The sequence below is a fragment of the Lycium ferocissimum genome, chromosome 1, assembly GCF_029784015.1.
Source record: "Lycium ferocissimum isolate CSIRO_LF1 chromosome 1, AGI_CSIRO_Lferr_CH_V1, whole genome shotgun sequence".
Taxonomy (NCBI): Eukaryota; Viridiplantae; Streptophyta; class Magnoliopsida; order Solanales; family Solanaceae; genus Lycium; species Lycium ferocissimum.
In genome coordinates, this window is record NC_081342.1 from 60,089,829 (window position 1) to 60,161,501 (window position 71,673).

The following is a 71,673-nucleotide window of genomic DNA, read 5'->3' on the forward strand; positions in this document are numbered from 1 at the left end:
AAATTCTTAATCTCAGCTGACACTGAAAAGATTGGGTTTGCATATAAACAAGTATGACTCTACCTTATAATATGGAGAAGAGTACTCGTAAATCATCTTTTGATATTCATCTTCGAATTTCTTCTTAAGCGCTAACATAATATGTGGACAAGGTATTTTGTCCAAGTAAAACTCTCGACGCTAATATGTTTGGCTTCGTAAATCGATCATTGAGATCCTACTGTGCCCAATGATGATGAACGTGTCTTCATTTATTTGATGGACCAATAACTTATTGTCCAGATTCATGTTAGTCAATATTTTCTTTTCAACTCGACGAGACAAAGATAGTTGTTAAGTCAATGAATATCATCCGCCTCGCATGAAATTTTGCTGACCACCTCCTATTTATAACATCGAATAGGACAGTAATGAGAAATTCTCTTTCTTCCTGAAATATTGAGTTAGCAGACTCAGCAGAGTTTGAGGTCAGTACATTACACCTATAATACAAAAGTAAAAACTATTAAGAATCTAGAATACAAACGACTGGAGACTCCCAACAACTATTGCAGTTACTGGAACAACTATTTTAACTGCCCCACAACTAATGCAGTTGGTGGAACAACTATTGCAGTTTTTAGAACAACTTCAACAGTTTTTCTGACAACTCCAACAATTGTTTGGAACCTCCAATATTGAATTTGAACCAGTAACTAAGTCTGCCTGTTTTCTGGGTAGTATGGTCTATTCCATTTATGAAACCCAACATTCTCAAGATAATTAACGACTTCCGCATTGATATTTTTGATTTGTTCAAAATGGTCATTGAACACATATCTCATTTATGCTTTTGTTGCATGATAAAAACGATCAAGAAAATCTACACAGTGAAATTTCCAACGGGCGTTTTCAGCTAGATGCCTAGTTCAACAACTGTGCGCTTCAACGTAAAACTTTAATACCACTTTTGCTATGTTGAGATGCCTATCAGAAATGATGAATAACTCCGTAGTATTAGGGACTATGTCTAGTACTTTGTCAAAAAAGTATTGATATAAGGCATTACACTTAGAATCTACTATCCAAAATGCAACATAAAAAAGACGATTCTGCTTATCTTGTGTACAACAGACAATAAAACTGTCTCATAAGGGCCCCTTAAGAATATCCCGTCAATGACTAAGACTTTTCTCATATGCACAAATCCCCTAATCCAAGCTCCATAAGATATAAAAAAGTATTTAAATCTCCCGTTGTCTTTAAGTTTGAACGATGTCTTGCTTCATTCATTTACAGTCCTAAACATATAGCAGTACGCATCTAGAACTACATATCCGCGGACCGGTGTCCCTCTTATCATAGCCTTTGCTATCTCACTGCTCTTTCAGTACTTTTAGTAAATAATCTTACAATCCAGATTTGCTAGAATTGTATTTCTTATTTTTTTTTGTGGATGGACCTTTTTCATTCAGGAATTATGTTTCATGTATTAGACAATGACATTCACTGGAGCATGTGGATGATCGTCAAGATGTTGTGCCCCACATGAGTGAACGTTGTGGTACTTAACAATTTCAAACCTATTACAACTTTTAATCTTCATAGTTTGCAACCACCAATTACAATCTGAATCTACACATCCAACTCAGTATACATCTTGAGCATTCTTCATTGGTTTGAATCTTGGATCTTTCTTCACAGAAGCATGCTTCAACAATTTAATTAATCCTTGTTTGTTCTTGAAAGATAAATTCTTATAAAAATCTATGTAGTCATCATCTACGTGGCTGCCTTGTGTTGGTATAAGATGTTGTGTACCTCACTCATTTATCAGAATATCCATAGTCACATAATGTTCTTCATCATTTGGCATATTTTGTTCCACTTGGACTGAATTTGTTTCTTCTACTATCTTTTCAACTGCAGATACCCTTAGAACGGGCATGTTTCGAACATCTAAAAAAAAGCCGCAAATCATGATCATCTTTTATCCTAGAAAGAGCTCCCTTTTGCTCTTCTAAGAAAGCTAAGCATGTAACTAAGGAAAAGATCATCTTTATTACAACTTAACCCAAACCTAGAAACGATGATCTAAACCAACTCATCGTTCGTACATCCTTGCTTCTTTATCGATACTGTCTCCCGACCATTTAAATGCCAAGTATAACAAGTAGGATTTTGCACCCATTCACCATGTAAATCAACTCCTATTATTATTTAATCTCCCATTGATGATTACAATAACAGAAGATATCACAAAGATGCATATTTCAGTGGTCCTTACAAGAGAGAGATTCATTCAACAACTTTAATTTTTTTAAGAACTTGATTATTGTCCCTAGACATCTTTAGTTATCCCACAACTAGCAACAGTTGTCGAACAACTTTAGTACTTGTGGGGACAACTTCTGTAACTCTTTTAACTATTTATTCTAACAACTACAAAGTTGTTCCACAACTTCACTAGCTGTCCTAACCGCTAATCAATTGTCTGACAACTAAACACAATTATCGAACAACTTTAGTAGGTGTTGGGACAACTTCTGTAATCGTCCAACTGTTTCTTCCAATAACTACAGAAGTTTTTCCACAATTGCATTAATTGTTGAAGCAACTATTTAGTTGTCCAACAACTACACACAATTGTCGGGCAACTGTAGTTGTTATCGGAACAACTTCTGTATTTGTCAGACAAATGTTCAATTGTTCCTTCGAATAGCTTTAGTAGTGTACGGACAACTACTAGAGTTGTTGGTCGAAACAACTAGGTTGGGTTCGCTAAATCCAGTTGAAGAATCGATACTATTTAATCTTTTTCTACTTACCAAAAAATTAAAAAATGAATGGTCCTTTGAAATAATTTCAACCTCAAGAACGAAGCAAATGCAGTCCAAAAAAACCAAATAATATTTTGAATTTTTTCCCCAACAAGTCGTTTTTTCTACAAATCTTCTCAACAAAAACAAAAATACAATCGCAGATCTACCATTTAAAAATTTAGATTCTTAAAGAAGAAGGGGGAGGAAGATGATGAGCATGAAAGGAGAATGATCATTAGTGGCCGCTGGAGAGAATGGGAAGAAGGTTAAATAGGGTTTTTGCATGTGTTGATAATTTGAGTTAGTTTAACGTAATAAATGTTGAGGTGAATGTGTAAACATAAATGTTTGAAGGTTGCTGAAAAAGATTTCTTAATGAAGTTTGTCCTCATTAATATTAATAATTACTTACTTGTTACTTCTACCCAACATTTATTATTTGAAGACCTTCACTTAATTGCCAAACTCATTTGTCCCTTGTAATTCACATCCCCGAGTTTGAAAGAGAAAGGATTCCTTTACGTGTTTTCAACCTTAAACGTTCAAATATTATAATTTAACCCCATTTTACTTAATTAATGTTTAAGTGAATAAAAGAAAACCGAGGTGAGGCCCTCTTGTCCCTTTGGTGTTCACCCTTTCATCCAAAACTTGCCCTTGTACCTTCGAAGCCTCTTCATTGAGTGGGAAAAAAAAAGAGAGCAACATCTTTGTTTATCCAAAATCAGTCCAAGGATACTAGGCTAAGCATGCAACCTAGCCACGTCAATCACAGAAAATAGGCTTAGTTGAATAATTGCTGATTAAGATATATCAGTATCAAATCCAAGAAGAACCAGTTAGCTTCAGTGCATAGTATCAAGATAAACAGAAGGGAGATTGCTCACACGCAACAATGAACAATACTGGTCAACGACCAAGAATACGTCTACATGATGGAGAACACTGTACAAATATGATATCTCGAATATGATCTCTGAAATAGATCTGTACAGTCACAAGAGAGAATACAGAAACCTTCAAAAAAATAACCGAAGGACGACTGTACATGTTACATAAAGTTAGAAATCGTTTTTCATTTAAAAAGGACTTAATAGCGTCGCAAAACTTGACATTATGAACCAAGACACAAGTGATCATGCAGGTAATGGTTCCTCCATAACTGTGCAAAAATTGGACAGGCAACAAAAATATCAGAAGACGTCATTTATGAGGAAAAGCATGCTTGTATTAGAAAGATATAAGCAAGAGAGATAAACCTTTTTTCCGCTCAGTAATCCCAGCTGAAGTATCTTGAGCATCCTCATTAACAGCATCCGCAATGACTGGAGTTTTTGTAGGTACATCAGGAAGATCCAATTTCTCTTCCACATTTTCAGCAGATGGTGATGCAGAAGGAACTTCTGGCAAATCTTGCACAGATAACTACAAAAAAGTTTAGCCATTAGGTAAATGTCAATTTTAAGCAAAAGATGGAACGATGTCCCAGCTGGAAAATGGAAAGTGGATATAGTAAGTGATCAACTGAGAAGTATTGGACGAAAACTTGGGAGCAAAAGGGGAAAAGAAAACATTTCACAAATTAAATACCTTATTTCCTAGTAACTTCAGTATAGGGAAGTGTGTAACAATTCTACATAGTACAGACCCAGAATTTCTACTTGTATGTTCCTTTATTTTCTCACTTAGACCTTTTCTTTACTGGGCCTCTTTTCCAATAATGATTAACACCAAATGTGCAGAATAAAGGCTTTCCTAGCAACTTCTGATGCTTGACTCTTGAAACAAGAAAAAGAAAACCTTAGTTCGTGTTATCATATGAAACTTGTTATGAAAAATTACTTCTTGTGATATCCCTTATGTGTTACGAGGCTATTTCAATACTATAAGGAATTTCCATAGGAAAGGACGAGATGGAGGACAGTAACTAGGGCAATAGAGGATTTCTCAGAGTTCAAGCATATTTTTCTTCTTGCAAATCCTTCCATTAACCGGGAAAAGATTCAAACGGATCAAGGCTGAAGACCCAGCATCGTGATCAAGACTTGACAGATTCTTCAAGTCCCATGACCATACTAAATGTGCTACAAATTCTATTGACTAGGTGACCTCAAATCACTTACTATCATTCTGGATGGAAGCAGCGATACAAGCATGAGAGTCCCTTTCACTTTCGAAAGAATATGGTTAAAGGCAGCAAATATCAAAAACAGAATAGCAGGATGGTGAAATAGCTATGAGGTAATAGATAAACTTCCATTTTGACTCGCTAAGAAGATGAAGACGCTAAAAGGGGGACACAAGGGCGTGGAGTATGGATATTTTTGGGAGAGTAGAGGTGTAGATGAAGATGATGAATAATTTGGGGGAGATGCAGATAATGGAAGAGGATAGGGAGCTAGAGAAGGATGAAAGAGAGAGGAAGGAGGAGCTCAAGAGAGAGCCAGTTATACTGACAATAGCTCAAGAAACCAGTTGGAGTTAAATTTTGAGGGTGATGTGGGAGGTTATTCTGGCCCTTGAGAGACAGGAGGGGCTCCGGGTGAGATTCCTGTGTTTATAACAAGGCCTTGCTAGGGAAGTGGTAGTCTTGGAATCAGAAACCTGAGGAAACAAAACAAAAGTCTCCTGATCAAATGGCTTCTGAAGATTACCAAAGGAGGAGCAAACCTTTTTTTTTTTTTTTGATAAGGAAAAATTTTATTAAAACAAAAAAAAGTAAAACAGTACCAAGACGGTACAGGATACAGAAGTCCGACTACCACCACTAACACGACAAAACTACAAATCTCCTATCTCTTCTAGAAAGTTCATATATTGCTCCATATTTTCCATGACACTGCATTTACACAAGAGATACAAATTTAAAAGACAGCTATTTTTTTATCCCGGATATATGTTGCCTTTTCCCTTCAAAGCAGACCTTATTCCTCCTTTCCCTTCAAAGGAGGAGCAAACTTTATGGGCTACTGTGCAGATGGCAAAATATGAGGGATTTTGGAAGACCAAAGGGGTGACTAGTCCCCTAATGGAACTAGTTTTTGGAGATCAATCAGGAATCTGTAGCCTAGTTTTGCGCAAAAGCTCAGAATGTGAAGGATGGTTAAAGGATAATGTTTTGGGAAGATAACTGGTTGGGAAATGGCAGCCTGAAACAGTTATGTCCTAATATTTTTAACTTGAACCAAACAGTAGGGTGCCACCTTGAATGAAGTTTGTTCCACGTAGGGATGGAACGTGACTTTTCAGAAGACTGATGCAAGACAGGGACATTGACACTTTGGCAGATTTCTATGGCACATTAGATCAATAAAAGGGAGCACAGGAAGGGGAAGATACTCAAGTGGAATATTCATAGCAAAGGCCTTTTTACAGTAAGTTCTGCTTACAAGGATCTGAATCAGGTGGGGTCACAACTGAATCTACTGCCATGGAAATTAATATGGAGAGTAAAAATTCCATATAATGTGGCTATTTTGACTTGGTTGCTGGTGAAAGATTCAGTGTTAACTCAGGAGAAGTTAAGGAGAAGGGGAATTCATTTGTGCTCAAGATGTTATTTATGTGGGCAAAACTCAGAGACAATTAACCATCTGTTTTTACATTGCAAGATGACCAGTCAGTTATGGGATTTGTTCACAAGCTTTAGAGGCATAAGGTGGACAATGCCAGCTAGAACCTCTGATGCACTGATAAGCTGGAATTCAGAGGGGAATAGCAGCACAAACAAAGATAGATGGAGAATTGTCCCTGCAACAATTTGGTGGACAATTTAAGGAAAGGAACTCTTAGGTGTTTTGAAGATACTAGTCGTTCCTTACAAAGGATTAAGATGAATTGTATTCTTTTGTTTGGTTATTGGTGTAAATAAGAGCATATAGATGATCCAGTTTCTGTTATAGACATTCTAGGGTCCTTATGAGATGATATAGGGCTTAGTTGGTTTGTCTCAAGTTTATTCTTTTGGTTTGGATCCACAGATTTAAACACTTCATTTTGGTTTCTGACACTTTGTGTTGATGATTTATATACAGTTCGATACCTTGTCCAAAAAAAGATTACGGGCAGAGAAGCACGCAAAAGGAAGGGAAAGCATCTGTTAGACAGAAAAAGGCGAAAGTCAAGCTATGGGCACAGCACAAGGAGGTAAGGTGTAGTAAGTTACTTCTTTGTCTATGGAATGAGGTGACCACGGAGAAACATGGAATCATGGAAGCGGGTTAGAGGATCAAAAACATTCGCTGTCCTTTTTGGATGAGGCCTTTGAAGGAGAATCGTGAAGGGATAGAAAGAGTTCACTGCCGACATCACATTTAGGGTAGGGGACGGGAGCAACATCAACTTTTAGAACAGATAGTGTGGAGATAACACTTTCAGGTTCACATTCCTAAAAAGGTGGCAATCCAGTAGGTACAGAAGCTATGAGGAAAGTTCTCTTTAAGATCTAAAATTTCATACAAACCTTCAAGAATGGGATGTAGCAGGATTCTAAAGTCTGATTGAAATGCTTTATAAACATTATACGTCGCTCGAGAACTGAGACTCACTGAGGTCGGGGTTGGGGAATATTGGATTGTTCTCGGTAAAAGTCCTAATACGATAAGCTTTAATTAGGGAGGATCCTGCTTCCACGCACCTATTGGTAATGAATATCCAGGATGCCAAGAAAGGTGTGCCTTTTAGTTTGGCTGGTGGCTAGTGGATCAATACTGATAGTGGAAAACTTGAGGAAGAGAAGGATTACCTATGTCAGTTTGTGCTTTATGTGCAAGAACACGAGCAAGGATGTGGATTACCTCCTTTTTGCATTACCAGCTACCAGCAGCGGAGCAAAGAATTCATATAAGGGGGTTCCAAATAATACTAGAATGACATACCTAGGATTAAAACCTATAAGGCTATGACATAAAGAAATTTTCGAACCCCCTTTGACACCATACTAGAATCTTCCCTTATGTCAAAGGGAATCACAGTTTACATACCACACAAAAATTGTTTTTGCCCTATTTACGTAGTATAACTTTTCGGCGACGGGGATTCAATGAACCCCCTTGCCTGAGCCTAACTTCGTCCCTGCAGCTAGCTACACACTTGTGGTGAGAGGTTTTGAGATGGTTTGGGACACAAAGGACAATGTCAGACACTATGATGGAGGCACTATTCATTCTTCTTTTAGAAAACGCCCATTAGGGCTCATGTTGACTATATGAAAAGAAAGAGATGTATTTGGATAGAGAATGACTTTGCACGTTTGAAGATTTGAGGAATAACCTCTAATTTTTAATGTCCTTTTGGTGCAATTATGAGGTTCCGGTTGGTATTGAAGATTATAGTTTTGTAGAGTCATATCTTTTTGTAGGTTCTCTACTTTGTGGTATACAACTAGTACACAGGAGTTGAGAGTTAAAAATTGTGTATTTTTACCCGCAAGGGTGGCTCAGTTGGTTGAGCATGGGGCTTTCATAATGAAGGTCTCAAGTTCGAAACACCCTGCCTACGACAGCAGGGGATTTGCCTCCTGGGTCAAGCTTGTCGCACCGGGCTTGCCTAGTGCGGGTTACCTCTCTTGTGTGATTTGCGAGCTATTGCACAGGAGCTGGGTTTACCCTGTGCGCACCCGAAGGGTAGCGGCTGCGGGTTCCCATGTCATCAAAAAAAAAAATTGTGTATTTTTAATATTATTAAAGAAATGGTTGGGAAACAAAATAAACAAGAACTTTTTAACACAAATTGCTTGCACTAAAAGCAAACAGACCTGAGATTCCAGATTCTCAAATTCTGTTAAAACTTCCTCTTCATCTTCTGCAGATAGCTTCTCTCCAAGAACTGCATTAATTTCCTGCAAGAAGGGAATATATAGCAGTAAATCAGCCAAAAAGGTAATTTAGGAAAAGGAGTTCTTTACAATAAGCTGACATGGATATAGCACTTTTTATCAAGGAAAAAGCAAGCACCGGGAACATATGAAATATATTTTTTCTGTCTCTCGAGCTGAGTAATGTAAATTCAGAAAAGAAAGTAGAAAAACACATAATATAGAGGTGGAGAAATCAAATGTAAACTGAAGTGTAGGGGTGAATCCACCTTCAAATAATCAACCCCTTAACAAGAGAAGTGTCACAGGAATCATCATTTTTTATCAGTAAAAAGCGTCAGGAAATTATGAACTTCATTCGTTGCAGCTAATGAAATTACAAGTAAAAAGACCAAGGTGCATGAATCATGAGCCTTCACCTATCAAAATTATCAATTGTGCACAGATACAGATCCAAACTAGTTTAAGCAAAGGGAGAAAAGGAGAAAAAAAGGAAAAGGTTATCCACATGGTCAGGTATTAAGTGCGAATGAATCTGATTGAGAACAGCTACTTGGGACCTTAAAGGAAACAATGAGAACATGCAAAAGTTATGCATAAGGTTATGTAATAAGTGCAAATGACTCTGACTGACAACAACTCCTTGGGACGACCTTACCAGAATTATGAGAACATGCAATAAAAGAAACGAGTTCTGGGTTCCAGCCTATAGAAATCCGTAATTAAAAAGGTCTGCTCCTTAATCAAGTTCCCATTGAAGCCAACACGGACATTAGTGCATTGTAGATTCTTCATGATGCCATGTGAATCGTTAGATACATGTGAAGTATATGGCTAACCCGTATCGTAATGGAACTAGAGTATGCTAGCATGAGACAAAAGATCTTCTTTCAAAAGAGATCCGATTCTGACAACCTTATGTGTCCAAGGTTCAAGAATGAAAAAAATTCAAAGGTTTCCCCAGAGATGCCCATGTCAGCAAACTATTTGAAGTACCTCAACCTTCTAAGAACAGGTCCATAGGTATGAGAATAATGATGACAATAATACTGTTTGGAAAAGCAAATGGGAAATAGGGAAGATAAGAGAGAGGCGATGGGATTTATTTACATACATAAATGCAAGTTTGCTTCACATATATATTGCACAGAAAGAGCAAATTATCTAATTTACCTTCCCAAAGTCCCACCCCTTATTTAACATTGACAGAATATAATTCTGTTATGACCATAAAAACAAACCCCAGAGCAATAGCTGATTGGCCATTAGATACAGCAAGTAGCCTTTTTAAAAAGGTTATATGGCAAATAAGCTCATTTTCTCATACTACCACTATATCATTTCAATCAAAATAGACATTTCTGAAGTTTGAAAGAAAAAGGACGTCATGAAATGTATATGATATCGGATGGACAATTTCTTTGACATTTCAACTTTCAGAATTAAGTTTCCTGCACTTTCCGGCCGTGTGTAACATTTCCCAAAAGTAGACCATGAATATATCAAGTGGAAGTTTCTTATTTTGTCGTTTTATCTTTTATCACTAGCATGACAAACATTAGAATACAGGTATGAGTGAATTTCCCAAATCCCGCAAGACTAAAAAGAAGCATATTGCGAAAGAGCTTACATCTTGATAAGCTTTTGCCTCAGCTGTATCATCCATTAACTTTTGAACATCCTCTAGGTTGATCTCACTTTGTATTGCTTTAATTGCATTATTTCCCGTTTTCAAACTCTCGAACACAGCCGTTTGCTTGCTTGTCAGTTCTATATCTGCCAACTAAACAAATTTATAAGCAGAATCAGAGAGCAAATGAAATAGCTAAAAGAAAGAATACCAAGTGCATTTAATAGGAATTGCTTACTTGCTGCTCAACATTTATGAGCCAAACATCAACTTGCTTTAATAATTCTTCTTGCACTTTTTTCTTTTTTAATGCTAAAAGGGCTCTATCTTTCTTCTTTTCACGCAGCAAGTCCTTTGCAGCTTGTTTTTCAGCTTCAATAACATCCTCCAACTGAAAGCAATAACAGAAAGTTGTAGATGGTCAGAAACCAACAAGCGATTTTCACTAAATATTCTTTTATCTAAGCTTAAGATTTTAGAAAAATGCACTTACTAAAAAAAGATTCTAGAAAAAAGATGGAGATCATTTAAGCAACTAATCTCCATTTTATGTAATGAATAACCAACTAATCTCCATTTTATGGAACTTCAAAATGTTCTCCTACGTCAAAAAAATTAACGTTTCTGTACATCCTGACCCACCGCATTACAATACAGATTACAGAGAGATAACAAAGTACTGTTAGAACATCTAATATGGTTGATAATAAAGGGAGTGTTCTCATCCTCGTTGTGGGTAGCAACACTGTTGTAAGGAAAGTTAAGGCCCGTTCCGAAGTAAAGGCTTTTAACATGGTCCCTGATTGTGGAAATAAATACACTACTGAGTCGTTGCAGTTGTTGAGGCCCAAAATGATGATTAATCTGCTACAGGTGCAACAAAAACAGTAAACCTTCTTCAGTTTATTCTATCATTATGCCTATTCAAGGATCTATTATGGAGGTTAGCTTGTACCATGGATAAACCAGGAACCAAGAAAGAAGGTTGAGCAACTCTCTTTTTAATCACCGGACATAAAATCTTTGATTTGAATAGAAAGAGTAACAAACTCCTGTTTCTTAATAAAAGAGAACAAGAAAATCACAGACCAACTTCGAGGGACCTCCCTATTCAGCGAAACTTGGAAAGAAAAAAGGTGAAGTGATCAAGGTGAGAGAAACATGCTTAGCAATGCAAGCAGTAACATTGATAAGATATAGCTCAGCCTGTACACCCGAACTGTATATACATGTGTGTGTGTGTGTGTAATATGCATATATACACACGCACATACATACATATACATACATGTCTGAATATCTCTGTGTGTGTGTGCGTGCGTGCGTGTGAAGAAAACTGAGAACTAAACTCTTCATATCACGAAAGGGGCGAGGAAAAAAAAAGATGTATTGAATTACTTGAAGACAAATTACCAAATTCAGAAAGAACATTGAGCTATACAACTTACGCTGAAGATCATATACCTAGTGTCAACAGCATCCCAGAGTTTTAATTATCAAGAACTTCATAATTCCAACCTCCTGAATTTTCCCAACCATCAAGAACTACTCATGCTTTGTATTATCTTTTGTCTTTTTTACTAGCAAATGAGTTGATAAAACTAGGCAGTCCAAAAAAATAGCACAACAAAGCGGGTGAATTGATTAAATGACAGATCGCTTCTGTGTTATTTCACAATCGCCCATGTATACAGAGGGTCACATACCTCTATTCATTTTGTAAAGACCCTTTTAACTAATTTCCTCCAATGAAGCTGTGCATTTAAACACAAAAATAGCACAACAACAAAAAAGAAAAACAACAAAGACATAACCTTTCTCAATGTTATACAAGAAACAAGAATAAAAGGGTATACCTGTTGTTGATACTGAGCAAGCTTACGCCTTTGGGTCTTCAAAGATAGAATTGCTTTATCTACTTCAGTGATCTTTGGTTTCTTCACAAACAAATTTCCCATCTTCCAAATTTAACAAACAGAATTTCAAAGGCTAGAAAAAAGAATGAATTTTTTGTTTGAAAAAAGAAGAATCTGCTATAATTGGGAGGTTTTGCATGTCTAGAGCAAAACCCTTTGCTCCAAAATGTTATGTACCCCTCCTTTGAAAATCGTAATTGATCTCCTGGAAATTGGGAGAGGCCTTGTTTGGATAAAAGTAAAGTTGGGGGCCGTTTTTGACAAATCTGAGAAATTCATTGTGGGGGCAAAACTGCCTGTTTGGAAAAGTTCAAGGGTTAATTTGGCTTATTTTCTCTTGTTTTCAAATAACTGTGAGTAGGAATGTTATTTTGAGATTTGAGATATTTGGCTAGTTGAGAGTATTTTGAGCCAAAAAACATAACGCCGAGGGTATTTTTTGGCCAAAAACACAACAAAAGGCAAAGATGACCTATTTCAAATTGTTTAGGGGTATTTTTATTCCAAACTATACAACAAAAAAGAATTTACTCATAGAGGAAGTAAACTATTGAGGAAATGGAATATTTTTCTTTTTGTAATCATAGTGTTAGATGCATGATTTGAGACTTCCTATAGGTTCATATGATATTTCTGGACTATGGCGTGCTCGGGTTTGAACCTGAGGAGCTCCATGATATTTCGGCACCATTTAAGGATAGTAGAAGTTTCGAATTTTGTAAGTGCTGGTGCCTGCTTCACAATTGTGCCAATTGTGCAGCACTAGTTGCGATCACAGAACGGAGAGAAAAGGTCCAATGATCTCGAGACAAGAGGACGCCAACCCCGAAGAGTAAGTTCAAGTCAACGGTCAAGTCTCTTATGAGATCGCGATCACATAGGCCTAGTCAAGTAATGCATTGCGAATGCAAGACCCAAGGTCAAGATCGCAAAAGAATGATTATAACAGTATAAAAATTGTTATGAATTTCAGCATCATTTTTAAAAAGAAATTGGGATATTTTGGAGCAAGAGGCTCTCGGTCCGTCATAAAGAAGTGGAGTTTCAATCACATATTTGAGATATTGATTCCTTGCATTGGACTTATGATTATATATAATTTTTATGGAATTTGAACCATAAAAACATGAGATTTAAGAGATTGAATTCTTAATTTTAGACTAACTTTGAATTAGACAATCAATAATTTGACTTAACAAATGTTATCAAAATAAGAAAAAGGGATTCTAGAACTTAAATAAACAAATGAATTGTTACATTTACTATGAGAATCCGGCGCCGAAATGGCACTTTTTTGTGTCAAAAATACCAAAAGGGGTTGTGAGAACTGTGATAGACCAAAATGGGTTAATCGTGGACTGCTACACGATTTACCCCACTTCATTAACGGTTCCTTGTTTCCGTCTGTGAACTTCAAAAAAAAAAAAAATTAAGGGAAAATCGTGTACAGGCACACAATTTGCAAAATTAATTTCGTCAAATCGTGTACATATACACGATTTACCCTTTAATTTTTTTTTTGTGATGTTATTAAGACTTAATTTTTGGTTTTTCATTTATTGTCACATTTGATTCAAGAATATTTTAACTCAAACATAGTCACACAATAATTAAAAATTTGTGAAATAATATGTGAACATAACAAAAACACAAAAAATAAGTTTAATAAATGTCCCACATTATCTGACTAAAACATCATACAATAAAGACAACAACATATTTGTAGAAGATTACATAAGGATATAACGATGTACAACTTAGGAAAAAACATAATAACGAAAAAATAACAACAACTACTGATCTCGCAAGGGGCAGCGATTCTTGTTATGACCTGATTCCTTGCACCTACTACACTTCCTAACCATGCGAGCAGGTGCTATGTCCATTTCATTCCTCCTTCTACTTGTACTCCGCACTCCTGAAGCTCGCTCGTATTCAATGTTTGCAATTAAATTGAATGGAGAAGGTGGCCAGTATGTCTCATCACCCAAGGGTGAAAAATTTTCCATTGTACGTTTGTCTGTAAAACCTGCAACTGTAGTACTTGCTAACATAGGTCTTTGGTTGAATGCCACAGATATCACAAAATTTAATGGCATGTGAACATGACATATGGTAGTTTCTCCACTTCCCACACGAACACTTTTCCCCTTCAGCAGAGACTTTATGAATATTTTCGCCCCTACCTTCGTGTGCAAATGTCTGGATCTCAAAGACCCCAGTTGTTGAATTGTATTGCTGCATGTCAGTGTGCTTTCAGGCCCTCTCCCAGTATTATTTGAACTTCTTTTCAACAACGGGCGACGAAGGCTTATTATCCGCAATCAAGGGAGCTTCTTTCAACAAACCGATCAACAAGATTTTTAAACGTCATACGGACCATGGTAGTAACAGGCAATCCACGAGCTTTCTTTAATAAACCGTCGTAAGACTCGGAGACATTCGTTGTCATAGCCCCCCACCTATGACCTTCATCCTTAACCAATGTCCATTTCTCCTCAGGAAGATTTTTTAACCATAGATGCGCTGGAGGTGACAACCTTTTGATTTGTTCCATCCTCATTTTGTACTTCTTCTGGTGCTCTGTAACCATTCATGTGTTTGGACACATTGCAAGATGCCTTGATGATGATCCGAAATAAGTCCAATTCCTCTTCTCCCACAAGCAACATGTCTCCATAATAACATAAGAAACCACGTCCAAGACTCGAAGCTCTCGCGTGAAACAACAGAAAAGTAAGAAGGGATATATCTGTACCTTTGCCCTTTTTTAAAGTAATCGGCTGAATCACTAACATCTTTAAAAATAAAAGAAAATTACTACTCCCTTCCTCTGTCTCAATTTATGTGATACACTTTCTTTTTTAATATATCCTAAAAAAAATGATACAATTTCTTATTTGATAACAATTTAACTTTAAATTTTACCTTTTACGCTTAATGAGACCACACAAATATCTTTAGCATATTTTAAACCACAAAATTCAAAAATCTTTCTTTATTTCTTAAATTTCGGTCATTCCAATGAATCTATATCAAATGAATTGAGACGGAGGGAGTACTTCGTTATGTCGTTTTGCGCTTTTGCCCAGTCTTATGGTGAGAGTGGTTATTTGTGAATTTTACCGCTAAAAAGCCCTCCGAAAAACCAGTCCGAACAATGACCCGACCCGACCCGTATGAGAACAAACACGTTTGACAGAGGAATTGATGGTAATTAGTCAGTTACAAATTCATGAATGAGAACCCCATATGTCTCTCTTCAAGTCTTTGCCATTATTAACTTGTCCACTCAGTAGACTCACAATGTCAAGAACCAATACCACATCAAAGCCTAAAGTCAACAAATTGCAACAGCTAATTCACTCTGACCCTTCTGGTAAATCTCTTTTTTTCAAGCTAGTTTGAATTAGCTATAGTAATTTTAATTATTTGTTTTAACTCCATTTTGACCTGTTTTTTGTCCAATATTCAATAATTTTCACTATATGATTTTGTTCATGGGTATAGAACTGCATCCTGATGTTGTACTAGTTGCTCCATTCATTGTTCTGTCAAACTCTGTTATCCACTCTCCTTAATTGGGGCAATTTTATTACTACTCCACTATAATATTTAATGATTTGTCTTTTAAGAAAATTAAGAAAAAATAAATAAATAGGGTTCTCTGCAACCTGTTTACTGGTGATATCCATGCATGCTCATGTTTTACTACTCCCTCTGTCCTAATTTATGTGATACAGTTCGGATTTCAAGAATCAAACTTCTTTTATTTATTTGGACCGTGAATTCGGACATAAGTTTTTTGAAAAATAATTTACATAATTAGAAACTACATTAAACGTACTATAAGTCACAATAATTAACAATTTAAAATATTTAAAGGGAATATGAATTAATCGCGGTGAGAGAATTTCTTGTTTGACTCTCGAAATCCGAACTGTATCACATAAATTGGGACAGAGGGAGTATGTGTTTTGCTCCATTTGACCTTTTTCTTCCCATATTAAGTAATTTTTCATTGACCTCAAGAAAAATGAATCTCTTTTTAGTATATAAATTCATTATTTGTAATGATAGGTGGTTGGGAGAAATGCTGGGAGGAGGGACTGACGCCCTGGGATTTAGGGCAGCCTACCCCAATTCTTGTTCATCTTCATCAAACAGGTTGCCTTCCAAAAGGCAGAGCTCTGGTCCCTGGTTGTGGCAGTGTAAGTTATTTTCTTTTACCTACTGGTTCTTTCATGTGTATCGAACTGCTTAGTGATGTTGTACATCTTGCTTCACTGGTTGTGTCTCCTTTATTGGGGCAATTTTACTACTCCCTCCGTCCCAATTTATGTGATGGTGTTTGACTGGGATCGGAGTTTAAGCATGAAAGGCAGACTTTTGAAATTTATGGTCTAAAATAAGCCGTATATATTTGTGTGGCTAAATCATTTCATTTAGGGCAAAATGAGAAGTTTTAAGTCAAATTTTTATAGAAAGGTGTCTTTTTGGAACAAATTAAAAAGGAAAGAGTGTCACATATATTGGGACGGAGGGAGTATAATATTTGATGATTTGTCTTTTAAGAAAATTAAGACAAAAGTTAGGGGTTCTTTGCAGCTTGTTTACTGGTTATATCCAGAAATTGAGAGGCCATGCATGCCTAATTTCCATAATTATGGAAGGACGGCTGAATTCTATAGTTTCTCTGAGTTCTCCTCGAAAGAAAATTCAAGTGGAAGCTTGCACCGCTAGCTCTCCTGTGGGTCATTTGGAGGGAAAGAAATAAGAGAGCTTTTGAGGGTGTGCAAGTGAACTTTCTTCAGTTGAGAAGTAGTCTTTTATCTTTTAATTATTTTTGGTGCACCCATGGGGTTCATGTATGTATAGATGATTGGGTGATGGTAGAAAACCATATCCTTTTTATAGGTTTTCTACTTTTCTGTATACTTCTTCTATACAGACATTTCTTTGCCAAAACTTCAATAAATTATCACTTTATCCAGAAAATATATATATATATATATATATACACACGACATGGGATCAACCATGTGTAGAAAACATGGTTCTGATATTGTCATCAGAAGGCTGTTGGACACTCAAACATTCATGGGTATAACCAACCAATTTGATCCTTTCATTTTTTTCCTTTTGTTGCATAATATGCACCACCACCTTTATTCTACTGCTTTATTGCAAGAAAAGCTTCTTCTCTTTTTTATTTTTTTATTTTTTATAATACTGTTTTGGTACTGTTTCTTTTCGCTTAGTTGAAGTATATGTCATGCAGGGTCATGATGTGGTTGCAATTGCATGCCCTGAACGCTTTGTTTTTGGCTTGGATATATCAGAAAATGCTATTAAGCAAGCTACAAAAGTAAGAGCTGATACTTTTAGTCACTTTGGTCTGCTATTGCAAGCCTTCTTATACGGTTTAAAAGATTTATGTTACAGAACTGCAGTAGTGTTGCAACCTCTCTGCTTATTATTCGCTACTTACTCTCCCTGAGGAATAATTTACTTTTCAATCCAATGTGCAGTGGAAACTATATGACTTCCAGACTGTTATTGCCTTATCGGTGCATCTTTGGCTGAAATATTCGTTTCTGCAAACGATATTCGTCTTCTGGTTTCCTCTGTGGCTCTGCCCTTTCTTTTTCTTTTTTTTTTTGGTTAAAATTTTTGAATCTCACTTGTCAAGGATCAAGAACTTGAACGAACATCTCTTTAAAAATTATATTGGAAGTTTGTTTCTTGTGGACTAAAAGAATCCAGACTAATGAGATAATGCCATTTGTCAGAATCCAATTGAAGGTCCTAAGTCTGTAACCATTTGAGATAATGTGCTGGGAACAGTTTCTAGGAGATTGGATGATGGAAAGTATTTTTCACCTTAGCTGGTTGCAGATCGCCTAAACTATCACTGAATGCCCTTCTGACTGTGTCCCTTTATGTTTGTCTTTGTTGAGCTACCCCGGGGGTGATGATGTTTGAGGGTAACATTTGCTAGGAGCCTCCATCGTGGTGTAAGGAGGAAGGAGGCTTTGGTTAGGTAATTTGGAATTTTCGATTATCTATTTTAGAAAGAAAGAATGATCTGATCCTTGGGAACTAAATGCTGTATAGTAGCAACTGATTAGGAGCTAGAAGTCGCCAGCTACATAATTCAGAATGCAACTCTCAAATTTTCTCTTTCATGTGTATTTTCATTACCTTCTATTTTGTTTTATTGGGTGCATAAAATTTACATTCTTCACTTGAAGGACCTTTAGCTTTTGGTCTGTTATAAGCTTCTTCGATCCCTTAGCTATGTCTTTCTCAGCTTGGTTGTTGATAGTGATCCTTTTTGAAAATTGTAAATTTTCATCTCGGATGTTTCACCTTTTTGTCCAGAAATTTGAGTGACACAGAACCCCAACCATGAGACTCAGCATTTAATTTTTCCATCATCATTTTGGGTAAAGGAAATGCAGTTCAGAGTAATAGTATAGCCAACAATAACATTTATGCTTCATATGTTGTCTGTTGTTCCTGAGGACCCATTTCAATCTTTAGTTCTAACTTCTTGAATTGGTTCAGAGGACAGGTTTATAGTAGTAATTTAGTTGGTCTGGTTCATGCCTTCTGACGCTTTCTTAAAGTATCTACATCTGTTTTTGCACAAGGTAGCTGTTTTCATCATCAAAAAGTGCGGAGTATTTTGCTTTTGTCGAGGCAGATTTCTTCACCTGGCGTCCCACTCAATTGTTTGATCTCATCTTTGACTACACGTAAGATTGGCACGACCATGTGTTTCTCATCTTACGAAATGACCAGTTGTGTGACAGCATTACATTCAAATTGGCAGTTTCTTTTGTGCCATTGAGCCAGAGATGAGATCACAATGGGCCAGCAGAATTCGAGATCTTCTAAAACCTGACGGGGAGCTTATTACACTGATTTTTCCGGTTTGTCAATAGCTCTCTTTCCATTGAGTTTCTTACCTTCTTGTTTACAACTTGTGACCATTTAAATTCTTCTGGAATAAAGAGCTAATACTCCAATATGATAGAATTTTCTTGTAATGTCATAGGAAGTTTTATGTTATGCTTATGTAATAGATCCAATAGAGGACTCGTTAGCTTTCCAAGTCAGTATCCTACAGGATATCAATGAAATTGTTAGTCTTTAAAGTTTTCCTTGTATTGATGGAAACATCATTTACTTGCCCTCTTAACCCAATGGGGAAGGGGCAAAAGATAGTTGTGTTGCAGGTCACACCTATAAATATGCTAAAAGGATTGGTAGCTCACTGTAATAATTTACCATGAGTTGGTAGATTGGCTATTTTTGATATTATTTCCTTTTATTTCTTCCTTGGTCTTGAGCTTGTTGGTGTTTTCCAGATAAGCGACCATGAAGGCGGACCTCCGTATAAAGTATCAGTTTCCGAGTAATCTCTATTTTCTTTTAATCTATTTCTAGATATGCCCCCCTCAGAGACTTCTCATTTTTTATGTTAATGTCGCTGAGTTTCAGCTAGCTTTTTTCTTGAGTTCATTGATATGAATGACTAACTTTTACTATCTCTCTGACTAGTTATGAAGAAGTCTTGCATCCCATGGGGATCAGGGCAGAATCGATTGTGGAGAATCACTTGGCTATTCCACCTCGGAGAGTGAGTACATTTGCTTAACATTAGGCAGTGACACTTGCATATTTCATTTGTTCACTGTGCAAGATTTGCATATTTCTTTGAGAAAAGTTTTTAGCTCTTCCTGAGCATGCCCAAAAGCACAACATTAGAAATCATTTCATATTAAAGACTAATACTTGGTCAACAGTTGGTTGGCTGTTTGTGTATATGTGAAACTGGAACCTTGTGATTTCCGCATAATGATATGCCATTGAAAATGAAATTATGCAAACACTAATCATAATCTTATTGGAATTTTGTATTTTTCTGCGAGGCGATTTCTCCTTGTGATAGGAGTCTTAAGTACAATCTTTTCTTGTTGTCTTTGCAGGGAAGAGAGAAACTAGGAAGGTGGAAAAGGTCCACCATATGCAAATCCTTGCTCTGAATATCATCCACCTTGTGGGTTGTTCATTCTCAGATTGTTCCACCTGCTATGTGATTCTGGTATTTGTATATTTTTGTATCAATGATCTGTGAATTATCAATTTTATTCTTAGATATTCTCAAAAGATGAAGAGAATAATTTTTTTAAACTATCTGAAATGTTGATTGTAATAGTAATAAGGGGTAAATTAACTGAGTATCCAATCAGAAAGGCCTCTCTGGGTACAACTAATAACACAATGCATTGTTTGAAGAGAGGAAACTTTGGAAGGGCGGGGGTTCTGTATTTTGCTGTCTGTTAACAGTAAAATCAAACAGTCTACTTGTCCATTAATAAGCCAGCCTCCAAATTGTGTTGGTTATGTTAGGCAAGTCCTAGAACTTCTCCTGGGTAGTAAATTTACGTCCATCTAGTGCTGTATTCAATTGTTTGGGCCGAAGATGAAGATATTAGTAGTGTTCTGTTTGGGCAATTCGCAGGAAGGGCGGTCTTTAATTTTTGTCCTTCTTTGGTAATTAAAAAAGTGGGGCAAACTTTTATGCGAAAAACTACTTATGCGGGCGACATTCGTCAGGGTTGTAATATACCCCTTCAGAGTAAAAATAAAATAAAATTCGCAAGACAAGATTTCATAGCAAACTATGCCTATTCGGGGTAGTATCGATTAAAAAAAATTCACAAGGCAAAGTTTCATAGTAACTATGCCTATTTGGGGTAGTATCGATTAAAAAAAATTCACAAGGCAAAGTTTCATAGTAACTATGCCTATTTGGGTTAAAGTTATGCCTTAAGACATAATTCTGTAGAAATTAAGTTATCCTACAGAGCTACGCCTTAAGGCATAGTTTCTATGTAGAGGTTATGCCTTAAGACATAGTTCTGTCGAAATTAAATTATCCTACAGAACTACGCCTTAAGGCATAGTTTCTATATAGAGGTTATGCCTTAAGGCATAACTTTACCCCTTGTCCGGCATAGTTCTGTAGACAGAACCCCGAATAGGCATATTTTCTATGAAAATCTTGCCTAGCGATTTTTTTTTTTTGACTCTGCTGGGGTTCGAACTCGAACCTTTGGTTTCGTAGACTCACGACTAAGGATACATTGGCCCATAAATTTTCATTAAATGAAAAGTACGGACAAAAATTAAAGACCACCGACTCGAGGGGCAAAAATTAAAGACCAGTCCATATGAAGGACAATCCGCGCAATTTTTTGGTTCTGTTTAAAGGTAAAAAGATATTCTTATTATGCAGAGTCGGTTTTATTAGTGTAACTATGTCCATACCATACATGTTAGTATCTAACTTGCTTATATTATGTACAAATGTTGCTAAAGTGTTCCACATTGGTGAAGAGAATGAGATGTCACCTCTTTACCTGATCTTCGGTAATCCTTCACGACTTAGCATTTCAAATTGAGTTAGATTGAAAATGTCCATTTTCTTTAAATGGCATCAGAGTCGAATCTATTCATGTTTACCAATTATTAGAGCCTTATGTTTTCCATGCTCTAGACATCCAACCCTGAGCGTAGTATGTGTTACAGTATCCTACCTTGGTTAAGAGAAAGACATGTTCTTTCCTTATATGACATGAAACAATTCTTTCCTTATATGACATGAAACAATCTTCATCTTGTGAGCTAGCTCTTTTGGTCGATTAGACTCAAGGTTTATCTTTTTTTTTTTTTTTTAGCATAATACCTGAATCGACACCTTCTTACGATTTGATAAAGTCGAACTCTTAATTTTACGATGTCCCAACTAAACACATCTAGTTGGATAGAAATACGTGTTTTAACACACATGACGGTCGATCATGTTTGTGTGGTGTTCCTTTCATTGAATCGGACAAAGTGCGTGAGATTGACACTTGCAAGGTGCATAGATGTGCTAAAAATACCACCTAAATGTGAATTTCTTTCTTTTTATCCTCTCTTCCTGTGAAAGGGAGTCTTGAAGCAACAGTAAAATTTTCTCTGTGTAACGCTAATGTAATGTTTGAGCCGTGGAAGCAGTCATAATGCTTGCATTAGGGTAGGTTGTCCACATCACACTCCTTGGGGTACGATCCTTCCTCCGACCCTGCTAACGCAATATGCTTAACTGCCCCTATCCTCTCTTCTGAAGAACTCCACCCACAAACTCATTTCTCACAAACTCAATTTTCTAGCAAAACACTCCCCAATTCTTTTTCCTCTTTAACCTGTCACCCATTCCTCGTCCTCCCTATGGAATTGGCAGTTTAACTAGTGAATAAATTGAAATGTCAATGAGTTAAATTGACAAAATATCTTGCGAGTAAGATGTCAATTTGTTTATTATTCTTACTAAAAACTAAATGGACTAGTTGGATAAGTATTGGTTAACAAAATTAAAGACGTTCACTCACTATATTCACAAAAGTGTTATCTAATTCACTGCCCGATAACATCTATGCAATATGCACGTTGAAGTTTATTCTCATAAAATAATCTTTGTGGTGAACCTCTTTCCTTGTTAAAATAATAAATAATGGAAACATGACCTCCAATTGTTCCAACATTTAGCAACATAGTTCCAGTGTCTGTTTCTGTTTAGGGAATTGGTCAATTTGACTTCTCATTAAGAATCCCAAAAGCCAATTGGACACAAAGAGTATAAGTGAATAAAAACCATAAAGAAAAAGGAGAAATTTTCAAAGGTTAGAACAGTCAATATCAGCGAGATTAGTGATAACCATGATATAAGCCAAAGACTAGAGCAAGTTGATAAGTTCCTTTTATCTTTTTAAAGTATATTTATTGAAAGAAGAGTGAAAAGACAGTCAATAGGAAAATGAGAACCAAGAAGAAACAAAGATCGAGATTTGAATCTTGAACAACTTGAGTATAACGAAATTTGCTATTGTAAATACAAATGCTTTACTATTAAATTAAAGTATATTTTTTGAAAGAAAAGTGAAAAGAAGAGGAGCAATAGTCAATAGGAAAATGAAAACCAAGAAGAAAAAAGATCGAGATTTGAATCTTTCACAAATTGAGTATATCGAAATTGCTATTGTAAAATGTAAATACAAATGCTTTTAATAAAAAAAATTAAAGTATAATTTTTTGAAAAAAGTGAAAAGAAAGGAGCAATAAGTCAATAGGAAAATGAAAACCAAGAAGAAAAAAGACTGAGATTTGAATCTTTACAACTTGAGTTTAACGAAATTGCTAGAGTAAATACAAATGCTTTATCAATTATTTTAAGTATATTTTTTGAAATAAGAGTGAGACAAGAGTCAATAGGAAAATGAAAATGAAGAAGAAAAAAGATCGACGTTTGAATCTTTCACATATAACTTGATTATAAGAGATTGATATAGTAAATACAAATGCTTTCTTTCTTCTAAGAAAATTGATTTTTATTTTAGTTGATTTCCTTCCATTTCTATTGAATTAAATTATGAAGCTTTCAGCGACTTTCGGCATGTACCACTAATTCCGAATAATGCAATTTCCCTTAGAAAGAACACCAAAAGAAACAGGGATGAAGAGAATAAATGTTTCTACATTAGGATGTATATATATGTAATATAAGTGGGATATATGTTTTTATTTATAAGACTTCACAATTACCTTTGTTGTTAACGTATACTAGAAAATTGAAAGATCAAATCAAGATTATTTTGTTCTTTTAGATATTCTATATATCCATGCAGAGGTAATTTCCATACAAGTTCTCCTTTGTTGAATTTGGTATATCATAATATCAAGCTTGTCGTATAAAATTAGATATATGCATGCACCAGCAGACGTAATAATTTTTGTTAGAAGTGTAATTTAACTTGTTAAAACTTACCATTATAACTCTAAGTTATCAATTCATACAATTAATTATAGCTATTTGCCGTTACTTTTTAAATGACTCGATTGTATCAATTATTAGTAGAACTTAGACTCTACAAAATTCCGTATACGAAAAAGAAAAAGTCAAACAAACATTTTCTTTGAAACAAACAAAGTGGAATATTATATTAGGGAACTTACATGGCCGGTCGATCGAAGATAATTGCATATACTATTTTGTATAAGATATGTATATTTCACATATATTATAGGTTAATATATAGAGATAACGGTAAAAAACACACCTGAAGTATTACTTTTTTGTGAGTTTCCTATCTGAACTATCACCAACTCTTTATTAAACACACCTTGACTAGTATCTGATGATGAGTGATGTCCATTTTTTTTTTTGGTTTAAAAATGGTGCCAAAGGTCACTCCACATGGATAATTAAAGCAATTAATTGAAAATTTTAAAAAGATTAAGATATAATGGTCGAAAACACATCTGAAGTATCACTTTTTTGCGAGTTTCCAGCACCATCAGATACTAATCGAGGTGTGTTTTGATAAATAGTTGGTGATAGTTCAGGTAGGAAACGCAAACACCTCATAGTTCAGGTAGGAAACTCACAAAAAATGATACTTCAGTGTATTTTTGACCATTATCTTTAATATATACGAAATAGACATTTACTGGCTACTCCCTTCGTCCCAAAATAAGTGTCAATTTAGCTCTTTTCACGCCTATTAAGAAAAATAATAAATACTATGTATCATTTACTAAGTTGCCCATATTTATTAGTAGATGTTTCTTGAGAATTAAGCATTATTAAAAAGAATAGTTGAACACGGTAACTAAACATTGTCTAAAATTTCTAAAACCACAATTATTTTGAGATAATTTTTCTAAGACTAGATAGAAACTTATTTTGGGAAGGAGGGAGTGTTATTTTGGTAGGAGATATGCAGGCCAATATTCCCTATTTTTCATTGCCTCTTGGGAAATACGGAAGAGTGACAGTTCTCATGAGAATATTTCCATCCGTACAATTTGAGCAAGGTTCGCCTAATTCTCCTCAATTGTCTCATCTTTCCATGCATGTCTACTTCCACCAACTCTCCGATCCTCTCTTCACTCACATTTCCCATTTTTCTCTCTCTCTTCCACGTTCATTTTTCCTTCTTTTCCCAACATTTTCTTTCCCATAACAAAGACCGTTTCTAGAATTGTATATGGATATGTTTTCCACCTCCATTAGTACAACAACTTTCAAATTCTGGATCCATCTCTTTCTCTCAACAACACTTGTGCAACTTTTCTAGAATTTTATGAGAGGTCATGCATGTGTTCCACGACGTCTAAATTCTTGATCCATCTCTGATTATCTCAAAGTGATTATCCAAATTTAGAGTTTTCCTTCTTTCTCCATCTCCCTTTTCTAACATTGATCTCTTTCTCTTAACGCCTACCCAATGAAACTTTAATTTATCAATGACCATTGCTAGAATTGTATGAGGAGGTCATGTGTTCCACCTCTATTGTTACAACGTTCAAATTCTTGATCCGTTTCTGATTATCTCGAAGTAATTAATCCAAGTTTTTATTTGATACAATACAATGGACAACGCCAAATTTGAAGACGACGAGAAGAATGCATTAGAAGCTATTGGCGAAGCACCACCACCACGTCGAAAAGCACATTCCTACAGCCACCAACTCCGTACAAATACAGGAACACATCACAAACGACACCACCAAATCCGTAAACACAGCCTGGATGATGATTACATGCCAAACAGCATTAATAACTCCGGCCTCTACGAAGACTCCTCGGAAGACGAAGGTTTCTATCCTTATTCGACGAATACAAATGACATTATAAGTAGTAGCAGTAGTGTTGTTGTTCCTGGTGCTCCTGTTGTTGGTGGAAGTGATAGACAGGATTTCCATTTGTTGAACCAGAATTTTTCTGGGCTTGGTGTGATCCCTGATTGTTTGGATGATGATCAACAACTTCCTTTACCGGAATTCGCTGCGTCCGGTGGTGGAGTTGGGATGTTTAAAGTGCCTACTCGTGCTGCTGTACATCCTTCACGTCCAACTTGTCATGAGTTGAGACCTCACCCCCTTCGAGAAACACAGGTGACAAAATCTCTATAACTTCTATCAATTTTGTAATGTTATTTTTTGTTTTTTGGTTTAATTTTTGCACAGGCGGATTATTTGAAGTTTATTGGTTGCTGTAATACAACAATAGTTAACTTGGTTCACAATCAAATATTTATTGATATTTAGTGAATTTATTAAGACATATATAGAGTTTGGACAAAAGCTATTGGGTTCCTGTGAATCCGTACATCATACTCTGCATCCGCGATTGATTTTATGTCCATGCTTTTATTTGGGAAAGGGTGAAAGATATCCCCATTTATATGCAATTTATTAATTTTATCGATCTTTCGTTGTACTCTGAGGCCACTCATACACTTATGTTACCAAACCGTCTCGTTGTTGCCCTTGATCCAAGTGGAGCTCTAGGCTGGGTGGCAAAATGACAGGAAGTGATGAGTGAAATGGGAGCAGCCATATTTAAAACCTCCTTGATTTACATTTGTCCAAGGATGTCCATTGTATGGAACAAATAGAATTAAGTTGAACGATATCTAAAATGGAAGGATATGTTTTGATGAACAGTGGATGTCTTTTTCTTGATTTTCCCCATGTTCTTCCTCTTTTTTTTTAAAATTCCTCTTTCAAATCTAGTAATGAATGAAACTTAATTTCAGGTTGGAAGATTTTTGAGGACCATTGCCTGCACAGACACACAACTATGGGCAGGGCAAGAATGTGGTGTAAGAGTATGGAATTTTTCGGATCAATATGAGGCAGGATTAGGGTTTAATGGAAGAGCAAAGAGAGGAGACGAGGATGCAGCACCATTTTACGAGTCAGTAAATACATCTCCTGCTATATGCTTGATAGTTGATAGTGGGAGTAAGTTGGTCTGGACTGGACATAAGGATGGAAAGATTAGATCTTGGAGGATGGACCAACCTAATTCTGATGATTCTCCTTTTAAGGAAGGCCTCTCTTGGCAGGCTCATCGCGGTTCAGTTCTTTCGATGGTGATATCTTCGTATGGTAATATCTAAGTTCCCTTTACTTGTTTGTAATTTGTCTATGAAATGAGTATATACGATCATGATTAATGTTTATTGTTAACTCAGTTTATAGAAAGGTTCTCCTCTGTATGAGCTCAAGGTTGGGATATACTTAACAGTCTCAATGCATATGCTCCAACGAGATATTCTTATTTTCTTGGAAATGTATGCTCTTTCATTTATTTTCTTAAAGAGATGCCTATATAAGTTATGATGAACTTAGGATTCTGGATCTTAACTGTTAAATATGCTTGTTATGGTGCATGTGATGGAAGTTTCCAGGAATTTATGTAACTATTATGTAGAATGGTAATACGAAATGTAAGGCCAATCCAGTATCTTGGTGGAAATTTACAACCGATATTTTTTTCTTCGTTTGTCCTTTGATGCATCACTGAACTCGGAACTTCTAAGCATCACCTGGTCTTTCTGCTTTGTATATCCAGAGTAGCTGTACGTTTTGTGCCTGAAGTTTCACAATAAGCTTAAAGAGGAAAGTACAATTATGCAAGGTGAAATTGTTGTAACTTGAACGCATGATTCCATGGCTGTCTCATACCTCTTTGATGGGTATTAAGGACTGTCGAGTTTCAAATTTTTTCAATGTTATTCTGTTTTACAGATCGCTGTGACACTCAACTTATATCAGCTTATTAAATAATGGTTAAATGATTTGTTGCTTGTAATTGCGTTCCAAATGACAACTATGACTTAATTGCTTGTTGATCCAGGTGATATATGGTCTGGATCTGAGGGTGGAATCATAAAGGTCTGGCCATGGGAATCTGTTGAAAAATCTCTCTCTTTATCACCTGAAGAAAGACACATGGCTGCTTTACTCGTAGAAAGGTCAGCGATTGACCTTAGGAGCCTAGTTACAGTTAATGGGGTATGTAACATCTCATCTTCTGAGGTGAAGTGTCTGTTATCTGATCATGTAAGAGCAAAAGTATGGGCGGCTGGTTCTTTATCCTTCTCATTATGGTATGTTCCTCATTGTTGCTTCTTTATGCAATGCATTCTTTCGACGTTTATTCATAGGTAAATAGTCAAGAGTTTCTTTAAAGATTAATTGTCACTCCTAATAACTCCGATAGTTGGGAAACTGCAGGGATGCACGGAGTAGGGAACTCCTGAAAGTGTACAACGTAGAAGGTCAGATTGAGAACCGGGTTGATATATCATCAGTGCAAGACCAATCAACCGAAGATGATCTGAATGTTAAGTTTGTTTCTAAATCTAAAAAGGAAAAGTCACAAGGAAGTAGCTTTTTGCAGCGGTCACGTAATGCTATAATGGGAGCTGCAGATGCTGTTCGTAGAGTTGCGACAAAGGGGGCATTTGTAGAAGATAGTAAGAAAACAGAAGTTCTTGTGCTTGCATCTGATGGAATGATTTGGAGTGGATGTTCAAGTGGCTTACTTGTGCAGTGGGATGGGAATGGAAACCGTTTGCAAGATTTTCATCACCACCGTTGTGCAGTTCTGTGCTTATGCGCTCATGGTTCTCGAATCTGGGTTGGCTATGTAAGTGGAATGGTACAGGTGCTGGACCTAGATGGGAATTTACTAGCTGGTTGGGTTGCACACAACGGGCCTGTAATAAAAATGGCAGTTGGGAATGACTATGTTTTTAGCTTGGCAAACCATGGTGGTATACGTGGATGGAACCTTACATCTCCAGGACCTATTGACAATTTATTACGACCAGAACTAGCCGAGAAAGAATATTCATACACTAGTCAAGAAAATGTCAGGGTTTTAGTTGGAACCTGGAATGTTGGTCAAGGAAGAGCCTCACAGGAAGCACTTGCCACATGGCTGGGTTCTACAGTTTCAGATGTCGGGATTATAGTTGTTGGGTTGCAAGAAGTAGAAATGGGAGCAGGTTTTCTTGCTATGTCTGCTGCAAAAGAAACTGTAAGCTATCAACTAACACTCTTTACATCTTTTTAGGATTGTAGCTGCTTAACAAATTCAAACACCTTCCGCAACTGCTTGCAGTGCATTAGGTGATCCGTCCATTTTGTAGGTAGAAAAAATCTTAGGTATCTATTAACTGGGAATTTCAATAAGCTTAATTCGGTGAGAAAATAAGGGTTGCAGGTGGTTCAATAATCTAGATGCGATATCCAATTTCTTGGATTTTCTATCAGTCTTATTACTATTGGTGTCAAGATTTTTGCATCTGATTGCTTAATAAATACCTGAAACTTGATCAAGAGATTGGTAGGCACTTGACCAGTAAGATTCTCTACTCGGATATATGCTTCATGGGCTGAATAGAACTTCAAAATCCATTCAAGGAACCTTGCAACTCAAGAAACAATTAGTTGACTGCAGAAAGTGGAGCACAAAATGGTAAATTGCAAGAAATTATCTAGGTTCAAAGTTTTGCATCTCTCTTAGTAGTTCTCAAACCGTGGAAACAGCTTTCCCCATAAATGCAAGGTAAGGCAGCATAAAATACATCCGATATGGTAGGCCATTTCCCGGACTCCAGATCAAGTCTATCTTTGTTTCCATTTTGTGTTTGATTGGGTTGATCACTGGGGATACATAGGGCCAATCTGGATATTGTGACCTTCTGCTTTCCTCATTTTGTATATCGTATGTAGCAGTATCCTAATAACTCATGTCAACTTTAGGTAGGACTGGAAGGAAGTTCTGTTGGACAATGGTGGCAGGATGCTATAGGGAAGGCATTGAACGAAGGATCAACTTTTGAACGAGTAGGATCAAGGCAACTAGCTGCCTTGCTTATCGCCATATGGTAAGATTCTCTATTTTTTTGGCTGAAGTCCATACTCTACCGCATGGAAACTCATCCTTCGTTAAGCTTTGTCTTTCTGACTAAATGGGGGTGAAATAGCAGTCCCATTGGTTCCTACCTATGGATACTAATAATCTTGATTGTACTCTATAAATCAGGGTGAGAAAATCTATTAGGAATCATGTGGGGGACCTAGATGTTGGAGCAGTTGCATGTGGAATAGGACGTGCAATTGGTAATAAGGTAAAGTTTATTCTCTATGTTAACTTGGATCATAAATACATTCATTTTGATTTTCATTTGAAAAAGTTCAGCGTCAAATTGGTGAACATACTTCGTAATAAAGCTGATATATGTCAGATTGATGTTAAATTAGCTTGGCTTCTTTAGCTAATAAATCATGTCTCAAACTGGTCAGAAGCTATTGTTTTTTGCCTTGGAACAATAAAATGTCTGGTACAACTGTCTCATGGCTACACATTTAAAATGCAGGGTGGAGTTGGTCTGAGGTTAAGAGTCTTTGATCGAATAATGTGCTTTACAAACTGTCACTTTGCTGCACATTTAGAAGCAGTCAACCGTCGCAATGCTGATTTTAACCATATATTTAGAACAATGGTTTTCACCAAATCCTCGAACCTTCTAAATAATTCTGTTGGTATGCCTTTACCTGTTTTTAGCTTCTCCATGTATTTACTTTGCCTCTTTACTCATCTGACTTGCATGGATCCTCTCTCTTGCAGCTGGTGTCTCATCTTCTGCTCAGATGCTTCGTGGTGCAAATGTCTGGGCCTGAAGTTCTTCTAGTAATTATCACATCTTGTTGTCTAATTTAGTTCATGTAGAACTAACCCTTCTTATTATAACAGACTGCACAAATTAACCCTGATGAGGGAAAACCTGAGCTTGGTGAAGCTGACTTGGTGATATTCACCGGTGATTTCAATTATCGTCTTTTTGGAATATCTTATGATGAAGCAAGGGACTTCGTCTCACAAAGATGCTTCGATTGGCTTCGAGAAAAAGATCAATTGAGAGCAGAAATGAAAGCTGGTAAGGTTTTCCAAGGAATGCGGGAAGCAATCATCAGATTTCCTCCAACTTACAAGTTTGAAAGGGGGAAACCAGGATTAGGAGGTGAGACATATTTGTAATTAAACAAGTAACTCATCTTCTTACTTTTCCTTTCCAAACAGTTGTTTTCGAGGACCAGTTAGAGATTTCCCTTGTGGAGTATGTCCAACTTAATAGATGAGATACTGAAAAGAACTAAAAGATACATATCTTTTTTTCACTTTTAGGATATGATTCTGGGGAGAAGAAACGAATTCCGGCTTGGTGTGACCGAGTACTATATCGAGACAACAGGGCAACTCCTTCCGTGGAATGCAGTTTACAATGCCCTGTAGTTGCCTCCATTATACAGTAAGTTTCCTCAGAGCTTTCGTTACATCAACCTTTCTCGCTTCATCTTGAAACTTTATTTTTCTCATGGATAGGTATGAGGCTTGCATGGAGGTGACAGAAAGTGACCATAAACCAGTAAGGTGCAAGTTTAATGTTGAAATTGCCCATGTTGATAGATCAGTTAGGAGACAACTGTTTGGGAAGATTTTCCAGAACAACGAAAAAATCAAGTCTTTACTAGACGAATTCCGTTATATTCCTGAAACTCTAGTTAGCACCAGCCAGATAGTTCTTCAGAATCAAGACACATACAACTTAAGAATCAGTAGCCGAAGCAGAGAAGACAAACTTTTCTTCCAGATAACCTGTGGAGGTCAATCCACCATCAAAGAGGATGAACAAGCATCAGAATATCGTCCCAGAGCGTCCTTTGGTTTTCCCCGGTGGCTTGAGGTAATTCTTGATTTCCTAGATCTGATTCTCTTAAGTCAGGGTTACACTCTCTCTTCCTACTGGACTCTACATGTTTCAAGGCCATGGAAGACCATGTCTGTCCATGCTTAACCAAGTTCTAACACCTGTGCTTGTATCCAATGAGTTTATTTTATCATCGTTATTACTCCCTCCGTCCCAATTTCTATGAAGGTGTTTGACTGGACACAAAGTTGAAGAATGAATGGAAGACTTTTGAAACTTGTGGTCTAAAATAAGCCATAGATATTTGTGTGGCTATAAATCATCTCATTAAGGGCAAAATAGAAAGTATAAAGTTAAATTACTACTAAATACAGAAGAATGTCATTCCTTTTCGGACTGACTAAAAGGAAAGAGTGTCACATAAACTGGGACGGAGGGAGTATTATTATTGTAATTTTGGTCAAAGCACGGATCCTTTAGAAATGTGAGGAAAGCCCTCATAAGAAAATGCAAGCTAGATAGTTGTCCATAACTGATTCTCAGAGAGTTTTGGCATCATAATTTGGAGAAAGCCTATATACTACTGCATGATATAACGTCACACGAACAGTTAAAACTGATGGAGAAGGCAAAATCTGATCAGCCAAGCAGCCATTTTCTCCTGGTTGATGCCTAAATCTATCTGTTCCTTCGTTGGTATCATTAAGAGAATCTGACTTCACCTCTTAAACTAATAAAAATAACTTCAAATAAGCTTCTTTCTGCAAGCAATGCCATCTTATGGTTTTGTTATTCAGGTAACACCTGCTGCTGGCATCATCAAACCAGATCAAGCAGCTGAAATCTTGATACGTCATGAAGAGTTCAATAAATTAGAAGAAACTGTTGATGGGATTCCACAAAGCTGGTGGTGCGAGGACACCAGAGATAAGGAGGTGATTTTGCTGATCAATGTGACAGCCAGTCGCTCGACAGAGGCAAGAACACATAAGGTGCATGTTCGCCACAGCTTCTCAGCTAATGCAGTTCGCACAACTTCAAAAAGCAGTTCGAGAAGAAGCCAAGGTGGTGGTAGCTCCCACCATAGATCTGCACTTCGACATGCAGGAAGTGGCTCTGAAATGATGACTGACCATCAAAGCCTTCGGGGTCCTTGATAGCTACATGAAATACTGCATGACAAACAAAAATCGCTCAGATGTTTTGAGTGTAGGGATTTCTTTGCTGGCATTACTACTTGGTAGGATCTTGATGTAAATACTCATAGACGATTTAGTATGGAGCTGAGGCTCCACCTCGCAAATCTTGATAGAGGGGTATAAAGTCGCCCACCCATTTTTTGTAGAATCATATCTTAAATTTCTGTATTGATATGCTACTTTTTAACTGAAAATTTCTATGATCAATTTTGCAGTTTGATCATCCGAGATCTATTTGTGCATTATCAGAAAGACAGTTTTGTTCTTGATATGCATAATGCTAGATGACTCTGAATCATGCAGTTCATTTTTGGTTAAGTTGTTTCCCAACCTGTGATTGAAATCTCTGTCATGCCAGGACATATGCATGCCACAAAAGTAAAATACAATAATTGATACACAAAATCCCAGCTAACGATGCAGTTCAACATATTAGTTAATTGAAGGAAGAATTAGCGGGAAAGTTGTTAGAAACTAATTCGGTTTGTTAGTTGAGTTAGCAGTCGATATAAATAGGACATTGATGTATAGATTACACAATTATGGAATTCTCTTACAAAAATGGTTTTCCAGAAAATGAGTGATTAGAAGATCGAATTACTATGTGTATCTTGGGGTTGTCACTTTAGGTGGTATTTCTTGTTTTGACTAACTTCTCATCTTTTACTGATCAGAAGCATACGAAATCAAAGGTCAGCAGAGTGAGAAGTTAGTATTTGATCATGCAAAGATGCTACTGTCAAGTTGGAATTAGAAATATTTCTACTTCATCACCTTGAAGAACAGTGACTAAAAAACTGAAGAAACATGTATTTTATGAAGAGAGAAGAACTACAATGAAGTATATCACAAAATATCTTTCTTTTTGTACATTTTCATTAAGAAGTTGGTTGTATACAGGAAATAGAAAATAATATTAGCCATCTGCACCTTCTTGTTGCCAAGCTGCTTTAACCATATAGACAGGAAACTCCATGACAACTTGCCATTGAACTACTAAATGTTAAAGGAAACAAAACTGGAAGATTTGTTAGAGCCTCTATCTTGAACTTCTAACCAAGACTTGCCTCAGTTGCAACATTCCAGTGGTTGCAAGAACACCATATCAGAGAATTGCCATATTACTGCAATATTCCTAACTAGCATAAATGTTTTGTATGCTCGACCTTTGGAACCTGGTGTCATCGATATAAGTTCATCAAACTTCATGGTTTAGAACGGCATATATTAGCTTGGTCCTTTTCATCCATAGACAAAAAGTTAGCTGACTTTTATTTGTTCCTAGACTGCATACATCCTCTTGTAGCTTTCACCGTAAAGCTCTGTATCTGATGCCACAGACATTGCGTACGAATGTGAATTTGTCTCCGCTCTTCTTATATTCCTCATCTTTGACTCTTCTAGCCTATGTCGAACCACACAGAAGCACATGGAGCCAATAGTAGTGATCATTATGGTGCTACCAATCACAGTTGCAAAGATAGCAAGCCATCTTTCCTTTGATCCAACCACCACATAAGCAAGCGAAATAAAGGACACTGAGATGAAGAGACAAGCTGCCCACATGAGCCTGTTTATCCAGAACACGAGTAGCTTCTTTGCTCTCGGTTCAATCACAACCAGAGAGGTCTGGACAACAACAACAGCAATGGAAATAAACAAGGCCATACTGTCAAACAAGAAGAAGATAATGAAAGCTGCTTTATTGGCTACATTTGCTTCACCAAGCGAAAAGCCATTTTTTCTCTGTTCAACATACTGGCCAGGCACAGTAAAGATGGCAGCAAAAGCTACAGTAGCAATAAGGACTGCAACAACCGTGGCATTGTTAATGGCATTGTTGAGACCGCTAATGTGTAGCTTCTTCACCTTTTTTGCAATTTTCCGTACTCTAAAGCCTGTCTGACGACTCTGTTGGAGTTGGGACTGAACATCATGTCTTATATCACTGACAGTCTGCTTGAGTTGCTTCGTATTATTTGGGGGCTTCCCGTGATCTTTGGAATGGGCAGCTCCCGCCACCTTCAAAATGGAAACAAGCTCTGGCATTCCAAACTTTTCAGCAATATCAAGAGCTGTTTCTCCAGCCTTATTAATGGCATTCAACTCGATGGATCCAATTTGTGATATCAGACATTGTACCATCTGCAGTGGCAACATAACAGAGTTTCAACATGAATGCTAAAACAGAGAGAGCAAGAGCAGGACTAGGGGTGTTCATGGTTCGGTTTGGGTCGGTTATTGGTTAAAACCATAACCAAACCAATTTAGTCGGTTTTTAAATGTCTAAAACCATAACCAAACCAAGTAAAATAATAACCATCGGTTTGGTTATTGTCGGTTTGATTCAATTTAACTAACAATTCAAATATTCTCTCTCTACATTCTTCAAATTTCTTATGAAGCTCTTTTTTCCTCACGGCCCACAAGGGCAAACTTTGCTATTGAGGGATATGGCAATGTAAAATGAAAAGAGATGGATTTTTACTTTTTACCCTTATGCATACGACTTATTAGAGTTGGGCTTGGATTGTTGGACTTGGACATATTCTTTTAAGACATGGGCCTTAAAAATAAGTAGACCAAAATTAAATTAATAATTAAAAGGTATAAAATATCTTTAATTATTTATGAAAAGTTAATATTATACATATAAATAATTATAAATTTTATGTATATAATTATCGGTTTGGTTCGGTTATTTATTCGGTTATTTTTTACTATAACCATAACCAAACCAAATACTATCGGTTTTTCAAATTTAAAACCAAACCAAACCAAACCAAACCAAATGTCGATTTTTTTATTCGGTTTGGTTAAATTTTTGTTTGGTTTTGGTTTTAACCAAAAATTGTAAGCGTGACAATAGATTGCCTAAATGGAGCACTTATCAACAAAAGAACCTAATATTTTTGTTTCTTAAACATGGGGAGTATCAAACTCAAATATTGACAACAATAAGTAGTGTGATTCTTAATCTCAGCAAAAATAAAAACTTGTTAGCATCACCGCAATAGCAGCCTGTTGCAAATGTACTTGTGAGTTTTCTTGTTTTAGGAGGCATCAAAGTTGGTTAGCCATTTAGCTCAGGCTATCTTGGATTCTAGGTTTAAGTCAGAAAGTGAAAGTTGAGACAAAAGAAATTTTTGAAGGGAAAAGGACGTTATGGTGACAAAGCAAGTTAACATTAGTTTTCTCCTAAAATATAGATCTATGGCTTCACTTTGAATTAGAAAATTCTAAACAACATAAAATTAAACGGTTATCCAACCTTCAGCAAAAAATTATCAAATAAGAATTTATTTAATGAAAAATTAAACCACAACGCTATCCCTGTGCAGTAACAACTTTTTGGTTGCTCGTGTGTCACTACTTATGAACGAGGAATCAGTCACATAAGTCAAGCAAAATGATAGGCATGTACAGTTTATAAGAGTGTTTTTGTCTTTTCAATAAAGTTCTTCAAATAAAATTAAAATCACACAGAGACCGCAAATGAAACAGAGAAATCAGATCTTATCTATGAAGACTTGACGTGTGATAATTAAAGATATGCTGCTTTTTGTTGGAACTGTCAGTAACTCATTTTCTGTGATGCACATATAATAACTTCCTTCCGGCCCCTCCACTTTTCGAAAGGAAAGATTGTAAATTTATTCTGTATTAACAAACATTTGTGACTCAATTTAGCTGCATTGATCTTCAATACATAAACACAGTACTCATTCACCACAAAAACACATGAATTATGTAATACTGGCTTAACAGGAAACGTAAATACAAAGAGACAAACCTGTGGCCGTCCCTTTTTTGTTGCAATATGAAGAGCTCTGTTTCCTTTGTTATCTTCCAAAGCCAATACAGCAGGATTTGGTTTGATTAATTCGAGCACAATGTCAACATTTTGTCCCTTTACAGCCATGTGCAAGGCACTTTGCCCTTTACTATCTGTTCTAAAGCCAATCTCAGGATCTTTGTTCAGAAGGGATTTAACTATTTCCAAGTGGCCCATTCTTGATGCTGTATGAAGCACAGTCTTCCCATTGTTCCGAGCTATCTTAGCAAGGTTCGAATCAATCTCCAGAAGAAGATTTACGACTTCAACGTGTCCCTGAGCAGCTGCTGTATGTAAGGCTGTAGAATTTGATGAATCTGTGGCCATAACCAGGTTTGGAAATGAATGCAATAGTTCCTTCAGTACTTCTGCAATGTCATAACCAGAAAAGAAAAAAAAAGTTACTAAGGGTTGAAGTAAGGATAGAATGCTCTGAATTTCCAATTTGATATGTCTGACTAGAACAAGCTTCAAGCAATTACCAACTGAATTTTTCTTATTTAGTTGTCCTCACAAACACCTAAGAGAGATGTATTTTGACATCATGTTATTCAAATGACATTGTTGATTGTTATACTGGTCTTGAACATTACAGTTTCACAACTTCTTTAAACATTTACAATGTAATTGAGAATAAAAGAACATAACACAGATTTGATCACCATAATTCAGAATAATGCTTTATTTGTTCTAAACTCAAGTAACTTTGAAAAGTTCTGCTCCATATATTATTGGGGTACAAGAATCAGTCAAAGTTTGGCAATGAGATGAAAGGAAAGACAGTATAATCTTCTTAAGCATCACATTCTAGAACTTCAATTTTAGTCAACACGAGGCAGCAAGATGAAAGGAAAAAGGCAGTAAAATTTCCTTCAGCATCTATCTGCTAGAATTTAACAACAACAATGGAAACGTTGAGCCAACAATTATATGGGTTCTTAGTCCATCATACGGTTGAATGAACAAACAAAAGTTTAATCAGAAGTTAACTCAATTTAAAGATTCAAAAGCTAAAATCCAGGGCGGAAATTGCATAACAAGTGTCAAGTTCAACTGCATAACATACTAGCAAAATACTAACTCCGTTAAGTACACAACAGTTTATCTGAAAGATTAATTGAATCAACACCAAATCTGAAAGATATTATGATCAGACTTCATCTGATTAACTGAAACATGATAATTTTTTTACGCTATTTCGTCTCAAAAAAGGGACATGTGTTCAAAATTAAGAAGACTTACCAAGATGACCTTGCTTTGCTGCAACTTGGAATGCATCATATCCATTATTTGCCACAAGAGAAGCAACTTTAAGGTTCAAATGTTTCAAAATCTCTGCAACAACCAAAGTATGCCCATTCTCTGCAGCAATATATAATGCAGTCTCACCTTGCTGGTTTTGCAAAGACAACAAATCTTTAATCCCTTTATCGCTATTACCATCAAACTTCCCAACAAGTTCTTTCACCTTTCCTAAGTTGCCTGATCTAGCTGCAAGGTGAAGAGGTGAATCCCCTCTTTTCCCTGGTGATTCTTTACCCCTTTTCTTCTCAATACTAAAACTAACTTGCCTCTCCATTACTATCTTAAAACTCTTCTGCTTTTCCATCACCCCATTTCTAAAACTTTGTTGTTTTTCCATTTTTGCACCTTTGAAACTAACTTGTTTCTCCATCACCTCACACAACTCAATTCTAATCATAAAAGAAATTATGGTATATATCACTTCTATATCACCAACAAGGATCGGGGTTGAAACCAGAGTATGAAAAAAAGATATCACTAGTCTATCCAAGACACTCTTAACTTCTTTCCACTTTCAAATTGCTAGAAATCTGTTGTTTTTCCATTATTGCACCTTTGAAGCTAACTTGTTTCTCCATCACCTCACACAACTCAATTCTAATCATAAAAGAAATTATGGTATATATCACTTCTATATCACCAACAAGGATCTGGGTTGAACCAGAGTATGAAAAAAAATCCTGTTGGGGATTGCTTTCCCCTTAAACGGGCCTTACTCAGCACAAATCCGGATTAGTCGGACCCCAATATGGTTGCCGGAACCAAAAAAATATCACTTGTCTATCCAAGACACTTCTAACATCTTTCCACTTTCAAATTGCTAGAAATCTTGATTTTTTTTTTCTTTCTTATCAAGATTTTGTAAAGCACTAAATTAAACAAAAAGATGACATTTTACTCCCATTTCTAAGCTAAAAAACACTTGATGGAACCAAGAAGCTAAAATCAGAGATATTCTTGATTTCTGGTCATTAATGCAATGGATAGTTGCAACTTTATTGAGTTCTTGAGAAAGCCAAAAAGTATCAGAAACAGTTAAAGAGGAAACTTCCTTCCCAGGTGACATATAAAATCACATGTTATAATTCTTGTAAGTAGCTTTAAAGTAAGTACTTATCCTAGTCAATCAGTGGAAAAAATTGTTTTATTCTCGTTTTTTGTTTTTGTCAGACTCTCTTAAAAGTGTTCACTATTATTCCTCCGTGCCTCCACGTTCATTAAAAATATATAATTCATTAAATTATTATCTATTTGATCAAATAAATTATTTTTTCCCTTTTAATACTTGTGCCTTATCAAATTTAATCTTAAATTTTTAAAGTAATAATTATCTTAGGAAAATTAATTTGAATTAAGGTGATTGTTATTATATTGATAATATTTTAGTGCACTTGATAAGATTTTAATATTTTTTGCTTTTTCTAGTAGAATGCTAAAGTACAGAAGTTAGTTAGTGGAAGATGCATATTGTTGGCCGCCACTGATATTAAAATCAAAGGTGAACTAAAGTCAGATAGATGCAATAATTTTAAAAGCATATTAGTAAATAAAATATCACATTAAAGTATGGGTGCGTAAATGAGTTCGAATGAAAAACTATCTAAGAAATGGTGTGAAAATTTTTTAGATAGCCAAAAGTGAAAAGAATATACAAATTGAAATGGGAGGATTGACATTATGAAATTAACTACTACAGTATAACCATTTTATTCATGTGACTAACTGAGAAATCACCCTATTAAGAAAAATTTTGAATTATAATTTAAAATAATACATAAATATTTATGTGATATTAAAAATAAAATGAGGAATCTAAATAAAAATATATTATTTTTCATTAATAAATTTATAAAATGTATGACACAAATTAAAATAGAAAGAATATGAAATTTATTCCGTAAAACACCCGCAACTTCCCACTGATTTAGTAAGTACTTCTACTTCTATAATCATTTGCCTCACTAAAAAAAATTGACCCATACCAAAAAAGGAGTCCTGAAATTGATATAATTTGACTACTAGCATCTTTTTCATGATTTGAGCAGTCAAACTTCTAGAAAATCGGGTCAAAGAAATCTGCACGTAGACTGGCGGCTTTGAACAAATTTAAATTTGAGTTAATACTTTAAACCCCTTAAATTAATTACTCCATGTTTTTATCAGTTAATATTTAAATTATGGGCTATTGCTATTTTCTTTCGAAACTATACTCTCTCCCGTCCAATATATGTGAAAATGTTACTGTTTGAAAAGTCAAACATTTTTTTTTTTTTAGATCATAAATGTTTCGCACTAACCCATGAAAAAAGGCTCATAAATACCCTTTCTAAAGATCTTTTTCATGATAAAGATATTTTTTTGTGAAGGCGCCCTTCAAAAATGATAATCATTTGCCTCTTTAAAAAATTGACCTTTCGCCATAATAAAATTATGGAGTCCTTGAAATTGATATAATTTGACTACTAGCATCTTTTTCATGAATCTCGGTCAAAGAAATCTGCACGTAAAAAAAAAAAAAAAAAAAACAAGGCAATATTTACAAGAATGTATTATTGCTATTTTCTTTCTAAACTATTCTCTCCCGATTATGTGAAAATGTTGCATGAAAACTCCATTTCGAAAAAGATCATAAATTTTGAATGCAAACTCCTTCTTCTACCTTTCGAGAGGTAAAAAGAGTTTTGCATTCAAACTCTTGTCCGAGCCTAACTTTGTGCCTTGCGATTTTTTTTTTTTTTTTTGGCAGTTGAAATGCAAAACTCTACCCAAGGGTTCGAACCTCAGAATTTTTTTGAGGAACCTCAAACCTCAAACCTCACAAAAATTAAAGACCATCAATTTGAGTGGAAAAAAATTAAAGATCAGTGCCTTTGAAGAGTAATCGGCAAATGACCCGTCTAATGATACCCCTCCTTCTACCTTTTAAGTCTAAAAGTACCCCTAAAATTTGTTTTTGGGCTCAAACGTACTCCTTAAATTAACAAGTCAAATTTCGCTTTTGTCCCACATTTTAATTTTCAGAATAATTAAAACTCACTCTATTTTGAGAACCCAACGCACTGACCCGTTTTTAGGTAAACAATACAATCTTTTCTTCTCCTCAAGGAAGAAAGGCAGAAAATCTGAGCTTGAGAGTGTGGGCATCTTCCAAGTAGCTTGATCAACAGGTAGTTGATCCCACCGTAGTATGAGGAACTGACCAATAGCCTTGTTGCTCCTTTGGATCATTCTTCTATCCAACACTTTGTGAGGATGAGGACAAAAAGGACTAGCAACATTCAAAATAGAAGGGTGTGCAATAGTAGAAGAAACAACATGACAAGGCTTCAACATAGAAACATGAAAAGTAGAATGCCTCTTCAAACCAGCAAGCAATGTGAGTTTATAAGCTACTGAACCAATCTTGTGCTCAATCAAGTATGGGCCATAGTGTTAGAACATAATAAGCTCTTAAATTGAATTGAAAAGTAAAAACAGTAAGAAAGGATTAAAATTCCAGCATATCATTAAACAGGGAAACTTCAGAATTTAAACAAGAAAAAAAAATAACTTCCTATCTAGCAGCCACTTACAAAGTGGGTTGAGAGCTGGATAAGAAAATGTGCCCACTAATAGATATAAAGGGCCACTAACTTCAGAAAATTAAGCAGCTACATCTGACCAAGTCTTTGCTTGAAATAGGAAAGCAGTAAACTTAAATTAAGTAAAAAACAGTAAAAACAATAAGCTGGAACAGAAACGCCAATTATCTGTCACGGCCTAACCAGAGGGCCATGACGGGCACCCGGAGCTAACCTACCAAGCACTACATGACATACATGCATCACATAATCATACACAGTGGGCCATAATTCTAACTAATAAATATCATAAACTCTAAGGAACACAAGCCTATAAGATCTATGTATACGTCATCAAGCTGAACCCAAGTATACAAGCCGGCAAGGATGTCAAAATGATGTAACACAATATGGACCGAGAAGGTCATAGAACATCTAACTATGCATAGCTGTCTACGAGCCACTACTGAAGTGCATAACATAATGAGGACAGGACAGGACCCCACCATGCCCATATGTACACAAAAGAATCATACCAAACTGAACTGCAACTCCGGTACAAGTGGAGTGCTCCTGTACAATCGCTGAGAACGCAGCCTAAGGGTCTAATCTGTCTCCCTGTCTACCTGCAGGCATGAGCGTAGCGTCCACAAATAAAAAGATGTTATTATGAATAATGTACCGAGTATGCAGTGGCGGAGCCAGGATTTTCATCCAGGGGGTTCAAAAATTCTAAAAGGTAAATATACGAAGAAGTCAGGGGGTTCAACATCTATTATATATACATAATAAAATAATTTTAACTTTGAAAATACACTGTAATTTTTCGCCGAGGGGGGTTGGATGAACCTCTTAAGGCGCCCCTGCGAGTATGTAAGGAATGAAGAACAACATAATAAAGATATGAAAATGATATGAGATAAGAGAGAAACAACCTATACATTTGAATGCCTCTTAAGGCGGATAACATACATGCTTTCCTTTTTTATATATTACCGTACCCGGCCATTATAGGCTCAGTGTCATCCGTACCCGACCATAATAGGCTTGGTGTCATCCGTACCCGGCCATAATAGGCTCGGTGTCATCCGTACCCAGCCATAATAGGCACGTGGTCATCCTTACTCAACTGCAGTAGTGTGCACAATAGGTATCGTACCCGGCTGACTATAGCGCGGCTCGATATCAGAAAATAGCTACATATATATATAAAGCATGCATGAGCTCAAAGAAACGTTATGACTCTATCGGAGTAATGTAAGGTCGGTATACCTCCGATTACCATTACGGAACTATCATCATATCTCACCTTGAAGGAACCAATGACCATAAGATGAGATAAAAAAAAACACTATGAAAGATCAATAACCAAAAGACAAGATCAATAATCATGAGACAAAGATCAATAATATCATAAGAACATCAAGAAACATGAGCTTTTAGTATTTCTAGGAATAGGATCATCATGGATATCATTTGTATAAGTTTTGTACTAATACGATCATGCCCTAAGAAAGAAAGGGACAACCTTTACATACCTCGTTGTCTACTTAACCACTCAATGTCTATACCCCCAAGCTTGCAAAATCTACATTCAAGATGATTCAAACTAAGGTTAAGTCGTTGAAACGCTTATAAGGTCAAGCTAAACTATTAGGCGAGTTAATGAAATTTGGGCAGCATTTCCCCTATATTATCTACTTCCATCAAATTCCAACACAACTCCAAAAATATCAATAACAACATCAAAAATACCATAACCAAGAGATTATATTCAAACTAGACTCAAATCAGTCCAAACCCCCTTTCAAAATCAGTCCATAGCCATCAACTTCATCTTAATACCTTATGACTTCTCTACCATGATTCTCTTCACTTTTAAGACTTGCTAAACCTTTAAATCAACTCAACATAAGAAATAAGATGAAAAACATACCGTATACTTGAATAACTTTATCCACACACAACTTGCTCCAAGACTTAATTAGTCACCACAATTCCAACTAGAAGCAAGAACATACACTTCTATGAACTAGTTGAGGATTTTAGAGCTTGATCTCCTCTTAATATGATTTGGGATGTTTATGGGTGTTTGAGAGAGATTGAAGAGGCACTAGGGATCTGTTTTGGTGAAAATAATTAGCCTCAAGTCATGCTACCTAATTTATAACAAAAGGGGGAAATTCCATCGCCTCAATTCCATGGTTCCTTTCATGGACTGTGAATTATTCCACAGGCCGTGAAATTATTCCAGTGGCTCCTCCCCACTGCCACCAATTCATGGTGGTGCTGCCTCCTTTTCACGGCCATGGAATATTCCACGGACCGTGAAACCAACCGTGGAAACGCCCTTTTCCAATTTTCCGACGAAACATATTCTTTCAAATTCGTTTAGCGTGTAACCTTTGTAATCTTGTTCAAACATGTTTAAGGGCTTATATAACTCCGAGATACACCCATAAGCCTCATACACAATTCTACAAACGACTCCTAATACAAGCCTACGACAACTGACTTAAGACGAAACTTTAACGTATGCGAAAGGCGAAGTGTAACATTGTCTAACACTCCTCCTTGGCATTTTTGTGACAAACACCAAGTCTTCGCCTCAGATCTTCAAACCTTTCCTTTGGCAGTGACTTGGTGAAAATATCCGCTAATTGGTTCTCAGATGAGCAGTGAACAAGCAACACTTCATTAGATTGTTGGACTTCTCGAATAAAATGAAACTTGATCTTGATGTGCTTAGTTCGACCATGAAAGACTGGATTTTTTGAGATTGAGACTGCTGAAATGTTGTCACACATGATCCTGGTAGCTTCTGTTTGTTCATGGCCCAAGTCCTTCAACATCTTCCTTAGCCAGATAGCTTGGTTCACAGCAGATGCAGCAGCAATGTACTCAGCTTCTGCGGTTGATTGAGCTGTAGTTTCTTGTTTCCTAGAGCTCCAACTAAAGAAACTTGTGCCCAAAGAAAATAAAAATCCAGAAGTGCTTCTCGAATCATCAATGCAGCCACCCCAATCACTATCAGAGTAACCAACCAGATTCATCATCTCTTCTGCAGATGTTGGAAAAAAAATGCCAAACGTGCTGGTTCCTTTAATATACCTTAACACTCTTTTAGCGGTTGTGAAGTGTGTGTCTCTAGGTGAATGCATGAACCTAGAGAGAAAACTTACAACAAATAGAATGTCAGGTCGACTTGCAGTTAGATATAGAAGGCTGCCAATTAAGCTTCTATACATACTATCATCCACTTTTTCAGAATCCTCATCCTTGCCAAGCTTCACACCAGTAGAAATTGGAGTACTCACTGGTTTGCAGTCTTGCATCTTGAACCTGTTTAGAATATCCGAAACATATTTCTGCTGGCATATAAAAATTCCATCACTGGACTGCAACACTTCCATGCCAAGGAAGTACTTCATGACTCCAAGATCAGTCATTTCAAAGACTTTCTCCATTTCATCCTTGAACATTTGGATTAGTTCAATTTTGCTTCCTGTCACAAGCATGTCATCAACATAAATTGAAACAACTAAGGACTCACCACCAGTGACTTTCACATACAAAATAGCTTCACTTTGAATTCTATTAAAACTAAGTTGGATGAGATGGTTGTCCATCCTTTCATACCATGCCTTGGGGCTTGCTTTATTCCGTACAAGGCCTTCTTTAGGAGATAAACTTGATCCTCTTTTCCGGGAAGTGAGAAACCATCAGGTTGCTCAACATAGATCTCTTCAGCAAGCAAACCATTCAAAAAAGCTGATTTGACATCAAGCTGATGAATCTGCCAGGAATTATGAGATGCAAATGCGAGAAGAAGCTTGATTGTGTCATACCTTGCTACTGGAGAGAATGTTTCCTGGTAATCCACACCATATTGTTGTGCATATCCCTTCACCACCAACCTAGCTTTATGTTTGCAAATTGAGCCATCAGGATTGAGTTTTGTCTTGAAAATCCATTTTACACCTATCACCTTGCGATTTCTAGGCCTGTCAACGAGCTACCAGGTTCCATTCTTCTCGATCATGTCCAGTTCAGCTTGCATAGCTCTCCTCCATGCCTGAGAGTCTTGTGCTTCAGCGTAGCTTGTTGGTTCAGAGATAACCAAGTTACACCACTGATAGATATCTTTTAAGGTTCTGGTGCCCCGCACTGGTACGTCATCCACTAGTTCATCTTCCTCAAGTTGAGGTTGCTCTTTTGAAAGTAAATCAGAATGAGAGTTTTTCTTGATTTTTCCAATCCCAAACAGTTGCTTCATCAAACTTCAGTTCTCTGCTAAGAATTAATTTTTTTTTGTTTTCAAACAAAAAATCCTATAGCCTTTGGATGATGAACCATAGCCCATAAATATGCCCTTCTGAGCTTTGTTGTCTAGTTTACTCCTCTTAGGTTTTGGAACTTGGTAATAACATATACACCCAAAGATTCTGAGATGGTGTACTGATGGTTTGTTGCCACACCAAGCTTCATATGGAGTCATGTCCTGCAAGGCCTTCGTAGGCAATCTGTTCAGCAAATAGATCGAGGTATTGACTGCCTCGGCCCAAAATTGATTTGAGATATTTTTTTTCAAACAAAAGACACCTGGCCATCTCCATTACAGTCCTGTTCTTCCTTTCAAACACGCCATTTTGTTGTGGCGTGTATGGTAATGTTAGTTGGTGTTCTATACCTGTGCTATTACAAAACTCTACAAACTGAGCAGAGATATATTCTCCTCCATTGTCAGACCTTAAAGCTTTAATATTAAGATCACACTGATTTTCCACTAAAGCTTTAAATTGTTTAAAAACATTAAAGACTTCACTCTTCAGTTTAATGAAATAAACCCAACACATCCGGGAGCAGTCATCAATAAAGATGAGAAAATATTTTTTACCACTCATGGACTCTGTTTTCATTGGGCCACACACGTCCATATGAATGAGCTGAAGTTTCTGGTTAACTCTCCGTACTTGATTTGCTTGAAATGGCAATTTTGTTTGCTTTCCCTGTTGACAAGTTTCACAAACTTGAGTATTAGAAAAAGTTTCAGGCATATTTTCCACTAACTCCTTCTTTTTCATCTCTGCGATGCTTCTTTGATTGACGTGACCAAACCTTTTGTGCCATAGGTCAGTACATGTCTGTGAAGTGCTGGTATAAGCCTACTCGGTCCTTTTCTCCCAATCAACAGAAAACATTCTGTTGCTCATCTTAACACAAAACAATTCTACTCCACAAGGATCAGAAACAACACATTTGAGATTCTTAAAATGCAGTGAGTAATTTTTTTCAAGCATTTGTCCAACGCTCAACAGATTTCGACTCATATCAGGTGTGTACAAAACATCAGGAATAGTTTTGATACCTGAGATTGTTGAAATAGTCACTGTACCTCTGCCTTCAACTTTTACGGCCTCACCATTTCCCACCTTTACTTTGGATTTGTAACTATCATCAAGGAACTTGAACATTTCAGCATCATTGCAAACGTGATGAGTGCAACCACTATCGAGAAGCCACGCATCAGAGGACTCATTTGTTGAAAAGTTTGAAACTGCAAAGAGTTGCTCCTCATGTGCATCAACATCTTCTGCTAGTTGTGCTTGTAAAGCTCTAGAGGCCTTTTTTTTAGATTTGCAAACCTTAGATATGTGCCCCATCTGTTTACAGTTGCCGCATATAGCATCGGCTCTCCACCAGCAGTATTTTTCCAGATGTGTTCTTTTTTTAGCAATGTTTGCACGGAGGAAACTTTTGCTTTAAATCTCCAATATTGTTTCCCCATCATGCTTGCCCTTATTCTTTTGGCTGAGCTGCTGCTTTTCTTTACCAGAATATTATTTTGCACAGAAAAAGCTCATTTAGTTAACTTTTCCCGTCTCATAGTCCTTCTTTACTCTTGTGCTTGAAGAGCACTCATTAGTTCACCTAATGAGAGTTTGCTTAGGTCCTTGGATTCTTCAAGAGAGAAAATCTTAGATTCAAACCTCTCAAGAAGATTTATAAGAACTATCTCCACAATCCGCTTGTCTATAAATTCTTCACCAAGAAGTCTAATGTTATTAACAATTAAGGAGATTCGATCAGCATACTTACTGATTGTTTCATCCTCCTGCATATTCAGAGACTCAAACTCTCTTTTCAGGTTCAACACTTGCATTTGACGTGTTCTATTGTTGCCTTGATATTCTTCTTTTAATCTATCCCAAGCCTCCTTTGCTGTATTACAGGCCATGATTCTATAGAACACTGAATCTGCCACAGAATTCTGCATAAGCGACTTGGCCTTAGATTTCTTTGCCTTCTCTTCACTGTTGGATTTGATCTGAGCCAAGGTAGGATTTGCTGGTAGAACAGGTATTGGTTTATCCTCTGTCACAGTTTCCCAGAGGTCATAGGCTTCCAAAAAAGCTTGCATCTTCACAGACCAAATTTGATAATTTTCACCGGTGAAAGTGAAAGGTGGATTTAAAGGTAGGCTGTTGGATGCCATTTGTGTTGTAGATTAAAACTTTTTGGTTCTATAAGATCAACTATGGCTCTGATGCCACTGTTAGAACATAAAAGCTCTTAAATTGAATTGAAGAGTAAAAACAGTATGAAAGGATTAAAATTCCAGCATATCATTAAACATGGAAACTTCAAAATTTAAACAAGAAAAAAATAACCAACTTCCTATCTAGCAGCCATTTACAAAGTGGGTTGATAACTGGATAAGAAAATGTGTCCACTAACAGATATAAAAGGTCACTACTCCATAAAATTAAGCAACTACATCTGACCAAAGTAAAAAACAGTAAGCTGGAATAGAAATACCAATTGTCTACCACATAGTACTTTGCTGACGATTTAAAAGTGACTTTGGGACATAGTGATCTGCCTGTAGGGTTGGATTTTGACAGAAACCCAATCCCCCACCTGAAAGTTCCTATCAGTTCTATGCTTATTGGTTTGGTCAGTCATTCCCTGTTGAGCCCCATGCCTAATTAACAAGATTTTATTAACCTCCTCCACTACTGAATCACCAGCTAGATAAGGCAAAGTGCAAAAGGGGTGGTTGGCTAATCAAACTAGTTGGAATTTTTCACTTGATGGATGTTGTTAATACCGATAGGTTTCGAAATGTTTTATGAATTCATTTTACAATGTAAAGCTGCATAGGAAAATTTAATAACATAATCAGTTTTGATACTATATATATACCAAGTGAATGAGTATATAACAAGCCAATTGCTTCTCCTCAAAAGAAGATTTCACTATATCGAATTTAGCAAGTGAATAATAATTGCTAGAAACCTAGCTTCTAGGCCAACTCTCAACGAGAACGAGCTCATTAAAACTGATAGACAGAAGCAGCAAACGGTGTAACACAATTTATATTTTATTGCATCAAGGTCACTAAAATACTTTTTTGTTACAAAAAAGGTATAAAACTCAATTAATAATTACTCTCCATTCACTTTTACTTATCCACTATGTACTTTGCACACACCTTAAGAAATAATTAATGAATTGTAAAATTTACCATGATACCCATACTAATTATTGTATAGTTTTAATGGATTTAAAAATTGATTTGAAATGAGTAATTAATACTATGGGTAAAACAGAAAAAAAAATTATTTTATCTTGATATGCTAAAAATGACATATAAAAATGAAAATGTATTTTTAAAATATTGGACAAATAAAAAAGGCGAACGGAGGGAGTACTTGAGTACCACAAAAATAAATAGATACTTTTCGTAACAAAAAAGTCACTCAAATTTTCCTTACCTAGTGCAATCATGAGAAAATCAATAGTTACAATTATCTCTTTAGTTCAAAACTACCCCACAAGACTGAAAAAATGACCAGTAATACAAGAAAATAAGACTCATGAGAAATGAGCTTCTTTTCCTATTTTCTTTTCTACTGGGAAGTCGGAAATATATACACAGCAAGTATATGTATCTTTCCGTAACGCAAATCTATTTTAGTAAAACTAATTAATTATCATTAGTCATTACTCCCACCAGTCCATATAATATTATATGGTGTTTTTAGAAGCAACTCTTGGGCATGACGGTGCCGCGACGTGTCCCTTGTGCATTTCTACAATAGGTTAAGGCTGGCCTTTTCAAACGATAATCCACGAAAGTGAGCTTTATATCTTGTAATGTGATACCACTGCATGGATTTGTTTTGCTGCAATCTAATTTTATGGCTTGTTGTGTTGAAGATGTCCCCTTTATGCTCTTGTATGTCACTTGACTCACCTTTACTCCTGAACTCTGCAATAATATTTTCCGAATTTAGTAAGATCAAAAAAAATATTAAAACAAGTTCCTAAAGTCCACTCTAGGAACATTACTACTACTACTACTACTACTACAATTTATGCACTTGTTAAGTTTGAAATTTGCTAGATTAAACAAAATTGGTTCAACTTTATTAGAGCTGTAGATTCAACATATGTATAATAGAGTATTCCTTTTGTTTGTAATTGCGTATACGGGAGAAGTCATTTTCCACAAAATATTTTTCATAATAAAGGTATTTTCTGGTGTTTGATTACTAGAAAAATATTTTTCAAGATATTTTTTTACCAAATGTGAGAAAATGACTTCCTCAATTGTGGGAAAAGTCATCTTTTAATTTCATATTATTTACTTTAACAGTTTAACTAATATATGGATATAAATAATAACAAAATCTTTTGAATAATAACTTGTAATAGAATTTAATTTATATACACCGATAGTGTAAAAAATTATACCTCGTGAGGACAACTGTTATCGGGGCAATAATTTTGATCAATGAGGATGGGGTAGCCAACGTTCCTCATAACAAGATTTCTGAACATGAGATTTCTAGCATAGCCATCACTTGGCCTTGCCCATGACTTTATCCTTACACCATTTTGTGTCTTGGTGAATACTGAATTTGCCACTGTTATATTCTGGACTCCAGCTTCATTATAACCATTTGCCAAACTTCCTATGCTGCAAATTGACAACCAAATCTTCAAGATATATAGTAGGCATTTGGACGTAAGAAAATGTTATATTAGAAAAAAAACAAGTGAAAAAATTGTATTTGAAAGTTGAAACTTTATTTGAACATGCATTTGAACATGCATTTACAAAAATGTATTTGGAAAAAAGTAGAAGTTTCGTGCGCGAAACACAAAATTAACCACAAAAACTGATCAAAATCTCTAATTTAAACTTGAAACTCATTTTTTAATTTGGTTTTAAAAAAATATTAATTCTATATATGACCAAAGGTTATTTAAAATTCTTTTAAAAATAATCATATCTAACCGAGACTCACAGTACTATCTTTTATACAAAAACGAAAAGAGAGAGCGGAAGAAGGACAAAAATAAAAATAAAAAATGCAAATGCATTATAAGTGGCAGCAAAATCTACTAACGACTTTCTCGATAAATGTTTCTACTTTCAAAAAATTGTCCATATTACCATATTAGAAGATCTACCAACTCTACTTGACCAAGTCAACTTTCATAACAAAACAGACGAATGAAAATTATTATTTTTCCTATAGATACTCTTGAATCATAATTTTAAATATATAGGCTATAATTTCATACCGAAAAGAATTTCAAATTTCTTTTTGGTTCTGAAGTTCTCAAAACAAAAACCGACCCTCAATTAGAATAGGCTTCTATCTTTTTATTTAGAATTAATGAATTCAAATTCACAAATTTGAATAAGATATCAAATCTTACTAAGCATATACTTCTCCACATAGAGAATCAAGAAACGAGCAAAACCTGAGAAAATAACAGAAACGACCTCGTATGTTTAATTAGGTTCAAAGTAGTCCTTTTAACATATTTTTGGACAGATAATGGTGTATAGTATTGTTTTTGGTGTTGTAGTTTTTATGGTTTGATGGATCTTTTCTGATATTTCTAATTAATTTTTTATTCATAGCTTCTGTCAAATCTAACGGACAGAGTTTGTTAAAGTATTTGATAGAAATCGAAAGTATTGTCTTTTGGCAAACTTAAAATACCAAAATCACTCATGAATATATTTCAGACACTACTTTGAATCCACCCCAAACATAAGCGATTATTTTTGTCATTTTCTCAGCAAAACCTTGAACGTCGAGACTAATATATACTAGTATATGTTTAAAATTTTGAATTCGCCTCTGAACTTACCTGATGCCATGTCCGGGGCCACAACCAATCTTTTGAATCAACATATTCATGGATCCAGGGCCAAGAGAAATGCAGTCATCTCCAGTTTGGATTATGCTATCTGTGATGGTAACATCCCTTGAATTCTCTACATGAATCCCATCAGTGTTTGGACTTCCACTTGGTGCTCTTATTCTCACTTTCTCCACTCTCACATGGCTGCTGTAATCAATTGCCATATTCATTATCTGACTGTTCATTGATTTTAATCCACTTAGCAGTACATTATTACACCACAAGAATGTTATTGACTGCATCCAAGCAAAGAGATAATCAAGTGTCAGAAAATATTGAACATATGAAATAGTATCAAATTATAGGAGTAATTAGTAATACGCAATAGCAAAGTCAGAATTTTCACTAAGGAGATTCCAAATATAAATAAGTAAACACGTGATGTGTTAAGGGAATTCAACATCTTCTAGTATATATGCATAAATTTTTTTTGTATATATAATGTTATATGTTTTCCGCGAAGAGGATTCGGATGAAACCTCTTACGCCCCCAGCTTTGCCCATGGTACTACGTATTATATAGCAACTTTTGTAAAGTATTATCTTAATTCTTTAATACAATTATAAGAACTATACTTCAGTCCTAAATAAATTGAGTTGGGTATATGAATCATCACTGACCATATTTACTTAAATTCATGTCAAGACAACATTATACAAAATAAAAAGCTACCACTTATAAACATATTTTAAGCCAAGAAAATAAAATATGATATACAATGTAAAAAGCTTTGGTTTTCTTTTTCCTTTTTGGCCCATAGGCGGGAAATAATTACGGGTGTTAGTTAAAATATACAAACCATATATACTGATTATATATATAATATGTATAATATAAGTATATTAGTGTATAATATAGGTATATTTATAGTACTTAATATTCAAACCATATACATATGTTGGCTATTGTTTATTAGGGCAGACTGAAAATGTAATTATCCCATAAAAATTATGAGAGATATTTTCCTCGTCATATTTTAAATGAAATGATATTATACAAATCCTTGTACATTGTTATTCTAAGATAAACACATGTTTAAGTTGAGGAACCAAGATAACTATATATAAGTTGATTAAAAACATAATTACGCACCCTAGCTCCAGGAGGGCAAGAATGACCAGATCTTCTACAAGACCAAAAACTATGTCCTTTGGCATCAATTGTTCCACCATAGACAGAAAGCCTACTAACTTTATAAAACAAAATCCAAAAGCTAGAACCTCCAATGACATTATAATCCGTCGGAGCAACGATAGTTCCATCAATCCGGAACTCAATTCTGCTCCGGCATGGGCCAGTGAATGTCACTGGCCTTATAACGTATGTTCCCCTAGGAACGTACACGTTGGAAGGACTAGTTGAGCTGCAGGCAGACATCCACGCACGAAGAAATGGCGCGGTTGAGTCTGTCTTTCCATCTCCTCTAGCTCCAAAACTAACCACATTGTAAGCTAAACAAGAAGGTATAAGCAATAATAGAATGGAAGAAGAGAAAAAGAAAAATGTTTTGAAGTTGGCCATGTTGTTTTGGAGTGTAATGTGAGGAGTTTAAGGTTGTAATGAACATGAAGATTAGTAATGTGTACATTTATATAGATTAGTTCTTTTGCTTAGTTTGGATCCAATGGAGACAACCATTAAGGTGATAAATCAAATGTCAAACGTACATTGCGCGTACTCAAACAATATGTGTGGGACATGGAGTTGATGAATCCTTGGGGGATGTGAAGCTAATTAATGTGACATAATTTTTCTCAAAATTAGAAGAAAGATCACGAGATTAAGATTAATGGTCTTTGTAAGATCCATGAAGAACGCCAAGAAATGCATTGGTTTGAGTAAAACATCAACATGTGAGTTGCCAGTTCTCAGATATTGCTTTAGTCATTAATTAGCTAGAATTTTAAACAGAAGAAATATTTAGAAATGTTAAGTTTTCAGAAAAATGGTATTAATATAATATCGTAGAAGTTATGTACTAGCTGCATTGGAAGGAACAGAGAGATTTTAATTTAGAATTCTGAAAGTTTCCGTTCTACGTTGATTGATGTAGCCTGCAGCTTAGGGTATAACTTATAAGCATGACAAACTTATAACTTATAAGCATGACAAACTTCTAACCTTTATATTTTGGTTGTCCCTTTCCACTGCCAGAGCAGCAGATGGGGTCATTTATCCAAACTTCATTTTCCAAAATATCACGTTACATATAAAAGGCCGACTTGTTTTATATATGTATGTAGTATATGATGAACCCATAGTAAAAATTGTGTCTCCGTTGCTACTTATATCTGAAAGAAAGATTGACATATTTGCTTCCAAGTTTGATTTATGACATGCATAGAATCGTCCAAATTTCTTTCTTTTTGAAACTCTATTTAAGATTGATTAAAACAAGTTAAGATTAAATGTATAAATAGTTTGGTAGAATAAAATCATAAGTTACGGTGGAGAAGAATAGTGTTTCCAAATCTGATACGTCTATTTTACTACTTTTCAAGGTTAGATTTCTCATAAATGCAGAGAGATTGTGGATTTGCAAAGTTAATTAAGTTGAAGATGGGAATATTCTTTTGATTGGTTTAACCGACGACAAAGGCGAGACTCAAGGTTTTTCTTTATTAATGATCATTTGGCATCTTACACATTTAAATATTCAGTAGAATTGTGATCACGGATGACGTTCTTCCATTGTACCATCACGGTGTGTATTAAGTTTTTCCTCATTTCAAATCCTATGAAATCACCAGAAGAACAATATAGTCAAAAAATTTCGCAGATTGCCCTTCTTTTGGGGTGGTCATTAAATGTTGCACCTCATATACGTTGTCTTTAAATTTTCTTAGTTCATTAAAATGGCTTTATACCGGGTTTCAAAACCCCCGCTCAAGATAAATTTAAAAAAAAAAAAAAAATCGCAAGGCAAGACTTGGAAACGACCAGATACATACTTGTTAAATAACCAAAGTTTACGCCGCATCCGTGATACTTACGCCTTTATAAAGTGTACTCTTAACTAAAAGTCCTCTTAACTAAAAGTCTGCCCATAAGGCAGAACTTTTCCTTAAGACATAGTTTAGTTATACCTTAAGGGGCAGATTTTTAATTAAGGCATAACTAAAAGGATACCCCATAAGGCATAACTAAAAGGATATCTCATAAGGCATAACTTTGCCTTATAAGACAAACTTTTAGTTATGCCTTAAGGAAAAGTTCCGCCTTACAAGATACTTTTTAGTTATTTTTATAAATGGAGCACTTTTAGTTAAAGATAACTAAAAGTATGCCCCTACTGCGAACTTTTCACGATAAACTTTGCCTTATAAGGCGAACTTATAGTTATGCGTCCCATAACTTTAGTTATTCCTTAAGCAAGTGTATGCGGTCCGCATACACACGACCCAAGCCTTGTTTTGCAATTTTTTTTTTAATTTATGCCTGAGCGGTCATACGAACCCAGAACCTCATGATTTCTACACGAAGCTCAGGATTGCAACACGAAGGGCAAAAATTAAAGACCAACATTTTGAGGGACAAAAACTAAAGACCATCCCAAAGGAAGGGCAATCCTGCGAATTGCCCCAATATAATAGACATAAAGCCCATTTGGATTAGCTAAAAAAAAGTGACTTTTAAGCATAAATGTTTAAAGTACTTTTTAAGGTCTGAAAATTATTTTACAAATAAGCAATTACGTATTTGAATAAAAGTGTTGAAGCTGAAAATAGTCACGTAACTCTATTGGGAATGAATTAAGTCATTTTCTATGAAAAATGTTCTTTAGAAAATGCTTGTTATGAAAAATGGTTGAATGAAAAATATTTTTCAAAAAAGACCATACATGTGAAAGGTACGGTAACATTCGATAACGATTTTAAACTACCTTCATTGTACCTTCTGAAAGGCTGAATAAACGAATGTGTTGAAGGAGGATTTGAATAATCCTAGGAGGTAAGTTGTGGCAAACTCTCCGAAGCTAGGAACATGTGCATAGTTTGTCCGTCTCAATTCGTTTGACGCTTTTTGCTTTTAGAGAGTTAAACGAGTTGTTCTTTAAACATAATTTTTTCATGCTTTTTAAATATTTTAAATTATTAATGATGGTGACTTATGAAGTAGTACTTTTTACGTAAATTCCAAATATGTAAATTTAATTTCAAAAAATTTAACGATTCTATGTTTAAACATACGATCAAAATTAAGAAATTTGACTCTAGAAAAGCAAAAAGTATCGAACAAATTCCATAAATTTCCTAAGTATAGAGTTAAATAAGCTTATATGCTTGTTTGTTCGAACAAGCTCGTAAGTTTCATGAATTCAAATTATTATTAGAAATGTCTTAAAAGGGAATTCAGAAGGAAATAAAAAGAAATCGAAAAATAGTTTTCACTGTCCCTTGTTCAGGTCACTCCTTTCATTTTCTTTTATGAAATTTGAATTGGGTTCATGTTTAGCTAAACTAGATCCTTATTGCTGTCCAACAAAATAATTTATGTTGAAACAAATTTCTGGTATTTGGTTGAATAGTTAAAAATATTTCTTTGACAAAAAAAGATATCTAAGCGTATCTGGGAAGAAGAAATATATTTCTCATAAGTTAATTTTAGAATTTGATTATAGAAAATCTAATTAGTTTTTTACCATTAGACAGCTGAAAAACACTTTAAAATACTACACCAAAGAAAAAGCCATTCTGAAAAATATTTTCCAAGTAATGACTTCTCCATCATACCAAACACACCCTAAAGATTAATAATATTACTAGCAAATCGTATACTGTTTTGATTAAAAAAAATTACAGTAATAAAGATTGATAATGTTCAAGTGTTATGTTAAAATGAGTAAAGTTAAAAATTGAGATAATTATGAAGAAAAAGGACTCATTTTCAATTATGAAGACAAAAGCCTCATTGTCACGCTCCGGCTAGAAAATATTTTTTGGAGGAAAACATTTTATCACTATAACAAAAATATCTGTTTTCCAGAAAGCATTTCCCAAAATATATTTGTTGATCCTACCTAAAACGCCCATACACAAGCTAATTACAGTAGATCAAAAAACAAAGGTTTTGGGATCTAGCAGCTCTACATCAACCAAACGATGTGTCCCTCATACACTACAACAACATACCTAGTGAACGCAAAGTGGTGTCTGGGGGAGGATAGAGTGTACGAAGGACCTTACCCTCTACCTTGGGAGGCAGAGAGAGAGGGCTGTTTCTGATAGACCCTCGGCATAAGGACAAATAGTGCAAAGCAGTATGGAAAAGAAATAACGGGCACGAATAAACCATGGCAGAATACTATGCAAGCATGAATAAAGCAGTCTGGAAAAAGAGCTGTCCCTCATACACTATTTAAGCCTTCATAAGAATGACATTCACAGTTATGGTGTCTCTCCATAACGCTTCTTTTCCTTCTTTAGTAGAGATTGGGAGCAAAATCTCAAAATGCATAGGGCAACAACAGAATAAAACAGGCATTGAAATTGATCTGAAGATAAATAAACAGTCCAAAGAAAGCATTCATCTCTCCTTAATGATCCATACACAAAAAAACATCTAGTTACTCTTCACGGATACTACTTCAAGAAAACCTTAATAACCAAAATTGTTGATTAAACTTCAAATGTTTTCATATGAAATCAGCAAATGATCCCAGAACCAGTTTGTTAATACTTATTCTTCTTCAGCTATTCTTCCCTTCTCGCTGACATAGATACCATCCAGAAACTTACGGATATCTTTGTTTTTCACATGGCATTTCTGTCGAAAGAAAAAGCAGAGTCTAAGTAAAAGCAGGACCTTGAAGTGCACAATAAAATGCAGAACTGTAATGTATGAATAGACATGTATAAAGGAGAAAAGAGATGGAGTTTTACTTGGTTAATGAGGGCAGCAGACCGAGAGACGAGTTCGATGTCACTTCCATCCAATACCAATTCATCCTTGACTTTATCAGAGCGGACAACTGTAACCCCATCAAGCATATCAACTTTCCTCACCTGATACAGTGAAAGCAAATGAGTTAGTACCCTACTACATTGCACTTGCATCTCCTTATATCAAAGTAGGGAGAATGATATCAGAAAGTCTTAAGAGAGCTTTGGTTTGATTAAGTTGTCGGGTTATTCAGAAAAATAAGCACTACTGTACTATTGTAAACAGTTCACACATTTAGACAGAAAGCTCAAAAGCACAATTATAAAGGGTTCCATGAATGTTTTCTTTTCCCAAGCTTAATGAAATAAACAAGTTATAAAGGTCTATAGAATCACATAAGAAAACCTTAAAGCTAAAGAATATATATAAAAGGTATTTGAGATATACGAAGAGTCTCACGTTAAAGGTGATCAAAGAATGTATAATGGTTTCAAACTATCCTAATTAACTATTGCAAAGTTTCGATGTAGAGATTCAAATCACTGAATAGTTCAAACAAAGGAGCTAGAGGGGTTAATGTGTGAATGAAGAAAAACAAGGGACTAAAAAGAGAACTTTTTTTTAGAAGTTATTGACGACGCTTTCAATTGTATAAACAATACATCCCCAATCATTGTCAATACGAAGAGGATCAAATCACCATCTTGCCACTGTTTAATTAGACTATTGCAAGTATTTCAAACAAGCTCTCTAGTTTCTCACGTTTATTTACTTTGTGGAGGCAAAGCAGAAGCACCGACTAGTCAATCACACACTACTTGACTTCATAGAAACAAAAACTGAAACAATGGCATTATAACATCATCTGAGTACACATCCATATTTAAATGTTAAGAAACAAATTTCATCCAAATGGAAGTCTAGGAAGCACATTGCTTAATGCTGATAAATAAATCAACTATCCTATTTATACAAGTCAAAAATGTAGCAAGCAAAGACACCTGAACATCAAATGTTTCAATATTTACCAAAACAAAGCAAAATTTCCTTCACCAACAAGCAAATTTCATTCCTAAACTAGGAGGCAGTAACACTAATTTCTCATACAGTTTTTAAACAGTAAAAAAGGGTAACTTGGAAAAAAACAAAAGTCATAATATAACAGAATTTTCAATTTGCTTCGGGAATCTACTCCACACAACAAGCTATAGAAATATTAGCAGCTAAATACATCAATTTTCAATGCAAATCCCCTAAAAGACAATGTAAATGCACCACAGAGACGCTATATACACGATCTAATATACAAATCAATAGAAAATAAAACCACATAGATAAACACCTTATTCCCATATGAAGTGCCAAAAATCCAATCTTTTCTTCTTAAAATCAACTTTCACAGTAAATTTGCTCCAAGAAACCAAAAGACTCCACCTTTACACTGTTTCTCAAACACCCACTTCACAATTTACCAGACAGAAACAAGAAAAAAGAAAAAAAAACAAGAAAACACTAACAAATGACACAGATATATTTATGAATATTTTGTGTATATTCTATGTATATTTACACAATCTAATACATAAATAAAAAGGGTACCCTTTTCTCGCCAAGAAAGTAACAGCTTTTTCATCCTTTATACACTAATTATGTATATCCTATGTATATGCTATGTATATTTACACAATCTACTACAAATAAAACACATAAATACAAAGGGTTAAAAAGGGTACCCTTTTCTCTCCAAGAAAGTTCCTTATCTCAATAGACTTATTCCCACCAGTAATAGAAGCATTGATAGGAAAATGTGCATACACAAATCTCATCTTGTATCTATACCCTTTAGTAACACCAGTAATCAAATTCTGAACATGACTAAGTGCTGTCCTAATAGCAGCAGTAGTCTTTCTTGAACCAAACCAAGCTTCAATCTTAAGCTTTCTCTTTCCAGTTTCTTCATCTTTTATAAGCTGAAAATCAAGATTCAAATGCTTGAAGTTTCTTGTGAGTTTTCCTCTTGGTCCTTCAACTTCTATTTGCTTTGCTTTTACTTTGATATTTATCCCATCTGGGATATCCATGGCTTCTGATGAAAGTATAGTCTTCATTTTTGCTTTTGCCTTGGGCTACTGTTTGTGGAGAACCAAAAACCCTAGAGAGATGAGTGGGAAATATTGGTGTGTTTTATATAGTCGACAATGATGTTTTTTAGGGGCCAAGTAGTGATCTGAATGACAAGCCCAATTCATAAAGGGTATGCCCATGTGAAAGTTGAACCTTCAAAAGTTACATAGTCCAATTTGGGATATTGACACCTATATACAATCCTTAATTGATATTGGCATGTCCTTTGGCTCTATGCATAATAACTTTATTTGTTGTTTTCATGCTTATCGGTGTTTTGGATGGCATTATCTTGTACAGTAAAGGGTCATATATACCCCTGTAGTATCCCAAATAAGTTGTAGCCGTCCTCCGTTTACTTTTTCAATGATACATACGCACGCGAATTGCCCTTCTTTTGGGGTGGTCTTTAAATTTTGCCCCTCGTATTTAAAATCTTTAAATTTTTCCTTCGCTTAAAACCCACGTTGCGTTCGAACCCACACGCAACTAAAAATTTAAAAAAAAAATTGCAGCGCTAGCTTTAAATTTCGCTATGCCCCCAACTAAGATACAATGTGAAGGAAAAAGTTATCCGTACCCGCATACTTATGCCTTATGCCCAACTTTTTTGTTTTATTTAATAAAAGTTTGCTAATTAATAACTAATAATTATGACCATATATATACTTATGCCTTACGTATACCGATAACCCATTGATAATTCCTTCACAAAGTACCCATAAACAAGAAACCAAAGAACTATTTGAGTTGAAATTCCATATCTCATAGAACATCATCGCCTCGAGATGCTTGGACCAAATAACCCGACCGGTTGATCAACTCCCCCATAATCCCATTCCCGGGTTAACATAGCCACACGCTCAGCTCTTCATATGATTTTCATTAATCAAGATTGCAACATCCATGGTGCTCTCTTTTGTATTCATATGATTTTCATTAATCCAATCCATAAGTCAAGTTGTCATCTCCATTAATATTTTATCCTTTCAGGTGTCTCCGTGTAAATAATGTCTAAGAATGGTCTAATTCATTGTTCACTATATCGAATAATGGGCATTTTTTAGTTCTCGAGAAAAGTCCATCCCTTCACCGAAGAAAAGTTTGCCCAACAATGATCCCACAAAAAGGAATACTCCATCTTCACCTTTATTCAACCCACAATTCTTCACCGTTCTTCACCATTGTTTTTCCCTTTAAAGACCAACATGAATTAATTTAAAGACAAAAATACCACCAATCATATATACCACCGTCCACTTTTGAGGGACGTTTTATTTAATTCTAATTAATAACTAATATTTAACATTCCCGATAACCCAATGAGAGGATAAATAGGATCACACCACCGCATCAAATATTCTCGAGAAAAGTCCATCCACCGAAAGTGATCCCACAAAAAATACTCCATCTTCACCTTTATTCAACCCACAATTCTTCATTGATCACAAATTGAATGGAGATAAATAGGAGCATTCAAAGAATTAAAGCAAGTCCAACAAAATTTCACTCGCAAGTCCATAAACTCAACAAACCTATTGTAGAATTACTACTCAAATAAACATGCAAAGAGTTTAAAGAGCCATTTCATCAGTCTCGTCTAAGCCATTGAAATGTTTAAGCTACAAGATAAATCTCCATTTGATGTATGTCAAATTTCGAAATTGAATTTTTATATAATTGAGTTGGCTTTTCCACCTAATTTAGGTTCATTGGTGCTTTTAAAATGGTGGTAAAAATGAAGTGAGGTGAAAAGGTAGGAAGAAAGGAAGAGCAGGGGAATTGGGGAGCGGAAATAACAGGAACAGAGAAGGAGAGAAAAGGAAGGGGCAGAGATGATCTCTTAATTTTTTTTTAATTTTTTTTGGGTCTATTTGATGGGTCCTAATATCTGGGTTATTTTTAAGGGTAATGGGGCGGATTAGGGAAATTAATTATTAACTGGGTCTAATTTTAATTAAATAAAAAATAAAAAGGGTTGCGGCCGTTGAGATCGTGCCACGTGTCCCCCAAAAAGTGGTCGTTAACCGTGAGGGCATATATGATTGATACACTAACGACGGGGGTATATATCATCGAAAAAGCAAATGGTGGATGGACATAACTATTTTGAGATAGTACAGGGGTATATATGACTCTTTTCCGTATCTTGTATTCTGCCTTAGGGTGTGTTCAGTATAGAGGAAAACATTTTTCGGAAAATGTTTTTAATTTTCTCATGTCCGTTTGTTCAAAAATTTTGAAAAATATTTTTTTAGGAAAACAAGCCCTTAAAAATGAGAAAAATGACATCCTTAATGAAAGTAGGGAAAGCATCCCACACCCTCCTCCAATTTTTTTTTTCCTTTTAAAAAAAATAAGTTTTGAAAAGTCCAATTCCTAAAGGGAAGGCCCAAGTAGATTATGTGAAAAGTGGACCTTCAAAAGTTATATAGCCCAATTTGGGATATTGACACCTATATACAATCCCAATTGATATTGGCATATCCTTTGGCTCTATGCATAATAACTTTATTTGTTGTTTTCATGCTTATCTGTGTTTTGGATGGCATTATCTTGTATTCTGTCTTGGGGTGTGTTCGGTAATTTTCTCATGTTCGTTTGTTAAAAAATTTTGAAAAATATTTTCTTATAAAAAATAAGTTTCTTAAAAATGAAGAAAATGACTTTCTTAATGAAAGTAAGGGAAACACCCCACCACCCCCTCCAAAAATTTAAAAAGTTTTGAAAAGCCCAATTCATAAAGGGAATGCCCAATTGGATTATGTGAAAAGTGAACCTTCAAAAGTTATATAGTCCAATTTGGGATATTGACACTTATATACAATCCCCAATTGATATTGACATGTCCTTTGGCTCTACGCATAATAACTTTATTTGTTGTATTCATGCTTCTCTGTGTTTTGGATGGCCTTACCTTGTATTATGTCTTGGGGTGTGTTCGACATAGAGGAAAATGTTTTTCGAAAAATGTTTTTCAATTTTCTCATGTTCGTTTGTTAAAATTTTTTGGAAAATATTACCTTTAGAAAAACAAGTTCCTTAAAAATGAGGAAAATGACTTCCTTGATGAAAGTAGGGAAAACACCCCGCCACCCCCTCCAGAATTTTTTTTTTTTTTTTTTTTTTTGACAAACCCAATTCATAAAGGGAATGCCCAATTGGATTATGCGAAAAGTGGACCTTCAAAAGTTATATAGTCCAATTTGGGATATTGACACCTATATACAATCCCCAATTGATATTGGCAAATCCTTTGGCTCTATGCATAATTAATTTACTTGTTGTTTTCATGCTTATCTGTGTTTTGGATGGCATTATCTTGTACGGAAAAGAGTCATATATATCCTTGTACTATCCCAAATAAGTTGTAGCCATCCTCTGTTTGCTTTTTCAATGATATATATCCTCGCCGTTAGGCAGCCTGGCATGGATCAGAGCTGTCACTACCCAAACCGATGAGTCGTGATGAGTGTCTGACCTCTAGTGACCAAACACCCCTGTACTCATGTCTGAACCATAGTGAACATCAAGTGCCCATAAGTGACTTAAACTGATCTCATACTGCCTCATGAAGGGGTGACATCATGAACTCTGTACATTTACATACATACAAGTTGAAAGAACAGTGCAAGCCAACTAGGTCGCTACATGTACTGTACACAAAAGAATAGGAGGCGACAAGGCTATATTATCTGACATACACAGACACCTGTCTACAGACCTCTAGTGGAATAGAAAATTGTAGAAAGGACGGGATAGGGCCCCGTCATACCCATATGTATACATATCTATAAAAGAATGGCATACCAAAATAGACTGCAACTCCGGATCAAATGGAGCGCTCGAACTACTGCTGAATAAAGGTCCTACTGAGCAGACCGCCCGTCCGTCTACTCGTACCGTGGCATGAACGCAAATTCCCGAAGTATGAGAGGAGTGGACGTACATGTAGATTAGTATGTAAGACATAAGAGTAACATAAGTATAAACATAAGGATCATGAACGGAATCTGGAACTCAAAGCTAACTGATTGTCTGCATAGATTTGTATGAACAAGTATTGTATAACTGACAATGCCTTTGTGGGCGCATAATCTGCATACTCTTAATGATAATTATGCTCATGTATATAAATATAGGTCATAGTGCTGAGGAACATTCAGCCCGATCTATATCCCATATAATAGTGTCGAGGAACGTACGGCCCGATCCATATATCATATAATAATGTCGAGGAACGTACGGCCCGATCCATATATCATCATCAAGGTGCACCAGCTGATCAGGTGGTAATGCGTATATAACGCCTATCCATTTTCCACACCCCATGTATATATAATATACGTGTATATAACGCCTTCTGGTCATGGGTCAATATGCATATGTATCTGAATGCAATGCATAACTGAAATGTATACATAGAACTCTCGAAGTGACATAAGGTCATATTACCTCCGATGGAAAACTTTTGAGCTGACATCATTAACATAAGTAATCTCAAGACCCATGAACAGAAGGAACAATCATACGGGGTATAGGGACATCAAAGACCGAAATACTCCTAGGTGCTTCTAAGAAAGAGAGTAATATGGAAGCTCATTCAATCGCTTGTTGGCTCATAACATAGGATCATGCCAAAATGAAGAAGGAATAGCCTTAACATACCTTAACGTCTTCCTTAATCGTTTAACGTTCTCCTTCCACGTTCACAAGATCTACATTTAAAAAGGATCATACTAAGGTTAAGTTTTAAGGACACTCTTAAGTTCAAATTAGATCAATTCATGATCTAACGAAAATTGGGCAGCATTTCCCCTATTTCCTCGACTTCCACCATATTACAAAACAACTCCCAAACAACTATAATAACATCCACAATATCTTAACCAAGTAGTCATATTTCATTAAGTCTCAAAATTCATTCTCACATTCGACTTATATCAACAACTTCACTCCAACCCTTTGCACAATCGTACACAACACTTTCTTGTCATCGTTATTACCCTTCATAACAAGATTATAATCATAACATTCTAACAACGATAACCCAAGTTAAGTTACTACTCAAAATATCATGAATTCTACATTTGAACTTCATCTTCTACTTTCGTCCTTCACCCAAGTTGTTCAACAACTCAGCATGCTTAATAACATGAAGTAGACATGAAAACTAACCTTTTATCACACAAGAGCAAGCTTTGAATCAAATCATCCACTTGAGTGAAACCCCAACTTCAACAACAAAGAAAATCTTGAGTTCTACAAACCCTAGTAAGCCTTCCAACGCTTGAATATCTTGATTCTTGCTATTTGATCTATGATCTCTCTGGGTTTGTTTGGATATGCTTGGAGGAAGATTCTAGAGCTTTCAAGACTTGGGGAAATGTGGGAAATGAGAAAATAGAACAAGGGTCGTCTATTTATACAAAAAGGAAAAAGCTGGCTCGACCAATTATACGGCCATTTGTACGGTTCGTATAACTTATACGATCTGTATAAATGGACCGTATAATCCCACCATGGTTTCACCCTTCTCTGGAATGGTTATACGGACCATTATACGGGTCGTATAACTTATACGGTCCGTATAAGTGGTCGTACAACCCAACATTTTCCGAAACTTTCTCGCGTCAATTCATTCAACCTCCAATCCTTATGGAACCTTATTAGCACTTGCATAACACTTCATTAACTATCTAAGGAGCCTTATAGATCCTCCTCAAAACATTACTAAATAAATATTAACTCAATTTTTACGAAACCTTCTCAACATAACTTGCGTTTCACTTTCTTTGACGAACTTAGTTCCACCCATTTGTATGACTTCAAAATCTCACGGTACACATTTAAGGTTATCAAATGCTCGTCTTTATCTCGTAAGGGCTTCATGTTCATCTTAGGCTCGCTTTAGTCTACTCGCAATGCAACAAATTCGGAATCTCCGAGATGTAACAAGAGCTCACCCCCAAATCTGTCGAAACTGGCCTCACGCTAAATATGAGGTCTGGTAGACGCCTTTGGATCACAATCTGCACTCAAAAGAATGCAGCAAGGTAGTATCAGTATAAAAACTATGTACCGATAGACATCATAGGCCGACTAAGATTAGTATCATGCATAACATCACAAAATCAATAAAATAGACAGATAGACACAACAACACATAACCACAAGAAATTATCAACAAGAATCATCCCACTGAATTAAGATAAGCCCACATAACTAACATTCAATAAAAGTAACTCAAATCATGTAATCACCAACGCAGCTATATCTCACGAATTATCTCAACTGTATCACATATCCGTACACACATGTTAAATGGTAATGTTTGCCCAAATAGTCATGACCTGCAGGTGACCCATGGTGTCCATGTACCGCTCGCTCAAGAACTGACCTCGGATCACGAGCTCATAACTAGGCTATATCCTCACCCACTGTCAAATGCGCCTTTTCATATTTATATTGTCGTTCTCATTAGAATGCCTTTCCGTTCCACAATCAATGAAGGAATGTAAACAATCAATAGATCAATATCAGGGAACACAAGTCACCATATCACAAGTCATATCAAGACTCAACAATCAATTTATCAATACCATAAATAAGGGATTACTTCAAGTCCACAAGAAGGGTATTCATTAACCCCTTCTTTATCATTTCATAATAGTTAATCACATAATCAATCAACCAATATCAATTATGGAATTTCCAACCACACTTTGTGTCCGAAGCCCTAATCATGCTTCTCCTATCAATTTCACAATGTATACAACCAACTAATTAAAGTCTAACTCAAGTAGATCATAACCTACCTCAAATCATAGCTGAGACAATGCAATCACTCTGCGATAGCTTACCCCTTTCGCAAAGCTTCCAAACGTCAAAGTCTAGAAATATAGCGCTATATGAGTATTCGAATCATCTACTCAAACAATACAACAATTGGGGAAAAGAACCCAACTACATATACCCTTTTCAAATGGGTGAACTATCACTAAGCATGAATTTATACTAGTATTGATCCCAATAATGATATTCTATCCGTTCATGGGTTTTCTAATCGTTTCAACCCTTTTACAAGCAGTTTTTATGCTAAAGATACCATATTTATGAAACCCTAAGTCTCAATACATCATTCCCATCATGCAATAATCCAATTCTCATCCTAGGAAGTGATAATCTATACTCCTAGATGATTACACAGCAATAAAATCAGTAACCCATTCATTTATTCAAGGGTTTGCAGTTTCTAAGGTTTTATCATTTCATTCACCATTAGAGACGCTTTAATTAATCACGGAACCTAACAATATGATGGAATGAACAAGGTAAAGGGTTTAGACTTACTCTTAAGAGTGTTTTGGCCCTAGCCTTAGAATTTCGCCATAGGAGTTCTTGAAAACTGTTTTGGAGTTATGTGGGGAATGGGTCCGGAATAAAGAATATAAAATACGGATTCGGCCTCGCGTCAACCACTGCAGCTGTCTCGCTATAGCGGGAAGCCTCCCGCTAGGGCGGACCTCATTAATCCCCGGCTCCCCATGGCGGCGAGCTTAGCACCGCTACGACGGACACACGACAGCGGTCCATTTTGACTAGTCGCTTGGTTTTCCACCAATTTTTCTGCCAAAAATCCCAACACCAATCCGAGGCCCTACAAACGCAAACAAAACATGCACATATACATAAAAATGTGATACGGACTCGCCCGCGGCCTCAGAATTCCCAACAGAGGTCTAGTTTTTTAAGTCACCCCCATAACGACCTAGCGGTCTTTATAGCAAAGATTACCGATTTTTACTTTATGCTTTTTGATCTTTTGTATTCCCTTAGGGGAAAACATTATTAATGAAACTATGATTTATGGGGCAATGGTTTGATACAAATGGCACATTCATGTTTCAAATCGACTAGGTTGACCGCATTAGAAACACGACTAGCATAATTTATCGCTTGATTATATGATTAAATACTTCCTTGTTTCATGTATTTCGTTTGAGTGGTTGGTAGATACCATGTTCCGATTACTATCGCAAAGAAAAACAGAAAGAAATGCCAATTACCCGAAACCATGAACATAGAAAATTAACCCTTTGCACCTCTTAAAGAAGGTTGATTTGCTACCAATGGACGAGCAAAGAAGTCGAAATAACACCACCTCGAGAGGCATCACTGCTAGCGGAAATAAAGGGTCATTTAGTAGGAAGATCTCGAAGAAAAGATTGATTTGGTCCAAGCGAAGATCAAAGAGGCCGACCAAATTTTGAACCTAGCTGAGAATCCACCAAAAGAGACTACAGAATTGGAGCGTTACCAAGAGAGCCCGTCAGACAAGGCCAAAAGAGTGGCACAAAGCTACGTGCCTCTAATGATTAAAATCGAGACTCTCGAGGAAGAGGATGAGGATCCCGAGGAGGAATCCAAACCACAATAGCAAACCTGGCTATCTAAAGAGGCCGCCGCTGCCACCTCTGCGGCCTAAGATGAGAATAATGAGGTGACCAAAGGACCCATTTTCCCATCATCACCAAATTGGTGGCAATCTCCCTTAAGGACATTGCTTGTCCTTACCGTGTCACGCCGAAGCATGTACGATAATGGAATTATTTTGGGCCCTAAGTCCTTCGAAACTGAAAAACGACAATCGATTGCTTTAGTACCAAAAAATGAGCTGTTTTGGGCTATAAGCCCCTTTCAAGGAAATAAAACAGAATTTTGTTGGACTTGATAGAAATGGACTCAAACATATTTTTGGGCCTCAGCTTATCAAGATAGAAGCTTGGACTGATTTGGATAAGTAAAAAACAGATTTTCAGAAAAATACAAAGTATGGAGAAATGGACTTTTTAACTTGTTTAAACTTAAGGTATTTTTAAAACCTTTTGGGCCCCAACCCCAAATCTTAAGGCAATAAACAAGAGGAAATACACTTGAACCTATATTTGAAGCAAGATTGCTTTGGTGTAGAGCGTGGTTGACCCGAATGAGCTAAAAATAAGATAAATAAAATCTCTTCCTTTATTATACTTATAAAAACTTATGCTATTATCGGGGAGATATATCCGAATATATATATATATATATATATATATATATATATATATATATATATATATATATATATATATAAAAACTTACATTTTTTGGAGATATCAAATATATATATATATATATATAAAACTTACAAGGATTCAAATCATGACATTGGACCAAGTTAGTAGAAACTCTACTTAAGAGAAAATCTTAAGGGTGCTTTTGTCCGGAAATGAAATGACTTCCACTTTATAAAACTTTTTCCCTAAAAAACCTCTTTTTCCTTAAATAGAGTTTATAATATTGTCAAAAATGGAGTTTATAATATTGGCATGATAATTTTTTGCAAGAAAGGAAACATTTTAGAAATTAATCATACATTGAAGCTCGAAGGTCAACCGTATTCTATGGATCCTTAATACTAGGGTGCTTAAAACCTTCCTTAGAAGATCACCAGAACCCGTACTCGGTAACCCATTAGAACATACCCATAACGCAATATTTGACCCCTATTCAAGGAGATGCTTGGAGACTTCATAACCAGTTGAGCTCCATCACACCACCGGAGTGACGACTGGAATATTCTCAGGAAAAGGCCATCCACCGAAGAAGGCAACAATGATCCCACACAACATACTTTATCTTCACCTTTATTCAACCCACAATTCTTCATCGTTCTTCATTATTGTTTTTCCCATTTTTTGGCTGAAAATACCACAAAATTCACCGAAGAAAGGAGATAAATTAGGAGCATCAATTTAACAGCTTGGAAAGTAGCAATTGAAGCATCAATTTCATTGATCACAAATTGCAATTAACTCGCAAGTCCAACAAAAGTTCCACCTTAAACTCAACAAACCCTTTGTAGAATACTACTTAAATAAACATGCAAAGAGGTTAAAGAGCCATTTCATCAGTATCGTCTAAGCCTTTGAAATGTTTAAGCTCTAAGACAAATCTCCATTGATGTGTGTCAAATTTTGAAATTGAATTTTTGTATAATTGAGTTGGCTTTTCCACCTAATTTAGGTTCATTGGTACTTTTAAAATGGTGGTTAAAATGAAGTGAGGTGAAAGGTAGGAAGAAAGGAAGAGCAAGGGAATTCGGGAACGGAAATACCAGGAACGGAGAAGGAGAGAAAGGAAAAGGGAAGAGATGATCTCTTAATTTTTTTTTTTTGGGGGGGGGGGGTGGTCTATTTAATGGTTCTTAATATTTGGGTGTCTGGGTTATTTTTTAGGGTAATGGAGTGGGTTAGAGAAATTAATTATTAGCTGGGCTAATTTTAATTAAATAAAAAATAATCGGGTTGCCGCCGTTGAGATCATGCCATGTGTCCCCCGAAAAGTAGCCGTTAACCGTGAAGGCACAATGATAATGTCACGACCCAAATCAGAGGGCCATGATGGGCACTCGGGCCCTACCTACCGAGCACCACTAACCATGCTTTCATATCATAATCATAAACAAGAGCAAACCATAAGGGTCATCAGATGTAAATCTGCTAGATCATAAGAGAAATACGCTGAAAAAGGGATGAGCACGAAAAGACATACTATATAACTATGCTGGAAAAAACTGTGCAAGCTGACAAGGCCATAATGGAATACTATACAACAAAAATATAGGCCGAGGGGGCCATGCAACGTCTAACTAAACCATGATTGTCGTCAAGCCTCTACTGGAGTATATGACATAATAAGGTCGGGACAGGGCCCCGCCATACCCCTACGTACACAAAAATTATAACGCCCCAAAAACATAACAATGACTCTGTGTAATGACCCGATTGGTTGTTATAGTGCTATTGACCTTTTACCCTTGCTGACCTTTTTCCGAGGTCATCGGGCGAGTTTTAGTGTGATTTTTGGAAGTTTGATCTTTAAAGAAAGGTAGGTTTGACCCATAGTTGACTTTTGAGGAAGCGGACTTTTTTTGAAATTTCGTCGATTCCTAGAGGTCCGGATGACCGTTTGTGACTTGGTAGTATGTTTGGTTCGGTTCCCAATGCACTTGGGAGCATTTTGGGACTTTGGGTTGAAAACTTGACTTTAGGCCATTGTGGGGTTGACTTGGTCAAATAGACCTCCGTTGAAAATTCTGAGGCCGCTGATGAATTCGTGTGTATACATGTTTGTTTTGTATCTGTGGGGCCTCGGGTGATAGTGGAGTTTCGGGTTGAGAATTGTCAAAAACCAGAAAAATCTGGTGTCTTGTGCCCGCTGTAGCGGCACCAGACTAGCCGCAGCGGTCTCGCTGTAGCGAGGGAGAGACCAGTGTAGCGGGCGAGGGGACTTCGTGGTGAGTCACCCTAGCGGACTGGTATCCGATGAGGCGGACTCGCTATAGCGTGTTGAGAGCCTCTGTGGCGGCTGGTCGGGATTTCAAGTGAGACGCCATAGTGGGCCCCTGGCCGCCTGGGCGACAAACTCTACTATATCTTTTTTCATACCATCCCATCAATAAACTTCTTTGAGATCATGATATATCTTTGTTATGCCTGGATGGATAGAATAACGAGAATAATGGGCTTCTCCCATAACTTGCTGACAAAGGCCTGCAACGTTAGGAACACATAATCTACCTCGATACCTTAGCACTCCATCTCCTGTAATCACAAAAGGTGCCTTTTACTTTCGAGGAACTGTATCCTGATAATGGACAAGAACAAGATCTTCATACTGACGTTCCTTTATCTCGGCTACT

At 36.0% G+C, this 71,673-nt stretch overlaps 6 protein-coding genes across 6 annotated transcripts; 2 read left to right on the forward strand and 4 right to left on the reverse strand.

Annotated features, from left to right (window-relative positions):
* Window positions 1-3,585: 3,585 nt before the first annotated feature.
* LOC132056428 (vacuolar protein sorting-associated protein 20 homolog 2-like) lies at window positions 3,586-12,348 on the reverse strand. The gene is made up of 6 exons (XM_059448636.1): window positions 12,103-12,348; window positions 10,485-10,637; window positions 10,247-10,399; window positions 8,557-8,640; window positions 4,061-4,226; window positions 3,586-3,963 (listed from the first exon to the last, which is right to left on the reverse strand). The coding sequence occupies exons 1-6, from the start codon at window positions 12,202-12,204 to the stop codon at window positions 3,938-3,940; spliced, it is 684 nt and encodes a 227-aa protein (XP_059304619.1). The 5' UTR covers window positions 12,205-12,348; the 3' UTR covers window positions 3,586-3,937.
* A 2,940-nt stretch (window positions 12,349-15,288) lies between these two features.
* On the forward strand, window positions 15,289-20,470 carry LOC132056457 (thiocyanate methyltransferase 1). Its single transcript, XM_059448673.1, has 8 exons — window positions 15,289-15,541; window positions 16,243-16,373; window positions 17,444-17,530; window positions 18,823-18,923; window positions 19,001-19,100; window positions 19,539-19,585; window positions 19,732-19,810; window positions 20,160-20,470. Exons 1-8 carry the CDS (start codon window positions 15,415-15,417, stop codon window positions 20,214-20,216), a joined length of 729 nt encoding a protein of 242 aa, XP_059304656.1. The 5' UTR covers window positions 15,289-15,414; the 3' UTR covers window positions 20,217-20,470.
* Window positions 20,471-25,048: 4,578 nt separating this feature from the next.
* Window positions 25,049-33,205, forward strand: LOC132056465 (type I inositol polyphosphate 5-phosphatase 12-like). Its single transcript, XM_059448684.1, has 12 exons — window positions 25,049-26,175; window positions 26,820-27,174; window positions 27,926-28,178; window positions 28,306-29,113; window positions 29,842-29,966; window positions 30,125-30,209; window positions 30,459-30,624; window positions 30,710-30,750; window positions 30,836-31,103; window positions 31,268-31,391; window positions 31,466-31,826; window positions 32,588-33,205. Exons 1-12 carry the CDS (start codon window positions 25,651-25,653, stop codon window positions 32,945-32,947), a joined length of 3,471 nt encoding a protein of 1,156 aa, XP_059304667.1. The 5' UTR covers window positions 25,049-25,650; the 3' UTR covers window positions 32,948-33,205.
* Window positions 33,206-34,121: 916 nt separating this feature from the next.
* On the reverse strand, window positions 34,122-38,526 carry LOC132056472 (ankyrin repeat-containing protein At5g02620-like). The gene is made up of 3 exons (XM_059448693.1): window positions 38,067-38,526; window positions 36,783-37,192; window positions 34,122-35,134 (listed from the first exon to the last, which is right to left on the reverse strand). The coding sequence occupies exons 1-3, from the start codon at window positions 38,524-38,526 to the stop codon at window positions 34,271-34,273; spliced, it is 1,734 nt and encodes a 577-aa protein (XP_059304676.1). The 3' UTR covers window positions 34,122-34,270.
* A 10,966-nt stretch (window positions 38,527-49,492) lies between these two features.
* Window positions 49,493-53,462, reverse strand: LOC132030305 (polygalacturonase-like). The gene is made up of 4 exons (XM_059419884.1): window positions 53,013-53,462; window positions 51,866-52,155; window positions 50,450-50,675; window positions 49,493-49,964 (listed from the first exon to the last, which is right to left on the reverse strand). Exons 1-4 carry the CDS (start codon window positions 53,439-53,441, stop codon window positions 49,734-49,736), a joined length of 1,176 nt encoding a protein of 391 aa, XP_059275867.1. The 5' UTR covers window positions 53,442-53,462; the 3' UTR covers window positions 49,493-49,733.
* A 3,934-nt stretch (window positions 53,463-57,396) lies between these two features.
* On the reverse strand, window positions 57,397-59,960 carry LOC132056489 (large ribosomal subunit protein uL6z/uL6y-like). The gene is made up of 3 exons (XM_059448716.1): window positions 59,537-59,960; window positions 57,803-57,925; window positions 57,397-57,686 (listed from the first exon to the last, which is right to left on the reverse strand). The coding sequence occupies exons 1-3, from the start codon at window positions 59,909-59,911 to the stop codon at window positions 57,600-57,602; spliced, it is 585 nt and encodes a 194-aa protein (XP_059304699.1). The 5' UTR covers window positions 59,912-59,960; the 3' UTR covers window positions 57,397-57,599.
* Between the last annotated feature and the right edge of the window lie 11,713 nt (window positions 59,961-71,673).

Coding starts and splice junctions, on each gene's coding strand:
- LOC132056428 (XM_059448636.1), bottom strand. CDS start 12,204: ATGGGAAATTTGTTTGTGAAGAAACCAAAGATCACTGAAGTAGATAAA. Junction 4,227..8,556: donor TTGAGAATCTGGAATCTCAG/GTCTGTTTGCTT, acceptor ACTTTTTTGTAG/TTATCTGTGCAAGATTTGCC. Junction 3,964..4,060: donor GATTACTGAGCGGAAAAAAG/GTTTATCTCTCT, acceptor ATTTTTGCACAG/TTATGGAGGAACCATTACCT.
- LOC132056457 (XM_059448673.1), top strand. CDS start 15,415: ATGTCTCTCTTCAAGTCTTTGCCATTATTAACTTGTCCACTCAGTAGA. Junction 15,542..16,242: donor AATTCACTCTGACCCTTCTG/GTAAATCTCTTT, acceptor TTGTAATGATAG/GTGGTTGGGAGAAATGCTGG. Junction 16,374..17,443: donor TGGTCCCTGGTTGTGGCAGT/GTAAGTTATTTT, acceptor TATGTCATGCAG/GGTCATGATGTGGTTGCAAT.
- LOC132056465 (XM_059448684.1), top strand. CDS start 25,651: ATGGACAACGCCAAATTTGAAGACGACGAGAAGAATGCATTAGAAGCT. Junction 27,175..27,925: donor GATGGTGATATCTTCGTATG/GTAATATCTAAG, acceptor TTGTTGATCCAG/GTGATATATGGTCTGGATCT. Junction 29,967..30,124: donor GCCTTGCTTATCGCCATATG/GTAAGATTCTCT, acceptor TCTATAAATCAG/GGTGAGAAAATCTATTAGGA.
- LOC132056472 (XM_059448693.1), bottom strand. CDS start 38,526: ATGATTAGAATTGAGTTGTGTGAGGTGATGGAGAAACAAGTTAGTTTC. Junction 37,193..38,066: donor AGCAAAGCAAGGTCATCTTG/GTAAGTCTTCTT, acceptor ATGACATTGCAG/AAGTACTGAAGGAACTATTG. Junction 35,135..36,782: donor CAAAAAAGGGACGGCCACAG/GTTTGTCTCTTT, acceptor TTGCCACTGCAG/ATGGTACAATGTCTGATATC.
- LOC132030305 (XM_059419884.1), bottom strand. CDS start 53,441: ATGGCCAACTTCAAAACATTTTTCTTTTTCTCTTCTTCCATTCTATTA. Junction 50,676..51,865: donor GGCCCCGGACATGGCATCAG/GTAAGTTCAGAG, acceptor GTCAATTTGCAG/CATAGGAAGTTTGGCAAATG. Junction 49,965..50,449: donor ATAACAGTTGTCCTCACGAG/GTATAATTTTTT, acceptor ATATTATTGCAG/AGTTCAGGAGTAAAGGTGAG.
- LOC132056489 (XM_059448716.1), bottom strand. CDS start 59,911: ATGAAGACTATACTTTCATCAGAAGCCATGGATATCCCAGATGGGATA. Junction 57,926..59,536: donor ACTTTCTTGGAGAGAAAAGG/GTACCCTTTTTA, acceptor TCACTGTATCAG/GTGAGGAAAGTTGATATGCT. Junction 57,687..57,802: donor CTGCTGCCCTCATTAACCAA/GTAAAACTCCAT, acceptor TTCTTTCGACAG/AAATGCCATGTGAAAAACAA.